The sequence below is a fragment of the Sapajus apella genome, unplaced genomic scaffold (genome assembly GCF_009761245.1).
Source record: "Sapajus apella isolate SASKATOON/1434 unplaced genomic scaffold, GSC_monkey_1.0 scaffold48, whole genome shotgun sequence".
Lineage (NCBI taxonomy): Eukaryota > Metazoa > Chordata > Mammalia > Primates > Cebidae > Sapajus > Sapajus apella.
Window position 1 is genome coordinate 8,590,379 of NW_022436988.1, and position 69,384 is coordinate 8,659,762.

Consider the following 69,384-nt stretch of genomic DNA (forward strand, 5'->3'; position numbering starts at 1 on the left):
CTCACATGTTGGCAGACTGATCCCGGCCTCCCAAAGTGCTGGGGTTATAGACATGAGCCACTGCACCTGGCCCAAAAGTGGAGTGAATTTGTAAAGAATGACGAGAAGATGTCTAAGATAAAGCATTAGGAAGAAAAACCAATTGCAGAACAATGTGTATAGTGTTACTACATTCCTACACGCACATTATCCAAAACCTGGAGAATGTGAACCAAACGGGTCCTGGCGTTTTGCGCTGCGTTGATGGATTACGGGGGATTTTCACTTTCTCACACATTTTTGTAAAGTTTGAAATGTTTGCACCACACACATTCTTTTGTAATCAGAAAAACGATGACGGGGCGGGTGTGGTGGCTCATGCCTGTAATCGGAGCACTGTGGGAGGCTGAGGCAGAAGATTACTTGAGTCCAGGAATTCAAGACCGGCCTGGGCAATAAGGTGAAACCCCATCTTTATTAAAAATACAAAAATTAGCCAGGTGTAGTGGCGCATGCCTGTAATCCCAGCTACTTGGGAAGCTGAGGCAGGAGAATTGCTTGAACCCGGGAGACAGAGGTTGCAGTGAGCTGAGATCACACCACTGTACTCCAGCCTGGATGACAAAGCACGACTTTGTCTCAGAAACAAAACAAAACAAAAAAACAAAATAAGTTGCAAATGTCTGATTTTTTAAAAAAACTATTTAAAAATATAAAAACTATTTTATACCCACAAGCCTTCCAAGGCGGCTGGCCAGGCTGGGTTCACTGGCTCTAGTTTATTGACTCCTATGTTAAGCAATCAATCCATTATGTATGTATGTATTTATTTTTTGAGACAGGGTCTGTTACCCAGACTGGAGTATGGTGGTGTCATCTCAGCTCACCACAACCTCCACCTCCCAGGCTCAAGCGATTCTGCTGCCTCAGCCTCCCAAGTAGCTGAGACTACAGGCTCCCGCCACCACACCCAGCTACGTTTTGTATTTTTAGTAGAAATGGGGGTTTCACCCGTGTTGACCAGGCTGGTCTCAACCTCCTGACCTCCACCTGTCTCAGCCTCCCATCTAAAGTGTTGGGATTACAGGCACGAGCCATTGCACCAGCCGTATTTATTTTTAAAGATGGGGTTACATTGCCCCGGCTGGTCTTGAACTCCTGGGTTCAGGAGATCTTCTTGCCTTTGACCCCCGCCTTGGATCCCAAAAGTGCTGAGATTACAGGCACGAGCCAGCACTCCTGGTGACAATCTATTTTTAAATGAATGAAAGGGGGAAGAAAGGAAAGGAAATTTTCCGGATGGGTGTATCTGTCAAGGACACAGCAGGCTTCTTGAGTGGTCCGCAATGTGGGGAGTTAAGAGACTGTGATAACACCCCTGCTGCTCCTAAATTTAAGACTGTACAGCTTTGGAGGAGGGAGAAATCTCGCTGGAGATGAATTAGCTTTGGAGAAGAAACCGCTCTGTTGGCCGTTCCCTGTGGTAAGTGGTGGACTCTAAATGACAGCTGGGACACTCGCCCGTTCCTGGCGGAAGCTCCGCCTGCAGAGGGGCCTGGTGGAGTTTGCTGCTCTCTGTCTCTCTCCGCGAGCAGACCAAGCTCCAGTCCCTCTTCCTACAGCTGGCTGTTCCGAGTCAGCAGTCAGGCTGCTGTTCAGAGGATGTTTGGGATGTTTCCCCACCTGCAGGCTGGCAGGGAAAACAGGGGGCCAGGACCCACCCAACTCCTTTCCCTTGCTGGAGTCACTAATGCTGCTGAGACAGGAAAGGGAGATGACACTGCAGCGGTGATCAGACCACACGCGGGCTGGCACACTCCCAAGGCTTTCTTCCTAGTTCACTCAGAGCCAGCCTGCAACTCAGCTCCCACGCCAGCTACGAGACAATGGAATCCCCCAAAGCCAATCTCATTTGGGGATTGAAATGCAGTTACCTGCTAGGCAAGGTGGTTCATACCTGTAATCCCAGCACTTTGGGAGGTGGTGGCGGGCGGATCACCTGAGGTTGAGTTTAAGACCAGCCTGGCCAACGTGGTGAAACTCCATCTCTACTAAAAACACAACACTTAGCTGGGCGTGGTGATGGGTACCTGCAATCCCAGCTCCTTGGGAGGCTGAGGCAGGAGAATCGCTTGAACCCCGAAGGTGGAGGTTGTAGTGAGCTGAGATCCTGACTTGCACTACAGCCTGGGTGACAGAGACACTCTTTCTTTTAAAAAAAAAAAAAAAAAAAAAAAGCAGTGACCTTTAGGGGGAGTTCTGGAGAAAGAGCAGAGCAGAAGTCAGTCCTGTCCCTGGTGCTCTAAGAGCAGCTAGAGGCCATGCGAGAGCCCCGTGACATTCATTCAAGCCCCTCTTTCAATCCTGGCATGGAAATCGTGACTGGAATCTGCTTCTAAGCCTCCCACCACATGACCTGCCGGAGGGGCCGCTCCATCTTTCAATACCCTCGTTCTTCCCTGCAGCTGAGGAGTCAGAGACAGAGTGCACATTTTAGTACACGTGGTTTATTTCTCTTCCAGGTGAGGCCGCACGTATATAAGCAAAGGTTTGCCCACCTGGTTCCCTCAGGAACTCCCCGAGGAATCTGTTTAGTTTCCATGCATTAAAAACAACCCTCTAGTTGCCAATAAACTTTAAGAAGCAACACTTTGACATCGCAGAGTTCCTCTCTGCGTGTGACGCGGACATACCAGGGTGAGTCTATGGTACACGGTGCGCATGGGTTAATGCAGGGGAGACAGGGAGTCCCGGCTGCCCTGTGGCCTCATTCCGTCATGGAGGCTTCGCTGGGAGCTGAGGACCACACTGCTGTCCATGTTTCAACGACAGGAGGGTCTTCCAAAACAGAAACAGAACCTTGTCCCAAGCCAAGTCACGCCACGCCCTTGCTTCAGTGTGCAAGGCTGGGGTGCTGCTCCAGGTTGGCAGGAGGTTAGAAGCACCAAAGACCCCAACTTTGGCCCCCCAACAGGGAGGACTGGGGGACATTATTCCCTCCTGGCCAACAAGCTCCTGTGGCTGAGCAGGCCAGGGCCGAGGACACCGGGAGGGGCAGGTGCTGGGGGAGGCAGGGCAGAGGCCTAACCTCCCATGAAGACACAGTGGTACCACTTTGCTAAAACCTTTTCTGGCAAACTTGCTTGGAGACAACAGGAGGGGACCGCTGATGTGGGCATTCGGCTAGTCCGCTAGAGCAGGGAACTCCACTCTCCCTCTTGGCTTTTCTCTCCTCTTAAAGATCCTCCCTCCGTGGGTGAGATAAACCCAGATCCCCATCAAACGGCAGCTTGGGACAGGATGTCTCACTGATCCTTATTTTATTTAAGAATCGGCTCCTTTCCCTCTCCTCCAGATCTGGAGAACTGGCCGGGGCTAGCAAAATCTGCAAAAGTAGTGACCTAAAAACCAGGGTGAGGAATGAGATGCAAATCTGTTGTAAAAACTGGAGGTGCTAGGAGTTTCAATTCTTTGGATAATCAACATGTTTAAAACACTGGAGTAAAGAAAGAATTAAAGTTGTTTCAAAGTGTCTTCATACCTGAGACTGAGCCTATCTGCAGCTAATGTGTCTGCAGCACTGATTCTGGAATAGAGGCGAGGTGATGGAGGGTTAGGGAGACAGGCAGAATGCAGCAGGCTCTCACCTCTGTTCCTGCCAGGGTCCACCAGGCTGTGACCCCCAGCCCCGGAGCCACTGTCCCCCATTGCAGACCTCTCCTGACACCTCCCCTCTATGGCTCAGGAGGAGCCTATCTGGCCCTGGGAACTCTGATTTGGGCTGTTCTGGTCTCATCAGGGGTGCGTCTTTCTTAAAGAGCATCTCCTGATCAGCCCTTCTCAGTGTTACCTGCAGGGAACGGAGGACTTAGGTGACTCTGAGAGGGGTCATCTGGGCCCTCGGCCGTGCTGACAAGAGGCAGAGTCATGGTTGTGGGACAGGAGAGAACATACAGCTCTCTGATGGTGGCATCTGACCTGGCCCATTCCTCACAGCCACTCCCCTCCTGGCGAGGGTGAGACGGAGGCGTGAGCAGGGCCAGGCAGCCAGCTCAGGGATGGCGCCTCTGAGGAGGCCAAGCACCTGGGGGCATTTCTGGTGTGGAGAGCAGGGCAGAAGAGAGGCTGGCCTGCGTGGCGGGTCTTCTGCCCCCATGGGGCTTTGGTTGGGAATCCCAGCTGCTCCTCTGCCACAAAAGGAGGCCTCTTGGGCTCCAGATGCCTTTGGTTTCTATGAAGGAAATGCAGCTTGGGTTTGCATTAATTAAAAACCAAAACGGAAAAAGGAGGCAGGAACCCCTGAAAGTTTGTTAGGCTGGAAACTGATTCCCGTAGTTCCTCAGGTGCTCATCCGCCACAGACAGGTAGGTGGCCCTCATGCTGGGAGAGTACTGCCAAGAGAGAAGAGAGGGGTGGTCAGGGCAGGGTCAACTGGACATTGCACCAGCAAAGATTCTGGGGACTTCTCAGAGTGGAACTGGGCTGGGTGTTTTAGGGAATGGGGGAAGCCTGGTCATGCCCCCACCTGCATCCATCAGGACATCTGACTCCCGGCCTGAAATAAAAAATGCACACACAGACCAGCTGTCCTCCAATGTCCACTCCGCCCCAGCACACACCCCCAGCACCCAGCCTGTGCCCTCACACTGGGGGCAGCGTCAGGGTGCGGCAGTACATGGAGAAGCAGTCAGCAGCCAGCAGGCTGGGGGTAGAGGCCCAGAGATTCAGAGACACAGGTTCAAATCCCAGCTACGCATCTTACCCTGTGACCTTAGCGTAGGTTCTCCAATCTTTCCTAGCCTGTTTCCCTACCTGCAATGTGGACCTAAGCTCACTCAGCTCTTACACTGAAAGGGTGACATGATATGGAGCAGGCAGGAGCCCTAACACAGCTGCCCTCAAACTGGGCTGTGCATCAGAAACACCTGGGGAGCTTAAAAACATCCTGAGGTCCAGGCCACACCCACCAGTATATAAATATGTATATTTTTATTGATGCAAAATGCACATAACGATGGTGACCCGTACCTGTAATCCCAGCACTTTAGGAGACAGTGGCAGGAGGATCCCTTGAGCCCAGGAGTTTGAGACCAGCCTGGGCAACGTGGCAAAAATCCGTCTCTATCAAAAATACAAAAAATTAGCTGGGCGTGGTGGTGTGCACCTGTAGTCCCAGCCTCTCGGAGGCTGAGGCATGAGGAGGAGGTACTTGAGCCCAGGAGGTGGAGGTTACAGCAAGCTAAGGTCAACCGCTGCACTCCAGCCTGGGCAACACAGCAAGACCGTGTCTCCAAAAAAAAAGACAATGGACATCACATAAAACTAGGCATTTTAAAGAACCACCAGTGTTTTTTCGCGATCTTTAGGCAATTCCAGTGTGCATTTGAGCTGGAGGGGCAGAGACCCAGTACAGAGAAAGTGCTCGATAGCCCTTAGTCACTCGTCCTTGGCCGTGGAGAGGGCCTCTCGCTACTTTTTTTTTTTTTTTGAGACAGAGCCTTGCTGTCGCCAGGCTGGAGTTCAGTGGTGTAATCTCAGCTCACTACAACCTCTGTCTCCTGGGTTCAAGCGATGCTCCTGTCTCAGTCTTCCGAGTAGCTGGTACAGGTGCGTGCCATCATGTCCAGCTGCTATTTTTGTAATTTTAGTAGAGACAGGGTGTCACCACGCTGGGCAGGATGGTCTCGATCTCCTGACCTCGTGATCTGCCCGCCTCGGCCTCCCAAAGCACTGGGATTGCAGGCGTGAGACACCGCCCCGGCCAGCCTCTCACTTCCTACCCTGCACACAGGCCACCCGGGGATCACATCCACAGGACCTGAGATTCTACACTTCTAACAAACTTCCAGAACCTGCCACTCTCCTGAACAAGGAAGTTTCAGGGGTCCAGGCCATTCCCATCAGGGGGAACTGAATGCTTCCACCTGGGGTGGGGTAGGGGAGGAGGGAGCATGAGGCTCTCTGACCCAGTGGGTCTCAAGCAGGGGTGTTTTTGCCTCCCAGGGGCATTAGGCAATGTCTGGAGACATTCTGGTTGTCACAGGTGGGGGCTGGGGTGTTACTGGCATGTACTGAGTAGAGGCCAGGGGCGCTGCTGGACATGCTGCAATGCACAGGAATCCCCCCACCGAAAATGACGCTGCCCGTCAACAGCACTGAGACTGAAGAAGCTGGCCTCGGAGCAGTGGTTCTCCAAGCACAGTCTCCAGAGCAGCAGCAGCAGGAGCTTTACCTAGGAATGTCAGACGCACATCTCTGGCCAGGCGTGGGGGCTCAAGCCTGTAATCCCAGCACTTTGGGAGGCTGAGGAAGGTGGATCACCTGAGGTCAGGAGTTTGAGACCAGCCTGGCCAACACGGTGAAACCCCGTTTCTATTAAAAATACAAAAAATTAGCCAGGCATGGTGGTGGGTGCCTGTAATCCCAGCTACTAGGGAGGCTGATTCAGGAGAATTGTTTGAACCTGGGAGGTGGAGGTTGCAGTGAGCCGAGATCGTGCTACTGCACTCCAGCCTGGGCAATGAGAGCAAAACTGTGTCTCAAAGAAAAAAAAAAGCACATCTCCAGGCTCCAACCCAGATTTTCTGAATCAGAAATGGGGTGGGTCCCTCAGGCAATTCTGATGCATATGCAAATATGAGACCCTCCTTCTTTATTTTTTTGAGACAGAGTCTCACTCTTGTCACTCAGGCCGGAGTGCAGTGGCGCCATCTCTGCTCACTGCAACCTCTGCCTCCTGGGTCCAAGTGATTCTCCTGCTTCAGCCTCCTGAGTAGCTGGGATTACAGGCACCTGCCACCACGCCTGGCTAAATTTTGTATTTTTAGTAAAGATGGGGTTTTACCATGTTGGCCAGCCTGGCCTCAAGTGACCCGCCTGCCACGACGTCCCAAAGTGTCGGGATTACAGGCTTGAGCTACTGCACTGGCCAAGACCCTCCTTCTCAAAGCAGTTTTCCGGAACTTGAATGATAATAAGTTTGTTAAAATCCCCCAGGCTCCTACCCCAAGAGATTCTGTTTCTGTAAGTCTGAAGAGAAGTCCCAACGTCAGTATTTTTAACAATTGCCCCGGGTCATTTTTGTTCCTCAAGTCCGAGAAACAATGCCCAGAAGGATAGAAGAGATGATTCCTTGAAGGCGGAGCTGGGGAAAGACACACTTCCAGCAAGGGACAGGCAGTATATCCAGATCACCAGGTGTGACGTCACCCACCCAGTGAGATCCCCTGACTGTCCCAGAGAGGGCGCTTGTCAGAGGGAGGAATTTATCCACCTCTTGAACTTGCTGGGTGCTAAAGAGTATATAGAGCAGGCACCCTGGGAAGGGTGGGGCGCAGCCAACTGTGCTGTCTTTACTGGGGCAGACACCCACACCCTCCACGCCGTGGGCTTCCTTCGTCAGCGGCATCATTACATGCCATTCTAGGTCCCTTGCTGGAGGTGGAAAGGTCTCCCCGGGGCAGGCTGAGCTGGGTGGGACTGGGCTAGGTCAACTTGGCCAAAGCACTAAGCATTTCTGGGCAGGTCTTAAATCTAGGGAGGAAGGTTTTTCCTGTCCTTGAGCCTTGCAAATAAGGTCAGTTCTTGATCATCTCTGCTAATGGCAGGACGAGTGGCCTGGATCTTTCAAACAGAAGGTAATCCGAAAATCATTTTTATTTGGCATCACAACGCATAGAGTAATCCTTTTTTCTCAGCAGATTTCCCCTAATTATGTTGTACTTAGATTAATATTAAGGTCATTCTGCATTGCTGGGGCCACAGCAGCTGGTGGTTGGAAAAAAGAACCCAGGAAGCTTCTGATTAGTGAGAGAAACTAGGCTGGGATTTAAAAGGCACTGACTTTTAGGCTGGGCACAGTAGCTTATGCCTGTAACTCAGCACTTTGGGGGGCCGAGGCAGGCAGATCACTTGAGGCCAGGAGTTCAAGACCAGCCTGGCCTGCATGGTGAAACCCCGTCTCTACTAAAAATACAAAAATTAGCAGGGTGTGGTGGCACATGCCTGTAATCTCAGCTACTCAGGAGGCTGAGGCAGGAGAACTGCTTTGACCCAGGAGATGGAGGATGCAGTGAGCTGAGATTGCACTGTTGTACTCTAGCCTGGTCGACAGAGCGAGACTCTGTCTCAAAAAAATAAAATAAATGGTGCTGCCTTTGAATACAGGTTCAACCAGCTCACTCCTGAGGACCCCAGGAAGAAGGAACAACATGAGGCTGGGGCTTGTGTTTGTAAAGCTTTGGGAAGGGACAGCAGGTGGTGCTCCCTGCAAAGGTGCCAAGGTGGTGGCACAGGAGTGAATGACGGGGGACTGGTTCCAGCAGGCTTTGCAGTGGGCAGAGGCCAGGGATGCTGCTAAACATCCCACACACAGAGGACAGGCCCCATAACCTGTGGACATTTGGGGTGCACCATGCTTTGTGGTGGGAGCTCCACCCACTTGAGGCCGATAGCATCCAGCCTCCATCCCCAGCCCCCAGGTGAGGTGAGGAAAAAGTCTCCAGACATTGCCAAATATCCCCTGGGGGGAAAATTGCTCCTGAGTGATCACCTGCTCTACACTGCGGCTCAAATGCCACCTATTAAATAGAACTTTCTGGAATCCCCTAGAGCAGCAGCAAGGACAGTTCCTTCTTTCTGGTCCCAAAGTACCTTGTGGCACTTTCTACAGGCAGCCTTCTCCAGTGCCCCTTCTATAGATTGGAACTTCCTGAAGACAGGGACCGGGTTCCACTTGCTCTTTTCCTGCGTCTGACACTATGATTTTCACCAAGTGCCAGACTGGGAAGCTGACTCCCTGGGTGCCTGTGCGTGCCGCTCCTGGGTCCTCAGGGCCCAGGCCTATCATGCTGGTCCCAGGTACTCGGGCTCCAGTGCTTCTGTTTTCCTGTTGGACGTACCCTTCCAAACTACCTGGAGAGGGGCAGTGAAATGCCTTGCCTGGCCCGATGAAGGCAGGCGCCTGGCTCCAGAACCCTTCTGCCCACCCCGCGGCAGACTTCTGGGCTGTCTTTGATTTCCCTTGTCCTTTCTTATAAATACCACAGCTCTGGTGGGGTGCAGTGGCTCACACCTTTAATCCAGCACTTTGAGAGGCCGAGGCGGGTGGATCACCTGAGGTCAGGAGTTCGAGATCAGCCTGGTGATACCCTGTTTCTACTAAAAATACAAAAATTAGCCAGGCATGGTGGCACATACCTGTAATCCCAGATAGTCAGAAGGCTGAGGCAGGAGAATCGCTTAAACCCGGAGGTGGGGGTTGCAGTGAGCTGAGATTGCGCCACTGCACTCCAGCCTGGGCAAAAGAGCGAGACTCTGTCTCAAAAAAAAAAAAAAATTAATAAATGCCACAGCTCTGCAGAGAAGGTGGGGTGGAAGAAAAAATAGCAACAGCTCACTCACTGTCTTGTGGCACTTACTGTGTACTTCACATGTGCACTTTGATAACAATGACTCCGTCTCATGAAGTATGTGCTGGTATGCCCATATCCATTCTATAGCTGGGGAAACTGAGGCAGAGAGAGGCAGAGCGCTTGTCCAAAGCCACAGAGACCATAAACGATTAGCTGGGATTTGACCCAGGCATTTGGCATGGGAGTCTGTGTCCCTGACCCTTGACGGTCAATTCACTGTCTGCAGCTGTCTCAGTCCGCATTTCCGTGTCCTTTGGAAACTTCTCTGTGATGAGACAGCAGGGTCTTTTCTTCCTAGCCTGCCCACCCCTCGTACCCTGAGCTCCTCCCCTGAGGCTGCATCTCAGGTACCCAGGCTGGAGGTGGTGGGTGGACAAGAGGCACAGACCCCACTTGGGCACAGTCCTAGGGAAATGGGGAACTGAGATGGACTGAGGAAGGCTGTGTATCTGGGTTCAGCCCTCCCAGACCCGCCACCACGGCCAACCCACCCTCCAGCCCAGGGGAGACTAAGGGTTAAGGTAAACAGACATCTAAAAAGAAAAACATGTCCTTAATTTTCTCTGATGCAAAAAGGAAAAGAGACCCCCTCACTTCTTGGAATATTTCCTTTAGAAAACTTATCATTGTAAATAATTTCTGTCTTTTGAGATGTACGCAAACCCTCTTAAAGGCCGACTATGGCCCTTGCCAGCGTTACAATCCAGGTATGTTTCTTAGGTCTGGGAGCCAGCTCTTGGAAGCGGAACATCAGGAGGACAGCAGCTCATCTCCTTCTCAGGGACAGTTCACCTGTGGGCCGGGCTCCAAGCTGGAGCTATCTGATTATCATGGAAATAGGAGTTTTACTTTTCCTCTGGATAAAGGCAATTAGCTGGCCGGGTGCGGTGGCTCACACCTGAAATCCCAGCACTTTGGGAGGCTGAGGTAGGCGGATCACTTGAAGTCAGGAGTTCAAGACCAGCCTGGCCAACATGGTGAAACCCCATTTCTACTAAAAACACAAAAATTAGCTGGGCATGGTGGCACACACCTGTAATCCCACCTACTTGGGAGGCTGAGGCAGGAGAATTGCTTGAAACCTGGGTTGCAGTAAGCCGATACTGTACCACTGCACTTCAGCCTGGGCAACAGAGCGAGATTCCATCTCAAAAAATAAATAAAGGCAATTACCTGGCCAGAATGGCCACCCCAATTAGTGGGTTTTCGTGTACTACTGTGACAAACAGTGCCATCAAGTCCTCTTGCAGGATGACAGGTATGCAGTGAGTTGTGTCTTGTTCCCACCCGGCCAGGGGAAGGAGTGAGATTCCTTGTGTCTTTGCAATCTCCTTAGCAGACTGCCTGGGGTACCCATGATGGCCTGGTTTAGTGCTTATTCAAGAACAGAACTGTTTCACTCTTTTCTACCTTTGTGGAGAGGATTCACTGGGTTGGCAGGTTTTCTCTTTACGTGTTACCCCGACAAGGAAGGGCCAGAGCCCTAATTACCGTAGGCGGAGGGGAGGCTCTCCCGATGAGCGGCACATTCTCGTAGCGTGGGTTCCTACCAAAGAGCATGGCTTGGTTCCTGCAGGGATGAGAGGAGAGCTCAGGAGGGGACAGCGTGGGAGTGGGGCTGTGTGTAGATCTCTACAGGAGGGCCCCATGGGTGAGCACATGGGAGTGGGGGGATGGAACCAGACCACAGATAGAGTGGAGGGGTTGTGGTGAGCAGACATGGATAAGCGCCTTGGGAAGCCTGGGGACAAGTGGCTGATGGGTAACAGCGGCTAGGAGCAGCATGGCCTGGAGACAAGCAGCATCTCAGGCCTGGGGCCTGTCCCACCAGCTTGTGGCAGAGGCTGCTGCCCGACATCCGTGGATCTGCCTCCAGCACATGTGGATGTGCAGGGGTGACCAGATGCTCCCCAGGGGCCTTCCCTCCAGATACCCCCTGGCTGTAATGGGGACCACGGGCGGTCTTGGGGGCCTTCCTCCCCCTCCCCGCCAGTGTTGTAGACCCCCACATGCTGTCTGGGTAGTGTGTGCAGCCCATACATGTACTCGGAGACGGGGGCGTTGGAGATGGTCTGGGCCGGGGGCTGCAGGCTGGTTTGGCTGCCCAGGCCGCTGCTGTAGCTGCAGAAGCTGTGAAGCTGCCCCCTTGGGGGATTGTGGGCCGCCATGCGCCAGGCTTGGGGGTTAAAGGGGTCATCATCATCAATGTCGTTGTAGTCTCTGTTTCTAGAACAACAGGTAGAAGATGGCCAGCTGCGAAGGGTGAAGAAGGCTCCGAGGCAGCCGGGTGCTGTCCTGCTTCCCTGCCTTCCCTCCCAGGACTCTCTCTGGCCACGCGTGCCTCCTTGAGACTCCTCTAAAGCATGGTCGCCAGCCCTGCCGCCTGCAGACCATTCTGGCCCACTCCCAACTTCACGATCAGCTCTTCTGGGCTCCCCACCACGCTGACCGTGCGCACGGGGGTCCTCCCTACTCTGCGTCCTCTTGCCTAGTCTGCCCATGAGGTGTCTACACACAGTCTTGTCCCTGTCCATCTCGTCAAGGGGACTGCAGGTTCCCCGATAACAGTGACACCATGTATCCTTGGTATCCCCGGGGCGCCCCTCCCAGCACCAGGGACTCTCCTCACTCCAGATCGCAAGTCTGCGTAAGAAGAGAGGAAAAGGGAGGCCAGGCTGTGGCCTGAGGGTTGTCACCACCCTGGGCCCAGCTCCTGCTCTGGGCCTCACCAGACTCCTTTGCAGGGTCTGTCTGGACTCTTGGGGAAGCTTCTGTAGAAGTCAGACAGACAGCCTGCTGGGCCGAATGCCTGGGCCCTCTGATAACCCTCGGTCCTGGGTTATCAGCTCAAGCGCAAGCAGAGCCCCCTGCCTGCTGCCCTCCCAGGAGCCCCACAGCTGGTGGTCTCCTTACTGGGCAACCCACCTGGTGGTGAAGTGCTTCCAGGCCCTTGGGCCCGCGCCGATCATGATGGAGAAGGCTAGGGCGGCCAGGAGGGAGAAGAGGCCGAGGTAGAGCAGGCCCTGAAGGCCATCGTAGCAGACGCCAGTAAGGGCGTCCAGGTAGTCCTGGAGGAAGAGGAGGGACACACAGCTGGTGAGGAGTCGGGGCAAAGCCTGGACTTGGGGTCTCCTGAATGCCTCCCATCCTCAGCGCCTTATAGTGCCATTAAGGGGCCACACTCTGGAGCCTAACAACGGGCTTCTTGGGTTCACTCTGCAAACATTTGCTGAGCACCTACTGTGTGCTAGGCACTGAGAAGCTGGCTCTGAACAGAGCAGATGAGGTTGCAGGGTGGGGAACTGAGACAGAGGGCACTGAAGCTGAGGCCAGCAGGGCAAGAAGTAGCACCCCTTGAGAAGAGGGGGCAGAGGGGGCAGACTTGGCCTGCTCAGGAAAGAGAGAGAACACAGGTCAGCAGGAGATGAGGCTGGAGGGGCTGGGTCACGCTGGGCCTTGCCATGCAGGAGAGGAGTACAGACTTCCAAAGGGGGTCAGAAAGACATGGGAGCGTTTGGGAATGGAAGGGATGTGATCCAGTCTATTTTGCAAAAGGACTACTCTGGCTGCATGTGTGAAAGCTCATGGGTGATGAGGGGACAAGAGAAAGTGGGAGGAGGCCACCGACTGCTGCAGGAGCAGGACCCGACCATGGTGGAAGCCGTGGAGAGAGAGGAATGGATTCAGCGTACAGCTGAGAGGACAGCTGCCAAGACTTGCTGGGGATTAGATGCAGAAGGGGAAGGAGAGAAGAGACAGGGGTGACTGCCACGTTCTCAGCTCTGAGGTCAGACTACCAGGATCCAAACGCGAGCACCTGATGTGCCAGCTCAGGACTCTTCAGTAAGCCACTTTACACACACACACACACACACACACACACACACACACACGCATTTTCCCTATGCACAGACACGACCACACACATGCACATACCACATATATGTACATACACGTGTACGACACACCAGCACACACACCACACACACATGTACCCACTTACAGACATACACCGTGCACACACACAAACACAAATGCACACCCACACGGCACACACACAGAATAGCTGTATCTATGCATCTGTCCATCCACACACACGTATGTACATTTCCTAGGAAACAGCATGTGTTTCACAGTGTTAACAGCAAGGACTCAATGACATCCTGGATATAAAATGCACAGAACAGGGCCAAGTGTGGAGCTGACAGCCATGATGCCAACAATATCCATATGGGATGTGAAGGCTGTCGCCATACCCTGGCTCACTGCTTGGGGGTAAGGGGCTGTCACGTGCTCCCAGTGTGTCTCCTGCATCATTGTGTCTGTCTGATATTCCAAGTTCCTGGAGGGATGACTCTGGCAATGGGACTGCGACATCTACTTGCAACCCAGGGAGACAGATGTGCTGACCAAACGGCCAGGAGTCTGGACAACGGGGAACAGCCTCCCTCTTATGGGTCAGGGTCTCCCCAGTGACCCAGGGCCAACCAGATCCAACCCTCCCATCCCTGAACCCTTATACTGAGTTTTCCTGACTCAGGCCCTGGAGAGAGGCCAGGTACCCCTCCCTTCCAATGTCTGGCTTCAGCTCCCTTCCTGGGCCTGAAGGGGGTCCAGGCCATTGCTCTCCTCGGCCTCCACTGGCTTCTCTCTGGAAGAGGCCTGCTGGGTGCCCTCACCCTCTCCACGTGCCCCCAGGGCCCCCAGCACCTTGTGCAGCCCTCGGCAGTCCAACATGGCAGTCAGCTGGTGGAGGCTGGACTCTGAGGAGTTCAGCAGGAGCTGGATTGCAAGCAGGTCTTTCTGAAGTGGGAAGAGAAAGAGAGGCCGAGGGGCTGTGGGGGAGAGCTGACGCAGAGAACCACCACAGCAGCTGTGCTCAGGGACCTCTAGAGCCCAGGAAGGGAGCTGAGTCAAGGGGTGGGAGCGCAGAGAGCCAGCAGCCAGCTGTGCGCAGCCTGGCCCTGGGGCTGGGGCAGGGAAAGGGCGGTCAGGGCTCATGGTCAGGGCTCATCGGGGGCTCCCCAGTCCCTGCAAGTTTGCCTTACCTCTGCGGTGGGGAAGAGGGGCACGGCGAACTGCAGCAGCCCTGCGATTTGGATCTGCATGGTGGTGAGCGCGCGCTGGAAGGTGGTCAGTGTCTGCGCCAGGAGACACACAACCCCGCCGTGAGGCTCCATCTCCCAGGAGCCCCACGGGCGGCCAGGTGGCCTGTGCTCCTGTCCCTCCCACTTGGCTGCAGCTGCACAGGCCCTTCCACTCGCAGGAAGGCTCCCCCCATCCCTCTGGCTTCTTGAAAGCTGCACAGTCTTCTCCCTGCTTGCAGCTCAGATGTGGTCCTCGGACCAGCAGTCCCTGCCTTACCTGGGAGCTTGTGACAAGTGCAGAATCTCGGCCCCACCCCAGAGCTCAGAAGCAGCTAAGGAGAGGACCACAATGAAGTAGGGAAGGTCCCACCACCTCTGCTATCCTGCTGAGTGGTAGGGCCTAGGGTCAGGAGAGAACGAGCTGATGGAGCAGCTGAGGGCAGGGTGAGGGGCCGTACCTGCTGGAAGGGGCTGCTTCCACTCTGGCTACAATACAGGTAGTAGCGAGTCACCTCTGCAGGGCAACAGCATGGTGTTAGGCAGCTCACAAATGATCAGATGAGATCTCTATCATCCTTGGTGGCCAAGCCAGGCCTCCCTCCCTGTCCCCAAGCTCCCAAGGGAGGCAGTTTCTAGGAAATGGCCTAGAGCATGAGCTGGACTTGAAGTTCAGGGCTGACGAGGGGTTGGATGGCTACAGGGCTGAAAGAGGTGGGTAGGGGCACACGTCCGGCCACCCAGGCATCCACAGCAGTGACCCGAGAGTGTGTTACCTGTGCTGATCTGGCCCTCCGTAATGTTCAGGATGAAGGTATCAGGAGCCACACAGAAGTCACTGGTGCCCTGAGTCAGGGAGAGAGGGACAGGGTGGAACAAAGTCAGACACCATAACATCGGGTCCCTGAGAGGAGCCAGGAACCGAGCACCCCAGCCCCTCGAGTTACCTCCCAGGTGGCAAAGAGCAGAGTCTAGAGCCAGCCTCCTGGGTTCCAACCTGGCTCTGCCCCTTCCTAGCTGTTACCGTGGACAAGTTATTTATTCTTCCTGTGCCCCAGGTACCTCATCTGTGACAAGGGGATGATGCTGTTCACCCAATGTCCGTAGTGTTCAGAAAAGCAACTGGGGCAGAGAACATGCTAATGGTTACTCTTACTTCCGAGCGCCTCTTCTGGGACAGACCCTGTGGGCCAGCATCCTGGGCCCCAGGGCACCTGCAGGCTGTGTGCAAGGGAGTTCATTACACCATGGCCCCATTTGCTCATGTCTGCTTTAATGTTTTGTCTTGCTATGATCAAATCCTATAGGCACTGGCGATCTAGGAAGGCTCCCCTGAACTCTTTTTAAAGACTGCGGTTGGTGCTGAAGCATCTGTGAGCCTTGGGTGCAGGTCCTCACCTGCCGAGACACGGGGTGGGAAGGGCACGGGGCTGAGACGCGGCTGCCACTTACGAGCTGGAGGAGCTGGCCCACAGCACCACCTGGCTAGGTGATTGCTAAGGCCCATGCAGCAGGGTGGGAACAGACACGGGCCCCAGGAGAGGCGGCAGTAAGAACACAGCCTCCAAGCCAAGCCCACCCCCAATCTGGCCCGGGTTGCTCTGAGGACTGGATAAAGGGGGGCCTCTGCCTCCCAGAGCAGCCAGGTAGAGCACCGGTCCCCTGGCCTGTTCCTAGGGGCCTCCTCTTTCTCTGGAGCATGCTCCCTGGGCAAGGGACCCCTCTGAGTGCCCTGTTCTGTCAATGGCCCCATCCTCCTTCAGGAGCCACTGCCTCCGGGGTCCATGATTGTGCATCACTCACCCACTTGCTAAGTTGATAGACATTTATGGAGCACTTACTCGGTGCTGTGCAGGGTTCTAGCACCTAGAGGTAAGCGCATCACAGCGCTTACGGTCTAGAAAATGTGTGTATAGCGAGGGTGGGGAATAACGTGCCCCTCTAGAGGCAGAGCTTCCCCAGAGCCCCATGTGCATGCATGCGGGGAAACACACACGCATGCACTTAAATGCACTTAAGACCCTGGGAGAAATGCTTTATATATTATAAACCACTAGCATTCATAATACATCAACTGGCCTATTATTACCTATCAGAGCTACAGTGCCAGCAGGCCTGGTGGTGTGCCTCCACCCCTCAGCTGGAGTGGCAGAGAGAGGGCAGCCAGGCCCAAGTGGAGGATGGGGAAGCTTTGGGAAAATAAACAGTGAGGGCACCATCTCAGTTTGGGTCACCCCAAGAAGTCTGAGAACCAAGAAAGGAGAGGGAAAGGAGGCCCTGGTCCAAGGCTCCACAGTGACGTGGTCTTCCTGCCTCCCTCCTTCCCCTCCCAGGCCAGGCCTGTTCTTCACACCCCTCAGCTCCGCTGAAGCCTCCATCCCTGGGACAGGTGCATAGGATGGCTTGGAGTGTGGAACTCAGCAAGGTGTCAACTCTCCTGTGAAGACAAGCACCTGTGTGTGTGCATCACATGTGTGATATGCACTTGTGTATGTGTGTGCATGTTGGTATGGGTTGGCTGTGTCCTCACCCAAATCTCATTTTGAATTCCCACATGTTGCGGGAGGGATCTGGTGGGAGGTAGCTGAATCATGGGGAAAGTCTTTCCCACACTGTTCTTGTGACAGTAAGTCTCACAAGCTCTGATGGGTTTTTTTTTTGAGACAGAGTCTCACTCTGTTGCCCAGGCTGGAGTGCAGTGGTGCGATCTCGGCTCACGGCAACCTCCACCTCCTGAGTAGCTGAGATTGCAGGCATGCCCCACAATGCCTGGCTAATTTTGTATTTTTAGTAGAGATGAGGTTCCCTCATACTGGTCAGGCTGGTGTTGACCTCCTGACCTCAGATGATCCACCCCGCTGGGCCCTCCCAAAGTGCTCAGATGACAGGTGCGAGCCACTGTGCCTGGCAGATCTGGCAGTTTTTAAAATGGGAGTTTCTCTGCACAAGTTCTCTCTTTGCCTGCTGCCATCCATGTAAGACGTGACTTGCTCCTCCTTGTCTTCTGCCAGGATGGTGAGGCTGCCCCAGCCATGTGGAACTGGAAGTCCTATTAAAGCTCTTTCTTTTGTAAATTGTGCAGTCTTAGGTATGTCTTTATCAGCAGCGTGAAAACAACGCACGTGTGCATCACTCAAGCCACGGTGATGAAGATGACAGGAGGGGACAGGAAGGAAGCACTGAGCACAGTGGGGCAGGTGGGAGAGGCTGCCCGGTACCCAGCCCAGGTGATGGCTGAGCCTGCAGGCAGCTCCTGAGAACAGAGGTGAGGACCTGAAGCAGCCCCTGTGACCCTACCATGATGATGCTGAATATACAGGAAGCCAGTGGTGGCCACTGTTTACTGGACATTTTCTGTGTGCTGCCCAGGATTAACCCACTCCCCTTTTCCTACCAACCGCCCTTTGAGGTAAGTCTTGTTATCTTCCCTACTCACCTAGGAGGAAACTGAGGCACAGAGAGCCCCAGTAACCTTCCCGGGGTTCCACTGCTGAGAAGGGGTGAAGGGAGGATGTGGGCCTGGGCAGGGTGGCTCCAGAGGCCACACTCCTACCCTCTGACTCAGGAAGGCCTGGCTGCCCCTTGGCTGGAGCGGTCCCCCGGAACTCTCTGTCCCGTGCTCGGTGGCCAAAGCACTCATGACAGCCCTTGCCTCCCCCTCACAGCTGAACCCATTTTCTCCCCCTTCCTTCTTCTAGGGCTTCCCACCATCTCTGGCTGCTCTAGCCCCTCACCCCAGGCACCTCCTGGCTGGCAGTGCTGACACAGGGGTGGCCGCAGAGCCTGGAAGCTCGGAGCTCAGCTGTCAAGTCCTGTCCACCCTCCTCTCCCTGCCTTACCCAGAGCAGATCTCCGGGCAGTGCTCTGTCCTCATGGAGTCCTTTCTAGGGACAGGGAGGGGTGGGAGGGGGGTGAGGGTAGGGCTTGTCAGTCCTCTGGCCCTAGGGCTGTCAAAACAGGCCTCAGAGAGCAGGGTGGCATTGGGAGGCCACACAAAAGCTCCCCACAATAACCCCGGGACAGCCGGCTGCCCTCCCCGCCCCCTGGCTCCTCCTCACCCGGCTTCCTATTAAAATGCAGCAGCATCTCCAGCCCCATCAAAGGCCCATTCAGCTCCACCGCCCGCTCCCCCTCTTGTACACAAGGCCCTGACTAGAGGAATTAGGGAAATGGCCTTTCTCCCCAGCTCCCCGCATTCCAGGGCGCCTGGCTGGGAAATTATATGGCCTCTGGTTTTCGTGAACACCGAAGCCCGGTGAGAGGGAGGAGCCCCCACTGGGAGGGGCGGTTATCACAGGGTGGCTCACGGTGGAAGCTGGAAGCCACCACTACCTCCAGGAGGCAGAGGCTGCCCAGAAAGCGGGACTGTGCCCCGGAGGAGCTTGTCCTGCACTCCCCACGGCTTCCTTGTGTGCGTCCCTAGTCCCAGAGGAGGCTGCAGGCTGGGCAGTGGGTCAGCGGCGCACGTCCCCCTGGCCAGCAGTGGCACTGCTTACAGCTGTCCCAGCTTCTCAAGCTTTCAAACATGACCTGGGCCTTTTCTCTACCAGTCCTTGGCCTGTGGTCACTGCACTGGGGTGGCGGGGAGCAAAGACAGGAGACACCCCCTCTTCTCCCTTCTGCACACGCCTCTGCCTAAGGTGCTAAGTCAGGAAGTGCCAGAGTCCCTGAGGGGACTGTGTCCACGACCAGAGCTGGTGGCCAGCCCCCAAGTCGCTGGGCAAGGCGTGAGTTTGGTTAGGGAGCTTCTGGTACAAGCCACTCCCATCTTATCCTATCAAGCCCCAGGTCGCTAAAGGCAGGGCAGATTGCATGTCCTGGGCGTTAGTCTATGGCCCTTGAATCAGAGAGGAGTTCCTTGAATTCCCCTGGTAAATTGTGTTTTTTTCTATTACATGTGTGCATGAACACAGATGCACACAGACACACAGACAGAAAGACACACACACACACACAGCACACCTCCCCTGTATTGAAGCCTGAAGTTGCAGTGATCTGCCCACAAGTCTTGCTTCCAAAGGCTGGAGCTCTGTCAACAGCAAACATCACGTCCTCTTGGCTTCCACACCCCAGGCATCTTGTACCATCGAGTGCCACCCAGCAAACAATGTCAGCTGAGCGAATGAACAGCCTCATGCACACGGCTTACTGCCAGCCTTAGGTCCATTAACGACCATGTGTACCCACATAGGAAGCCCCCACCTTTTCCTTTTTTAAACCATTTTGAGGCACCACTTCCAGAAACATACAGCACGTGTGCTTCAACCCTGGGAGTCCCGGGGCATTATGACGAAAGGCAAGTCAAACGCCACCTTCTACAGTGCCAGGGCCTGGGGAGCTGGCAAAGCAGCAGCTTCTGATGGGGGAGGACTTCCCTGGTCTGAGACTCAGACCTCTACCCATCCTCATGAGACCCGGTCAGTTCTTCACACCCAGAGAGAAGCCCCTGGTCACCCAGGTGCGCCTAAGCGTAAGCATGCCTGGGTGGCTGGAGCATCTCTTTGAATGGGAAGCATGGACGTCTCATCCTGGCTCTGCCCCTGGGCAGGCCTCTTCCTTTCTCTGGGCCTGTTTCCCCATCTGTAACAAGAGGGGCCGGTTCAGATGACACAAGCCCCTTTGGTTCTGAGATTCTGGGATTCTAGGTTAGGAGCTGGGACCGGAAGCTGGCCCTGCTTGGAGGCTCTAGGCAGGACACATCCTAGAGTATCCTGGCAGACCACCCACTACCCACCCCCAACCCTCCCCCAACTCACCACTGCTGCAGCGGCATCAGCAGCCAGCGACGCCCAGCTGAGGAGCAGGCTCAGCGCCCCGCAGCACAGCATCCTAGGAGACAGGCAGGTGACAAGATTGGCAGGTGGGGGTCCCCTTCCTCCCAGTCTTCTTCCCGCCCACTTTGGCCCCCAAGCCCTTGCAGTGGATCCAAAGGCAGCCTCAGTCCCTGCCCTGACGTGGGCTCTGCTAACCACTAGGGAAGAACCATGGAGCCCAGGTCCTTAGGGATAAAGAGACCCAGGCATAAGAGCACAGGCCAAGGGGGCCACGTTGGCTAAGACGGCCAGAGGCTCTCATGCGTGGGCCCACGTTTCTCAGCTGCTCAGTAGAGTCAGGCCCAGAGAAGAAGGAAAGCCTAATGCTTGCTCATTTGGTGACCAGATGGTGAGCTGGTGGCTGCTGTCTCCCGCCTCTGCTGAGTGCTGAGGATAGGGCAGAAGGTGGCCTCAGGCAGCCTGGCTGTTGTCCCTGCATTCGAGCTGGCCAGGCCCTTGTCTCTCTCTGATGATGGCATCTCGCCCAGCTCTTTGTCGCAGGTCCATGGGTAGGAATACTCACGAGGCCAGGAGACACTTGGAGCGCTTGGCCAGTCCCAGGCAAGCCATGAGGCAGATGACCAGGTCCAGGATAAACAGCAGGAGGTAGGAGAGCCACCTGGGTAGAGGGCCAGGGCCAGTCAGGGGCAGCAGGGCAGAACTCCTCACCTGCTGCCCACCTGGGAGGCCTGCATGGCAGCCCCGGGGCCACTGGACGCTTCACTGCGACACATTGCCCAGAGCCAGCCTGCACCCTGCATGCACAGGCTGAAGGCTCCGGGGCTGCACCCTCACTGCTGCCTGGACAAAGTTGTCACTTCCCACTCCTGCCTCCACCTCCGGGCTGAGTGTCAAAACCAGCATGGTGCACTAGAACTTTCCTCAGTGAAGGACTAAATCCTTGCTGTCCACCCTCTTCGCCACTACCCACAGGTGGTTACTGAGAATTGAAATATGGCTTGTGCAACTGAAGAAATATATTCTAAACTTCACTTAATAATTTTAATTAGATAGCCACATGTGGCGGGGCTGCCACCCCGGACAGCACAGCTTTGAAGTGTCTTTCTGCAGCCTCCCGGCAGGCATCTCCTAGAACCCTACCTCCCTTTGCCTCTAGAACTCTCAGACAGCATCAGACCAGCCAAGTTCTCATGTTTGTAGCCGCAGATGTAAGACAGCCCCTAAGGTGCCTGCTTCTCTGAGAAACACAGCCTGGCTCCTCAAGGCCTCCCATCTTGCCCCCTCGCTGCATGGGATCCATAACTTAAGACTTTTGGGTTCAGGCTGGACACAGTGACTCTCGCCTATAATCCCAGCACTTTGGGAGGCTAAGGCAGGAGGATCACCTGAGATCAGGAGTTCGAGACCAGCCTGGCCAATATGGTGAAACCCCAACTCTACAAAAAATAAAAAAAAGTTAGCCAGGTGTGGTGGCGCACGCCTGTAATCCCAGCTACTCAGGAGGCTGAGGCAGGGGAATTGCTTGAATCTGGGATGAGGAGGTTGCAGTGAGCTGAGATCACACCACTGCACTCCAGCCTGGGTGAAAAGAGTGAGACTCCATCCCAAAAACAACAACAACAGAAGACTTGTAGGTTCATTTTAAACATTTGCTAGGCACTGAGTTTGGCAGCAGGGATACCCAGGTGAGTAGGCTTATTTCTGACCATCAGAGAGCTCAGTGTGGAACCTGGGAGGCTGAGTCAGGGTACTTACAGCCCCGCAGCCCTCCAAACCCCTCTAAGCCCCTCCTTCCTCTGGCCTCTTTGCCCCCGAGGCTGGGCTGATGGGGAAAGGCAGTCACACCCCAGCGGGGAGGCTTGGTAAGCCACTTCACCCCTTGGGACCTTGGTTTCCATGTCTGTAAAGGGAGCTGGAATCCCTCATCTCACAGGGCCAGAGTAAGGAGTAAGCCCATGCTAAATACAGAGGTTGATGGGGCAAGGCAGCCAGGGACTTCAAAGGCCCTGCCCTCCTGTGTCAGGCTGACAGAAAGGATGGAGAGGCAGCCCCAGGGTCAGGTTCAGCAAGTTTATTTTAACCTGCCAGGCGGGCTCACCACAGGCAGTGAAGGCAGCGGCCTGGCTTACAGACTATGGGGGTTATATAGGGGGTTTGCAGGTAGTCGGGTGCTGTTTTAAGAAAAACCACATTTTGGTTTTTAGGGGCTGACATTCTGCTTAATTGGATTAACATCTTGGGTTTGAGAACCGGGTGTGACCACATCGTGGAACCTAGGTGCCCTGCTTACAAGGCCGAAAGCTGTTTTGTTATAAGCTTGGCTTAGCAGGGGAGGGGGTCTATGGGCTTGCTTTCCTATAACCCTAACATGCTGCTTCTCCAGGGGACAGGCTGGAGAATCCAAGTACCCGAAGCCCAAGGGCACCGAGAAGGCCCCAAACACAGTGCCGCCATTCCTTTCCCTTCCACGCTGGTCCCCAAGGTGGTCCTCACAAGGCAGCGGTGGTCTCCCCTGGCGGCCATGCCCTCTGCCCCATGCTGGGCACCAGCGGGAGAGTGGACAGGGGAAGAAGGGCATGGAGACAGGTGCTTCTCAGCCTCCAGAGAGGGACATATTTGGATCTAACTTCTCTTGATGCAAGAGCCAAGTAAAGTTTGCTGACCCCTCCTCTCCAGCAATGGCCTCTGCTTCACTGACACCACAAAGGGGAAGAAGGAGTTTGCAGCGTGGGCAGGGAGTGCCCTGGAGTTGGTGGAAAGTGGCAAAGAGGCTCCGAGGGGGCGAGGGGAGAGAGCAAGCTGAAGGCCCCCGGCAGCCAAGGGTGGTGCTTTCTGATTCCCCAAATGGAGGCTCACTGCCAACAGAAGCGGATAACCAAAGTCCTTGTCCCTGCACAGAGCAGTGGGCAGCTCACACTAGGCCTCTGGGTTCCCAGGAATGGAGCCAGGGGCTTTGGGGAGTGGGCAGAGCCTGCTGCCACCAAGAAGTCAGTTTCCTTAGACGCAGCTCAGAGCTGGAAGGAACCTTGCAAACCATCTAGTGTTTGGGTCATATTCTAATTTTTACACACACACACACACACACACACACACACACACACACACACTGTCTATAAAGACTGGGTCTATGTTACTCAGGCTGGTCTCAAACTCCTGGACTCAAGAGAACACACACACACTCTCTCTCTCTCTCTCTTTCTCTCTAAAGACTGGGTCTCTCTATGTTACCCAGGCTGGTCTCAAAGTCCTGGACTCAAGAGATCCTCCTGCCTCAGCCTCCCAATGTGCTGGGATCATAGGCGTGAGCCACGAGGCCCAGCCAGGATCCCATTCTATAGATTGGAAAACCACGGCCATGGTGGGGAGAGCCTGACCCAGGATTTCCACATTGCCTACATCAAGCTTGCTGCAAGGGACACAGCCAGCCACAGGGCACCTCTCAAAACACTCACTTCATGTTTCACACTTAAAGATTTCTTCTCACCACTTGCCTCTGCTCTGCAGAGCAGCAGCAAATCCAGTTAGGGGTGCCTCTAACCCACCCTCTGCAGCTGTGATTCACTGAATGCATCTTCCCTGCCTCCGCGCCTCATGTTGTCAGGGGTTCCTGGAAACAGCTCTTCTAGGCGGATGTGTTTTCCCAGAGGAGCCGGGCAAGGACTAGGGGATGTATTCCTAACCCAGAACTCGGCTCTGCCTGCCAGGGCCACTCCCGCCCCGGCTCCCTCCTCCCCCAGCTGTAGCCTCCCAAAGAGAGGAGCCCCTTGGCGGTTTAACTCCTCCAATACTTCGCCTGGCCTTGCATAAAAGTGCTGGGAAATATTTGCTTTGCTGCACGGCTATGCTTAAGGACTATCCCAAAGGCAAAGACGGGGGCTCTTCTGGGGAGGGCTTTTGTTCCAGAGCAGCTGAGTAGCCGCAGATGGAAGCAGAGACGAGGGAAGGGGCAGAACATCACTGACACTCAGGAGCCATAGGTGCCAACCTTGGACTAGACCTCTGCTGGGTTTTTTTTTTTGAGACAGAGTCTCACTCTGTTGTCCTAGCTGGAGTGCAGTGGTGCAATCTCAGCTCCTTGCAGCCTCTGCCTCCGGGGTTCAAGCGATTCTCCTGCCTCAGCCTCCAGAATGGCTGGGACTATAAGGCATGAAACATCACACCAGCTAATTTTTGCATTTTTTCTTTTTTTTTTTTTTGAGACGGAGTTTCGCTCTTGGTACCCAGGCTGGAGTGCAATGGTGCGATCTTGGCTCACCGCAGCCTCTGCCTCCTGGGTTCAAGCAATTCTCCTGCCTCAACCTCCTGAGTAGCTGGGACTACAGGCGCACGCCACCATGCCCAGCTAATTTTTGTATTTTTAATAAAGACAGAGTTTCTCAATGTTGCCCAGGCTGGTATTACACGCGTGAGCCACCGCACACAGCCAAACATCTTCTGCCTCAACCTCAATCAGGAGTGGGGAGCGGGGGATGGGCTCACAGGGGATCCTGTCAATCACCCGTGCTGAAACAGCTGACGTGCAGTTGGCACCATCCTTCCACTATTTTAATAAAATCGCCTTAACAATAAGCCGCCTTTGACATGTAAATTCCAACTTATTCCCTGAGTGCCGTTATCAAAATGCCCACACGAGGCCCTTAAATGTACACAGTGCTCTGCTAGGTGTGCTCAGAGAGAAGAGCAAGGTCAGAATGGACACCTTTGTACCCACTGCCCCTGCCTGACATAAGATTCCAAAGGCTCAGGCAATGAATGGCCCACGTGTCAGAAGACTTATCGGATACCACTGTTTTGGGGCCACAGGAGGTCACAGGCCATCCTGAGAACTGGCAGTTTCCTTCTGTCCCTTGGGAGGAAGGCACTTTTGCCCATGAGCATCCACCTTCTAGGGAGTGGGACTAAGCTCCCCTCAATCCAGAGCATCCAGGACATGGCGGAGAAGCAGGCGATGGATGGGCTGGGGAGGCAAGGTGTGGGGAGGACCGTCAGAACTGGGGACTTCATGAGCTCCCTCTGCTCAGGGACTGCCATCTCCTATTTTTGGGAAGGGGAGAGGCCCCTGGACTCAGCCCAGCAGTGACCTCCTGGGGTGGGGCTTTATGACACAAGAGGACACAAATCCAGAAAACAGGAGTAACTTGTGCAACCTTAAGCTAAGGGCTCTGACTTTCATCAATGGCTTGAAGAGAAGCCATCAAATGGAGGGAGCGGGGAGGATCCAAAGAGCTGATCTCGCTCCTCATGACTCATTCATCCCCTGCCCGAGTGCCTCCTCCACGCTAGGCCCGGGCCCTGGGGGCATGAGCCCACGATGCTATTCAGCCGGGAGCTCCCTCCAAAGGCCGGGGCTGCTGCCTCCTTCCCGGGCTCTCCCTAGAGCAACCTTCACTGGACCTAGCACCTGGAGAGGGGCAGCAGGTCCCTGCTCCGCCGACTGCGTCCAGTGCCTGTGCCTGTGCCTGGGCTGGGGTTTGGTGAATGCGGAGGCAGGGGAGAGGCAAACAAAGCCCCAGAGGTCAGATGACGCAGGTATGAGTTTATACACCCAAGTGAGGCTGGTGTCCCTCTGAGGCTGGTCTGGGCACGGTGGCTCACGCCTGTAATCCCGGCACTTTGGGAGGCCGAGGTGGGAGGACTGTTTAAGGCCAGGAGTCTGAGACCAGCCTGGCCAACAAAGCCAGCCCCCTGTTTCTAAAACAATTTTTTAAAAGTAGCCAGGCGTAGTTGTGTGTCTGCAGTCCCAGCTACTCAGGGGGCTGAGGTGGGAAAGTAGTGAGCCATGATCACACCACTGCACTCCAGCCTGGGCGACAGAGTGAGATACTGTCTTAAAAAAAAAAAAAGTGAGCCTGGGGGCATGACCTCATTCCTCCCTGTGCCTCCTCCATGCTAGGCCCAGACCCCAGGAGCACAGTGACTTGTAGGTCAGACCCTCCCCTGATGGAAACTTCTTAGCACCCTTGGCTGAGCACTCTATGTAGGCAAAGAGGCCAGCATCTCCCCAACCCCCTGTACCCATGGCTGAGTCTGTGGTACAAGAAATCTTGCCCCATAAATCTGGTAGGCGAGGAACCTATAAAGCTTGTGGCATTTCACCCAGCACCAGCCACGAAGAATGCTGGTCCCAGAGAAGCACCCTACTGTGTGCTGGAGGCCGAGGCCAGGTCCAGCCTTTGGCGTGGGGAGCTTGGGCACATCCCTGCCCTCTGTAGCCTCTGCTGCCTGTCTGTTAAGGAGGCTATCCTGCATACTCACCACGTGGCCCCCGCAAGCTCCCGTGTTCTTCCGATTTCAGCCAATGGCTTATCAAGACATTCTGGTGAGTTGGGCGTGGTGGCTCACACCTGTAATCCCAGCACTTTGGGAGGATGAGGCGGGTGGATCACTTGAGGCCAGGAGCTCAAGACCAGCCTGGCCAACGTGGTGAAACTCCGTCTTTACTAAAAATACAAAAATTAGCTGGGCGTGGTGGCACACGCCTGTAGTCCCAGCTACTTGGGAGGCTGAGGAGGAAGAATCACTTGAACCCGGGAGGCAGAGGTTGCAGTGAGCTGAGATCGCACCTCTTCACTCCAGCCTGGGTGACAGAGCGAGACTCCATCTCCACCTGGAGCTCAACATGCAGTTTTGGATGAATGACGCTGATGTCGCACTGCTGCCCCCCGCCCCCGCCTCCCACCGGCCCCTCACCTGTAGTACTCCACGTAGCCAGTCTGCTCGGACAGCTGGGCCAGCTCCATGGTGACCTCCCTCCACATGGGCAGTCCTGAAAGCTGAGCAACCACGCTGCCTGCCATCTGCTGTATGAACTTCAGGGTCTGCATGTAATCGCCCCGGGCGGCAAGGATCTCACTGAGCCGGCCCAGATGCTGCTCTAGGTCCACCTTCATCTTCTCGGTAGTTCTGGAAACCTAGGGAGGAGCGGGGGGCAAACGCCCGGGAGGTAAAGCTTCTAATTCTCATCCTGGAAGAGGTCTCTGCAGGCAGCAGAAGATGGCCTGGCCAGGCGTGGTGGCTCACGCCTGTAATCTCAGCACTTTGGGAGGCCGAGGCAGGCAGATTGCTTGAGCCCAGGAGTTTGAGACCAGTCTGGGCAACATAGTAAGACCCTGTCTCTAAAATAAATAAATCAATAAATAAAACATTAGGCAGCTGTGGTGGCATGACCTATAATCCTGGCTACCTGGGAGGCTGAGGCAAGACAATCGCTTGCAGCTGGGACAAGTGTCTGCAGTGAGCCAAGATCGCACCATTACACTCCAGCCTGGATGACAAGAGTGACACTGTCTCAGAAAAGATAAAAAAAGGTGGCTTGGCCTGCTTGAGCTTGAATGAACACCCCATGCTGCCCCAGCTCTGAAGATCTCATGAGCTATGGCCCTAGAGGAAGAAGACAGAGGCCCCGCTACCCACCCAGCCCTCATGTCCCTCAAACCAGGGGACAGGCCCTGACGTGGCCTTAACCAGGCGCCAAGAGAGGGAATGCTGGTGCCAGAGGAGCACACCACTGTGTGTTGGAGGCTGAGGCCAGGTCCAGCCTCTGGCGCTGGGAGCGTGGGCACATCCCTGCCCTCTGCAGCCTCTGTTGCTGTCTATTAAGGAGGCTATCCTGTGTGCCCACCACACGACCCCTGCTGTAAAGGGCTGGAATGAACAAATCATTCATCGCCACATCTTACTATAGACAGAGAAGGACACCCAGATGAAGAAACCAACCAAATAATCCACTATTCTTTGAAGATTCTCTTAAAACTTTCAACACTTGGGCTTACACATTCTCTTTTAGAGAAATGGACGCTATGTTGCTACCTTGACCTTGTACCCCCACAAGAGGATGGCTGTTCTGTAACAGAAAGGCTTTGTTGTGGCACTAGCGGCCGGGCACCACGTCCTGAACGCTGAGTGAAGGTAGGACAATGGGACTTTGCAAAAACAAAAACAGTCACGATCCTGTCTCTGACGAGCCTGGACATGAGGCAGGAGGAGGAAACTGGCGCCTTCTCCGTGTATTCATGTCCTCCCCTGGACATGTGTCCTGCTGGGTGGGCAGACAGGCTCCTGTCCCTTGGCTGAGCCCTTAGAACCTGGGGTTGAGTGGACCTTGAAGGAAACATCTGCCAATGCAAAGACAGAAATAGAAAGTCGAGGCCTGTCCATCCAGTTAAAAAAATTCTTTCTTTCTTTTTTAGGTACTGCCCCTTACAGGCAGTGTGCCAGAGTAGCCTGGCCATCCATTTCTTTCTTTTTTTTGTCGGGGTGGGGTAGGGACAGAGTCCCACTCTGTCGCTTGGGCTGGAGTGCAGTGGTGCCATCTCAGCTCACTAAAACCTCGGCCTCCTGGGTTCAAGCAATTCTCCTGCCTCAGCCCCCTGAGTAGCTGGGACTACAGATGCCCACTACCACATCTGGCTAATTTTTGTATTTTTAGTAGAGACAGGTTTCACCATGTTGGCCAGGCTGGTCTTGAACTTCTGACCTCAAATGATCTGCCCACCTCGGCCTCCCAAAGTGCTGGGATTACAGGCATGAACCACCACACCCGGCCATGTCCATCCATTTCTAATGGTCCAAATGGTCGACCCTTGCTGGCTTTTGAAGAGCACAGGCAGGGCGTGTACTGGTCAGTGGAGCTTTACAACAGCCCAGATCCAGCGTGCCTGTGGGGCCCCGGGGTGCAGCTTGGCAGCCCCAAGCACGCTGTTGCTGGCAGCGAGGGAAGAAAGGGCTTTGTTGTTCTGAAACCGTCACGTTAAACCAAGAAGCACAACGGGCCGGGAGCGGGGCAGTGCGCCCTAATCCACATTCAGCAGCCTTCAGCTCCCACGGGTCTGGGAGATAAAAACGACACAGAAGAGGCAGAAACTTCCCATGGTGAGAACTCAGCGAGGCTGACTGGATTCCACTCCCGGAGGCCAACGGCGTTCTCTCTGTTATGGGGACTTCACGTCAGCTGTGTGGCCTTTTACATCTGCGCTACGCTGGGAGTTCCTGGTTCCAGAAAAGAGAATGGCTCTCTTTGTTTCACTTTGTTTTATTTTTTCAGTGTCAGCGGCTTGTTCCGTTTTCTGGCTTATGCTCGGTTCTTATGAGCTGGTTGAGGACTAAGAGATGTCGGAGTACAGAGACACTCTTTCATATACAGATCTGACAGCTTGTAGCACAGGGGAAAAGACCCCGAACCACCTACAAGTACATTCAGTAACTAAATGCCATCCTCGTATGCTCTTCTGTTCAATTGAATAAGATAAATGTACAACCACTTTGGAACCATTGATACAAGTAGCACTATTACCAAATAACGGTGCCATTATGAACAAACCCCAGTAACAGGTGACATTTCCATATTTCTATATTATAGCAAACAAACTTCAGAGCAAAGGGCTGTTAAAAATTATCTGTAAACCTTTTTCTGTAAGGTCACTTGTTTTCTCCTTCATAGTTCTACATTTTTAACTTCTCTATTTCTTAAACTCCTCCTTAGGAAAAAAAAAAAAAAAAAGAAGGCAGTCATTTGTCATGACTTCTCTTTTTTCCTGATATCTTCCCACAGGAAACAAACTAAAAAATTGTTTTTTTGTTTTTTTTGAGACGGAGTTTCGCTCTTGTTACCCAGGCTGGAGTGCAATGGCGCGATCTCGGCTCACCGCAACCTCCGCCTCCTGGGTTCAGGCAATTCTCCTGCCTCAGCCTCCTGAGTAGCTGGGATTACAGGCATGCACCACCATGCCCAGCTAATTTTTTGTATTGTTAGTAGAGACGGGGTTTCACCATGTTGACCAGGATGGTCTCGATCTCTTGACCTCGTGATCCACCCGCCTTGGCCTCCCAAAGTGCTGGGATTACAGGCTTGAGCCACCGTGCCCGGCCCTAAAAAATTGTTTTTTGAGATACGGTCTCGCTATGCTGCCCAGGCTGTTCTTGAACTCCTAGGCTCAAAAGGTCCCAAAATTAAAAAAAAAAAAAAAAAAAAAAAGAGAGGCCGGGCAATTGTGGCTCATGCCTGTAATCCCAGCACTTTTGGAGGCCAAGGCAGGCAGATCACGAGGTCAGGAGTTCAAGAGCAGCCCGGCCAACATAGTGAAACCTCATCTCTACTACAAATACAAAAATTAGCCGGGTGTGGTAGCATGTGCCTGTAATCCCAGCTACTTGGGAGGCTGAGGTGGGAGAATTGCTTGAACCCAGGAGGCAGGGGTTGCAGTGAGCTGAGACCACCATTGCACTCTAGCCTGGGTGACAAAATCTGCCTCAAAAAACAAAAAAAAAAAATGTTTTTGCTTTTTAAAATAAGAATGACAGCAGCGACCTACTTACAGTTCCCCACTTCTCCACATCATCCCCAATTCCTTAAAGGTTCAGTACCTAGCACGCCCTCCAAGGACAGGTGGGACGACCCAGAGATGGAATCAGGCTCTCTCATGGGAGGGACAGGTCAGCTTCCCAGGCTGGGCAGAGTTAGGGACAAGCTCCCCCCACCAGGTGGTGGAGATCATGGTCTAGAGCACAGAGCAGTGCGGTCGGGGACCAGCAGCATAAGATGCACCCCCTGGGAACTCACTCACCAAAGCAAGTTCTCAGCCCTGCCCCAGACCCGCTGAATCAGAACCTCCAAGGGTGGGGCCCTGCAGTCTATGTTTACTGAGCCTTCCAGGTGATTCTGATGCAAACCCAAATATGAAAACCTCTGGGAGGGAGGGTGCTGCGGCGCTCAGTGAGGTTATCTGAAAGGGTGTCTGGGCCAGGTCAGGGGAGGTAAGGGGCTAAGACCAGGAGGCCTGGATTCTGGTTTCTGCTCTGAAACACACACATTTTCAACTTTGGGGCAGCAATGCAACCTCCCTGTGCCTCAGTTTCTTCACCTGAGTGCTGCCCACCAGCCTGCTGCAGGCTCATGTGAGAAAGCCTGGAAGGGCCATGCTGGCCACCAGGTGCAGGAAGTTTTGGTGTCCCAAAACAACTCCTCTCTACTCCCCTAGACTGGGGCATGCAGCCCTCCCAGGACTGCCTGATCGCTGAGCCCTGAGCCACCGCCTCTAAGGCACAGGCGTCCCTCTAGGTGGAAACGGACAGGTGTGGGGCTTCCAGTCCAGGACGGAAGGACTTGGGAGCAGGGCCCACCCACTCTGTTGGTGTGACCCCAGAGGGCCTCTTACTAGCCACTCAGCTGCATGATCTAGGCTCTAGCAAGGCCGAGGTCCAGGTCCTGCCTGACCTGCTCACGAGTCCTCCACCTGCCTCTGCCGCTCACAGCGTCCCAGACCCCAGCCTCCCATTGACCCCACCGTGATTACAGTGCTGACGATAAGGGCACTCATAATCACAGTCACACCAGTTGAGGGTACTTTATAGTTTACCAGCACTTTCACTGACATTATCTCACTAATGTCATTTATCTGATGTCTGGACTTCCCCCTTTGGGTCTGGGAAGTCTTCTAAGGTCTGCTGCCTCCCCTGGACCCCTGAGGACTAGTGTGCTGAGTGTCCACCCCGAGGCCCAAACCAGCCCCACAGGTCCCAGCAAGGGCCCAGGTGCTGCCTTTCCACCTGCAGGCAGCAGCCACACCTGGGCCCTCCAGGCTCACGCCAGAGGGGAGGCAGCTGCCCGCAGGCTGGAGGTGGCTATGGGCTGGCTGGACCAGTGTGAAGCCCGGGGGCTCCTGGTCTCACTTCTCAGTAATAATGGAGAGGTCGAGGGGCTGATCTCCAGGAATACAGAACCCTTCCCTTTGGGAACATGGGGGATTTTGAAGAGTGGGATGCAATGTCCAAACCTGGCCCTGGAGCACTGTCAGGCTGTGGGGTGGAAGGACCCAGCCTGGGGGCCTGTTCCCAGCTCACCTCCCCATACAGCTCTCATCCTGGGGGAGAAGGACTTCAAGTTTTCCCATAAGGGAGTTCTGGGAGTTTCTCTACATCAGGGAAGGTCATGGCCTTGGGGCCTTCCTGGGCAGGGCAGGGCAGGGGGTTTTCCTTTCAGGGATGGGTTCCTCCTCCAGCGATCCCGGTGCTGGTGGGTGAAGAGGAGGCAGGCAGCAGGACAGCAGGGAGGGGCAGAGAGAGCCTAGAGGGCCGTGACTATGGGGTCCTTCCCCACCAGGGCCCGGGACAAGGGCGGGTGCCCAGAGGGAGAGCTTTCCCCAGCCAGGCCAGGCCACACCTCTGCTTCCCAGCCCTGAGCTGGCTGTTGCTCAACTCCTGCATCCCAGCCACCTCAACTCACCCCACAAGGCTGTTCCAGCCCAGCATCCACACACCGGGCATCAGCGCTCAGGCTATGGGGATGGGTCCTGGAGGACATTGGCGGCAGAATGAACTCTGCAGAGACCAGGGCCCCTGGTCTGGTACCCATCCTCAGCCCCTTTCTGGAGGTCAGGGCCTCCTCCCACGATGGACTTGGGCACGGAGGAGCAGCACAGCTGTCTCTTTAAGGTGACCCCCCTTGTTGACAGAGGGATTAAAGCCTTAGAGGAGCTTAAGGGAGCAGGAGGGTGGCAAATGGGGTCCAATCCTCTTTCAGAGGATGCCAGGGCAATGGCCAAATTCTCCTGCTGGGGCTTGATTTTGTGGCAGAGGCTGCTTGGATAAGCATCTGAAAAAGCCTGGTGCTTAGAGTGAGAATGACACGTGTGGGCTGGGAAAACTCCAGATCCAGGCAGCTGGGGTGGAAAAGGCAGAGGCAGTTTTCAGGGAACCGAGTCCTCAGCTGTCCACCCTCATCATGCTCCTCCCTGGGCCAGGTCCCCAGCAGAGGGGTGGCAGCCCCAGCAAAAGGCCCATGTGTGTCAAGCAGTCTCTGCCACAAAATCCAGCCCTGGCTTGGCAGAGGAGCCTTTCCCTTCCCCTATGAGTCCTCCTCTGGGCAGGCCAGCACACCCTTCACTGTGAGCCCCCACCTGGAGTCGAAGTCCGGAAGCCAGAGCCCCGAGGACCTGCGGCAGGTTTCCATCACCCCACCCCATGGGACTCTTCAATTGTTTTGTTTTTTTTTTTAATTTTTTTTAATTTTTGAGATGGAGTCACGCTCTGTCTCCCAGGCTGGGAGTGTGGTGGCATGATCTTGGCTCACTGCAACCTTTGCCTCCCAGGCTCAAGTGATCCTCCTGCCTCAGCCTCCCGAGTAGCTGGGACCACGCCATGACCAGCTAATTTTAGTATTTTTGGTACAGACAGGGTTTTGCCATGTTGCCCAGGCTGGTCTCGAACTCCTGAGCTCCACATGTGTCAGCCTCCCTCCCAAAGTGCTGGGCTTACAAGAGTGAGCCACCACACCCAGCCCTCAGTTGTTTCTGAAGAGGTTTTTTCTTCTTGACATCTCCTGGACCCCGAAACACTCTGTATGTAGCACTTAAAATGAACACCAAAAAATGCAGTGGGGCTGACTTTCCACGTTCGCAGTCTCCTTTGACCAATTGGAAGGAGTTCAGCTTTCCGGAAAATGAATGGGGTTTGAACCCACAGCTGCCTCCTTTGGTCCTCCCCCCATCCCTTCCACCCCTCCAGGCTTGGGAAGCACAATTGCCCATTTGCCCCAACAGAGGCAGCTGCAGCGCAGACGGGGGTCCAGCCCTCAGGCAGCACACAGGCCCTTCACATGCAGCTAAGTCACTGGGATCTGATGGGGCCCTTGCTCTGACCACACTGGCCTTGTGGGCTGTGCCTGTGCCCAGCCAGCTGCCCGGGAGCCTTACCAGAGCATCGATCCCAGAGAAGGTGTGGTTGGCATCCTCTAAGGAGTACATCAGCTGGTACACCCCATCGTTGGTCTCGCTGTTTCCATAGAAACCAATGCCCACGGCAGCGCTGCAAGCAAGACCCCAAACAGAGGTTAGAGGTGACACGCAGAGAATGTTTGTGTTTATTTTAAAATATAAGCTTGGGGCTGGGCATGGTGGCTCATGCCTGTAATCCCAGCTACTCAGGAGGCTGAGGCATAGAACTGCTTGAACCCAGAATGTAGAGGTTGCAGTGAGCCAAGATCATGCCACTGCACTCCCTTGTGGGTGACAGAGCTAGACTCTGTTTCCAAAAAAAAAAAAAACAACTTGTTTTTTTTCTTTTTTTTTTTTTTTTTTTTAGAGCAGTTTAAGTTCACAGCAAAATTAAGAGGAAAGTAGAGAGTTTTCATATATCCGCTGGCCCACGCACACACAGCCTCCTACTCCACTCTAAAATCCTGCACCAGAGTGGCATGTCCATTACAATTGATGAACCTAGACAGGCACATCATCACCACCCAAAGTCCACAGCTTCCACTAGAGCTCACGCTCTGCGCTGCACATTCTATAGGTCTGACATATGGATAATGACATGCGTTGGCTGGGTGCAGTGGCTCATGCCTGTGATCCCAACACTTTGGGAGGCTGTGGCGGGTAGATCGCTTGAGCCCAGGAGCTGAAGACCAGCCTGCACAACATAGTGAGACCCTATCTCTGCAAAAAATTTAAAAAAAAAAAAAAAGAAAAAAGAAAAAATGACATGTCAACCATTACCGTATCATACAGGGTAGTTTCACTGCCCTAAAAATCCTCTGTGCTCTGTCTATTAAGTATCCCCTCCCCTCTAACCCCTTTATTTTTATTTTTTTGAGATGGAATTTCGCTCTGTTGCCCAGGCTGGAGTGCAATGGCAAGATCTTGGCTCACTGCAACCTCCACCTCCTGGGTGTGATTCTCATGCCTCAGCCTCCCTAGTAGCTGGGATTACAGGCACGTGCCACCATGCCTAACTAATTTTTGTATTATTAGTAGGGATGGGATTTCACATCGTTGGCCAGGCTGGTCTTGAACTTCTGACCTCAGGTGATCTGCCCGCCTTGGCCTTCCAAAGTGCTTGGATTACAGGCATGAGCCACTGTGCCTGGTCTTAACCTTTGACCTTTGACCTTTTCACTTTCTCCAGTTTTGCCTTTTCCAGAATGTCGCAGAGTTGAAATGATACAGTGTGGAGCATTTTCAGATTGGCTTCTTTCGCTTAGTAATATGGATTTAAGATTCCTCCATGACTTCTCCTGGCTTGATAAAGCATTTTTTTTTCAGTGCTGAAGAATATTTCATTGTCTGGATGGACCACAGTTTATCCATTCACCTATTATAAGACATCTTCGTTGCTTCCAAGTTCTGATAATTCTGAATGTGGTTGCTATAAACATTTATGGAGAGCAGGTTTTTTACTTTAGCTGAGGAACTCTTTCCTGGGGGCTGTCGTGGGTGGGGGATGACATCTCACAGTCTGGCAGGTGGGGCTGGGGGTGTGGAGGTGAAGGTTAAGGGCCCTGGCAGGCTGGCTCTACAGGACATTTTGTTCAGGTAATAGGAAAATACTGTCCTCCAGTCCTATGACTCCAAAAGGCAGGAGACTGCAGCCAGCCCTAGGGATGTTGACACAGTAGGTCTAGGGAGGGCCCAGGTACCTACACTTTCACCAGCCCCCAGGGGAATTCTGACATGGGTGGGCCTGGGAATCGCTGAGGTGTGCTGAGATCACACCCAGTGCTGACCCTGGGTCTCTCTTGACACCTCCAGGAATTGTGGACTCCTTCGACATCCTCCGCCCTTTCTCCCAACATCCCCAGGCCGCCCATGGGACGGTCTGTTCTTCCACTGTGAAGTCCCAGCTGATAGAACGTTCCTTCTTCTACTGAGCTGACGCCTGCCTCCTTAAGCCACTCACCCACCGGATCTTTGTTTATGGCCTGGAATAAGCTTCCAATTCTGCACGGTGCCCCAGTCAGACATCTGAACGTGACTTCCCCCAACACTCTCACCTTGTGCTCTCCAAGTGGGACCGGTGTCCTTCTTTGGCCTAAGGTCTCCAGACCTTGCCCAGGCCATCACCGTCCTCTAGATGAAAGTCTAATTGGTTAATGTCACTCTTAAATGTGGCCTGAGTCACTTCAAGTCCCCAGTTTGTTCATCAGCTCTGAGTGCAGTGGGGTTCATGCCTTAGGACCTTCACTCCCTGAGACACTGACCTGAACTTGCGCCCACCCTGGTTCCCCTCTCCCCCAACACCAATCTTGTGGTCTACAAACAGCCCCTGAATTTCTTCCCAAGAATTGCCATTAAGCCCAGTCTCTCCTCCTTCCTATAGTGCTGTATTGATTTTTGTTTCATTTTAACCAAAAGCAGAACTTTAAATCTAGCCCTGTGAAATCTCATCTAGTCGGTTTTAGTCCAACATTCCAGCATGAACAAATCATTTAAATCTTGACTCGTGTCATCCATCATATTCCATCTCACCCGCGCCACTTGGGACCGTCTGAAGACTGATTAAGCAGCCTCCTGAGTTTTCATCCAAAATGCCCATTTGGGTGGGGGTCGGGGGAGATGAATGTACACGTCCACGTCCACACTTACATTTGTTCTTTTGTTCTTTAAACAAGACAGGATCTAGGATGAACCCCCTGGAGGACTGTGATAGAAACCTCCTTCCAGGGCGCCCTTGACCCCTAGAATTCAGTGTTTTTCAGGATGTGGTCCTTGGGCTCCAGGAGCAGAATCACCTGGGGAGCCTGTTAAGTGCAGATGAGCAGCCTGGCCCATTCCATCAGCGTGCCCTGGGAATGTGCCTTTTACAATGAGGTTCCTGCATCATCATCCAAGATGGGGAGCGGCAGACATTTAGAAAAACGAGGTTCCTGCATACTTCACGTGTCTCTGTCTCTCTCTCTCTCTGTCTCTCTCACACACACTCTCTACAGTTTAAAAATCCACTGCACAAGTCAATATTCTTTGGATTCAATCAGAGTTGTATAACCAGCTTTGAACCCAGTTAAATGCACCAACGTGGAAAATGCCACCCGTTTTTTCCCCACAGTATCCACACAGAGATGAGGAGCTTCACCAAGTGCTCAGCTGAGATATTCATACGTTAAATGAATTGTTTTTCCATGATCCTCCAACTCATATCTTTATTGAAAAGAAAACCAACCCATCGTCCTGTGCTCTGAGAAGCCATTTGTCGGCTCCACGTGATCATCCTTTCCTAGGGCTCTGAGTCACGATGTAGGGTTTTCCGTGGATTCAGTATGAAGCCTGCACCTTCCTATCATTCTCATTCTCTCAGGTCTTTTTTCTGAAATGGACACATTCCAGTTTCATGCCCTTCTCCTAGTCTGTGGGTTTATCAGCGATGGCCCAGGAGGGGCTGTGATATTACACCTCGTCTTTGGGGATCAGAAATCGCCTTGGGGCTCACGCCTATAATCCCAGCACTTTGGGAGGCTGAGACAGGTGGATCACCTGAAGTCAGGAGTTCGAGACCAGCCTGGCCAACATGACGAAACCCCATTTCTACTAAAAATACAAAAATTAGCTGGGCATGGTGCCATGTGCCTGTAATCCCAGCTACTTGGGAGGCTGAGGCAAGAGAATCACTTGAACCTAGGAGGCGGAGGATGCAGTGAGCTGAGATTGCGCCATTATACTCCAGCCTGGGCGGCAGAGCAAGACTGTCTCAAAAAAAAAAAAAAATTGCCCTGGCTGTTTAATGAGGGTCTCCTGGTCCCTCCTGGGGTCACTGGTCCCGCCCAGGCCATGAGAAAGCCTGTTCTGCTTGGGGAGTTGGGGTGTTGGTGGTGCCTTCTTCCTGGCATGCTCACACCCCTATCTTTCCCAAATATAAAATCACTACCCTTCTCCAAAATGAGGAGCACCTCGTATCCCTTTTGCTTTTTCAGGAGCCCCTTGTTGGTCTTTTCTTCTGTGTATTCGATCCCGTTTTCCAGCGGAGCCATGTCAGCAGAGCTCATGTGTCCTCCCACCTCAGTCCCCCAGCCTTGAGCTCCATCCCTTCTCCTGCTGCTGTCACGACTCTCCTTCCTGCCCCTCCCACAGCTCACACCAGCCAGGCTGTTCCTGTGTCCCAGTGGACGAAGCTCCAGTGAAGGTGACCCATGACCTCCCTGCCACTAAACCCAAGGGCCTTTCCCAACGCCCCTCCCACATGTAGTGGTCAGCTTGGTTCTTCTTCCTGGAACACGCTGCCCCGTGACTCCTGTGCCCTTGCGGGATTCCCAGCTCTTCCTGGTGGGACACTCTTTCCTGGTCTCTTTCACAGGCACCTTTTGTGTCCCAGCCATTAAACGCTGGCCCCAGCTCCCTTCTCTTCTCACTGTGCGCGTCCTACGTAGGTCCCCCATGTGTGTGGCTGCCACACCGGCCGCCCTCATGACCCCAGCTTTATAACTCCAACTCCACATGGATGTTTCAAAGGCCCCTTAAACTCAATCTGTGCACAACCATACTGTGACCGTCTGCCTCTCTTCAGGTTCCCTGCCAACGTCCCACGCCTCGGAGGATGGCACCGCCACCCCATCCAGGTGCTTAAGCCAGAAACCTGCAGATCAACTTCACCAGCTCCTCCCTGAACCTCCCCAGCCAATTCTTCCTCTGTGTACCCCTCTTCTGGCCCTGCCCATGCCCGGGTGTTGGCCCGCCGCCTCCAACTGGGCCTCCCTAATAGCCCGAGTTTTACTCTTGTCACTGTCTATGCGACCCTCTGCCTGAACCTGTCCCTCCTCTGTCCCCTGCCCTGTTCTCCACCACAGGGGACTGATCCCTCACACCGAATGTCTCTGGCTCCCCTGCCAGCTGACTTCTGCCGATGGAGGCGCCGGCAGGGGACTGGAGGTGGTGGGAAGGCAGCGGGGCCCTGTGCCCCTTGCTCTGCAGCCCCTGTTGGCAGGCTGTGTGGCTCCAGCTTCCCTAGTGACATGGCCTCTCTCTCTGGCCCTCTGGCCTGCCGGTGGTGGTGGTGGCTCCTGCTGCTGCTAACCCTGGGGTCACTGTCTGCCCTCATTAGGCCTCTGATCTTCTGCTGCCCGGTGACCACTTCTTCGCCTTCAGGTCCCGCTGTCACGAATACTCACTTCCGTCAAACTGGGTTACCCGGTCACCCTACCACTTTGCAGGGCCCCCGCTGTGGCTCCCCTGGCTCTTAGTATAAAGACCCTGACCCAAGTCACAACCTATGAGTTGCTCTGTGGTTCGGATCCCAACTGCCCGCTGTGTCTTCTGACCCCGCGACACTCTCCCCATCCCATTGCCACTCACTGCTCACCCCGCAGGGCCCCCAGCCTCCTCATCTGTTCTGGCCACTTTGGCTTCCTTTAGCCTCGTGCTCCCTCCCACCTCAGGGCCTGTTAATGCTCCTCTTCCCTCTGCCTGGAGGTATCTCTGCCTCCCTTGCCCCCACCTTTGCCAAGTTAACGCCTTCTCATCCTACGGGTTTGGGTGCCCTTGTCACCCAGGGACGCCTGGACTCAGGTGGGCCATCCACTTCTATGCCGGCTCCTTTCCTTCAGAGCTCTCTCCTTAGTTTTTTTTGTTTGTGTTTTTGAGACGAAGTCTCCCTCTGTCGCCCAGGCTGGAGTACGGTGGCACAGTCTCAGCTCACTGCAACCTCTGCCTCCCAGGTTCAAGCAATTCTCCTGCCTCAGCCTCCCAAGTAGCTGGGATTACAGGCGCCCACCACCATGCCCAGCTAATTTTTGTATTTTTAGTAGAGATGGGATTTCGCCATGTTGGCCAGACTGGTCTAGAACTCTTGACCTCAAGTGATCCACCTGTCTTGGCCTCCCAAAGTGTTGGGATTACAGGCGTGAGCCACTATGCCTGGTCTTCTCTCCTCAGTTATAATGATTCAAAGCAAATTGGGGCTCAGCTCGCAGCCCCTGCTGACAGACCCAGAAAGCAGACTTGGTGCCTGTATTCTTCCTGCTGGCGCCCTCTTGCCTGGTATGAGTAAAGCCCAGAATGTTGTGGGATGGATTCGGCCAGGCACATTCCTTCCGCCTTGAGTTTTCCCTACACTGCAGGGAATTCTTTCTTATTGGAAGAACTGACTCCTCACGCCATTCTTACCATTCCAAAGTATTCTTCAAAAAACAGGTTTGTCATCTCTCTCTCTCTCTCTCTCTCTCTCTCTCTCTCTGTGTGTGTGTGTGTGTGCGTGTGTGTAAGAGACAGGCTCTCACATCACCCAGGCTGGAGTGCAGTGGTGTGATCATGGCTCACTGTAGCCTCCACCTCCTGGGCTCATCCTCCTCCTGCCTCGGTCGGGAATACAAGCATGAGGCACCATGCCTGGCTCGTTTTTGGAGAGGTGAGATCTCACTACCTTGCCCAGGGTGATCTCCAACTCCTGGCCTCAAGTGATCCTCCTGCCTCGGCCTCCCAAAGTGCTGGGATTATAGGTGTGAGCCATCATGCCCAGCCTCTGTTTTTTTGTTTCTAAATAAAAACCTTGCAAGCTTGACTAAAAATAAATAATAATAAACTAAAAATTAAAAAACCTGAGTTCATGCAACAGGGGTCCCTGTGCAGCAGGGGCTGCTGGTTTCTCCGGGTGTCTCCCCAGTCTCACCCCTCCCCATGCACCCTGCACTGCCGCACAGCCTCAGCGGGAGGGTTTTGTTTTTAAGATGGAGTCTTACTCTTGTCGCCCAGACTGGAATGCAGCCGCACTGTCTCAGGTCACTTCAACCTCCGCCTCCCGGGTTCAAGCGATTCTGGCTCAGCCTCCCAAGTAGCTAGGATTCCAGGCACGATCCACCTTGCGGCCATTAGGCAAATTAGCCTCCCTAATTTTTGTATTTTTAGTAGAGATGGGGTTTCACTATGTTGGTCAGGCAGCTCTTGAGCTCCTGAGGTCAGGTGATCCTCCTGCCTCGGCCTCCCAAAGTGCTGGGATTACAGGCGTGAGCCACTGTGCCCGGCCGTGCAGGAGGATTTTTAACACCACAGTCGCTTCTCAAAGCTCTTCCATTCTACTGGGAACCACACTCGCCTGTGACCTCCGACCTGTCCAGAACTGTGTCCTCTGAGTCTCTTATTTCAGCCCTGGCCGCATGTCGCAGCAGCCTTGGTCCCCTTCCCTGTGCTCAGAGCTTCGGCAGCCCCACAGAGCTGCTTTAGCATCTCGCCTGTGTTTTGGGTGTGTGAGTGAGCCTCACACTACGTGCAGGACGAGATCAAGAGCATCTTCCAGCAGAGGAGAAAACTGCAGGGGCAAGGTGAGCTGCCTGGGGATAAGAACCCAGGAATCCTCAGCCCCAGGCTCACCAGGACCTGCCTGGCTGCCAGCCTGCTGCCAGGTAGAGAAAGACTCCCAAGGGGTGTCTTGGTCACTCCCCTGGGGTGACCACACCCCAGAAGTGTCTCTGCATGGACACCAGAGGCTTTTGGAAAAGCCTCTATAGATTTAAAAACAAGAAAAATGCAGCATCTCCTGAAAACAGCCAGCATGCATGTGGACACTGGCTGTGGTGGGGTGGCCAGGCAGTGTGGGGGGCTGGGTACAGACCCCTGCACGGGAGTTAGGAATCCTCACTTCAAGGCCCAGCATGAGGCCGGGCGCGGTGGCTCAAGCCTGTAATCCCAGCACTTTGGGAGGCCCAGGCGGGTGGATCACGAGGTCAAGAGATCGAGACCATCCTGGTCAACATGGTGAAACCCCGTCTCTACTAAAAATACAAAAAATTAGCTGGGCATGGTGGTGCGTGCCTGTAATCCCAGCTACTCAGGAGGCTGAGGCAGGAGAATTGCCTGAACCCAGGAGGCGGAGGTTGTGGTGAGCCAAGATTGCGCCATTGCACTCCAGCCTGGGTAACAAGAGCGAAACTCCGTCCCAAAAAAAAAAAGGAAAAAAAAAAAAAAAAAAGGCCCAACACAGTGGCTCATGCCTGTAATCCCAATATTCTGAGAGGCTGAGGTGGGAGAATCACCTGAGGCCAGAAGTTCAAGACCAGCCTGAGCAACATAGTCTCAGCCCATGTGGTGGCTCATGCCTATAATCCCAGCACTTTGGGAAAAGGCTGAGGCGGCTGAATCGCTTGAGTTCAGGAGTTTGAGATCAGCCTGGGTAACATGATGAAACCCTGTCTCTACAAAAAGAAAAAAAAAAAAAAGCCAGGCATGGTGGTGTGCACCTATAGTCCCAGCTACTTGGGAGGTTGAAATAGGATTGCTTGTGCCTGGGAGTTTGAGGCTGCAGTGAGCTGTGATCGAACCACTGCACTCTAGCCCTGGGTGACAGGGTGAGACCCCATCTTGAAAGAAAAAAAGAAAGAGATAATGAGAGAGAAAGATAGAAAGAGAAAGAGAGAGAGAGAGAAAAGGGAATGAATTTCTCAATTCCTCATCCAAAGCAAAGAAGGTCTGGCTAATGGCACTAAAAGCTACTGATCTCACAAGAAGGTGGAATTGATTTGTGCTGGAGTCAAACTTTCTTCTGACCTCACAGACCCAGGGCAGCAGCTGGGAGGGGACAGGGACACAGACTGGAGGTGAGGCGCCCAGTGTCGGTTTGGGAATGCTGCCTGGTATACTCAGGGAGCAGCCTGCACGGCTGCTGGGCACAAGACAAACCCATATTGGGGGAGGGGTTGGGGGGCCACTTGGGAGACCTTTCTGGACACCCCATCATCACTCCAGGCATCTGATTGCTCATGCTTGGTAAGAAAAGAGACAACACTCATTTGGGGACGAGCTTCTCCATCAAGGTAGCCACAGCTCGGTCAGGAGAACATGGCCAGATAGTCCCTGGCCCCTTGCAGAGTAAGCCACACCCCCCAGGCCCAGCGCCCAGGGCCACTCACCAGCAGACGAGCCCGGCCGACACGGCCGTCCAGGTGATGCAGCAGGACTGGCGCTGCTTAGTCTGCGCTGCATCTTCCTGCCTGCAGCAGCACACGCAGGCCAAGTAAGCCGCGAGGAAGATGAGGTTCAGGCCCAGGCAGACGGCGGCCACTAGCACCAGGAACAGCAGTGACTGGAAGAGAGCGGAGGCCTGTGGTCACTCTTCATCCCGAAGTGGGGGCTTGGGAAGTACCCTGCCCTCGGGCTCTGAGTGCCCCGCTGCCTGGGCTGTGGATAGGACCAGGGCTGAGCTGTGTCTCTCATCCATCCTTCCGGGCTCCTTCTATAGTTCAAGCTCCTACTCTGCAAACAGAGGGCCCAGCACTGAGGCACTTGGGTGGGAAAGATGGAGCTTAGCGGGCACGAGGCCAAGTGGTGAGCTTGGTGCTCAGTGAGGGAGGCGTGCCAGCGCTGGTCCCGGTTTCTGGTTCAGACCCTGGATGAAGATATGCACCAGGCCCTGCTGCTGAAGAGTGTGAGCCATACAGGAGACAAGGCAGGAATCCCTGGCTGGCAGGGAGGGCTGTGGGTGGCGACCTCCATGGCTGAGGGTGATAGGCAAGGAGAGGGACCCCATCCAGGACCGGAGCACCTGGAGGCCTCAGGCGCTGAGTGCCACTGAGACAGCGTCCGGGAAGACAGCCCTGTGCACCTGCTGCCTCTTCCACGCAAGGACCCCACTGTCCTGATCACGTTCTCTACCTAGAATGTGAAGAGGTTGTTCTAGGTGTTGGGGTCCATCCTGAGACTCAAGCCAGCTCCATACTGGGGGAATGCATGAGGGGGCCAGAGAGTCAGGATATGCAACTGTGGAGTCTCTTCCTCTGCACCCCGGCAGGGACAGCTGAACCTTTAGTGCCCTCGGCAGCAGCAAAGCCAGAATCCTGAGAGGGCTGGAGGGGCCCGAGGCCTGCCTAGCACCTCAGGGTCTTGCAAAGGGAGCCACAGTCTGTCAGGAGGCACGGTGCCACTCTCTCCCCACTCATCTCTTGATTTTACCAGATGGGCACCAGATGGCATCAGGGTTGGTGGCTGCCAGCCAGGGCTGAACCTGGCTCTAAGTCAGGTTCCTGAGCTGACAGCCACCCCGCTTTCCATGCTCCCCCGATAGGGGTTCCCGGTCCCGAATCCCTAGTGTCCCGGGGGGCTGCTGGGGAAAGCCTGCTTCAGGGAGCCTACTCAGGGGGTGGTAATTGGCAGGAAGGGGTGACTCTGGGACCCTGTGGCCTAAGGGGGAGACGAGACTTGTGCAGGGACAGAGGCACGCACCGAGACAGCCCAGACAAACCAAGCTGGGCTCTGCAGCCCAGGGCCTTGTGGCCGTTTTCTAGGGGGACAGACCCCTGGTGGAGGCCACACTGCTAGCCTGGTGAGAGGAGGGTGGGCCTTCGTGCCCCAGATGTGTGCTGCTCTGCTGGTCACTCTTGGCCGACAGACTTCTCAGCTGAAGTGGGGGCAGCCCAGAAAAAGGCAGAAGAGATGGCTCACTTGGGAGGGGAACAGATGGATTTGACTTAAAATGTGGCTTTCTGCCAGGTGTGGTGGTTCACGCCTATAATCCCAGCACTTTGGGAGGCCGAGGTGGGAGGATAGCTTAAGCCCAGGAGCTCAAGACCAGTCTGGGCAATGTAGAGAGATACTCTCTACAAAAAAATAAAAAATAAAAAATGAGCTGGGCATGGTGGCATGTATCTATAGTCTCAGCTACTCGGGAGGCTGAGGTGGGAAGATCGCTTGAGCCTGGGAGGTTGAGGCTGCAGTGAACCATGATCATGTCCCTGCACTCCAGCCTGGGTGACAGAAGGAGACCCTGTCTCAAAAAAAAAAAAGTGGCAGCTGGGAAGCTAGGGCCCAGAAGATCTGGGCACCTCCCTCTCCCAAAGACCTCACAGTGTGGCACGGGGTGGGGGCTGGGGGGCTGGGGTTCTCCCTGCCTGGACCACTCATTGGCATGACCTGTCCCTGGGACTGACCCCAGCAAGCCCGGGGGTAGAAGAGCCAGTGGAAAGTTACTGCCCCCTTCTGGTCCTCAGTCCATGCCCCTTCACCAGAGGGCCCTGCAGCCCAAGCCGAGGCAGAAGAGGCTGGACAGATGGGAGTTGAGAGCCTCTTTCCTCAAAGTGAAGTTCACCACTCTGTGACCTGTGTGGCCCTGACATCTGGGAACTTGTTAGAGGTGCAGAATCTCAAGCCCCACCCTGGAGCCAGTGAATCAGACCGGCCTCTAGAGATGACCCCAGGCAGCGTATATTCCATTAGTCTGGGACGTGCTGGATTAGTGTCAACAGAAGTTCTCAAACTTTTTCCAGTAGCTTAACTTTTTCTTCAAACTGACTTTTTAGCAGAGCCCTGAAACACAGAGCCCCATCTGAGTGAGGAGTGGCTGGAAATGCCATGCTTTGTCTTGGCCACCCCTTGGCAGCCCCTGAGGCCCCTCTGTTAAAGCCCAGGGATCTTCCTAACCATTTGCAAACCAGCCAGGCATGGTGGCATACACTTGTAACCCCAGATACTTGGGAGGCTGAGATAGGAGGATCACTTGAGCCCAGGAGTTTAGTCTAGCCTGGGCTGGGCAACATAATGAGATCCTATCTCTTAAACAAAAAACAAAAACAAAACAAAACAAAAACCCCAAAAACCAATTTGCAAACCATTGTGCAACATGCATACTATGACCCAGCAACTCTGCTTTACAGAAAGGAGGCTTGTGTCCCTCAGAAGATACACAAATGTTGGTCAGGCTGGTCTTGAACTCCTGACTTCAGGTGGTCCACCCGCCTCGGCCCCCCAAAGTGCTGGGATTACAGGTGTGAGCCACCTCGCCTGGCCGTTATTCCTAATGGCTCATGCCTGTAATCCCAGCACTTTGGGAGGCCGAGTTGGGTTGACCAGTTGAGGTTAGGAGTTCAAGGCCAGCCCGACTAACATGGAGAAACCCTATCTCTACTAAAAATACAAAAAATTAGCTGGGTGTGGTGGCGAATGCCTGTAATTTCAGCTACTTGGGAGGCTGAGGCAGGAGAATCACTTGAACTTGGGAGACAGAGGTTGCAGTGAGCTGAGATCTCACCATAGCACTCCAGCCTGGGCAACAGGAACAAAACTCCATCTCAAAAAAAAAAAAAAAAAATTCACAAATGTTCACAGCAGCTTCACACAACAGTGAGTCAAATACTCAAAAAGACACAATGTCCACCAACAACAGAATGGATATAGAACATGTGTTACAGTTTTAGAATATTACACAGCCACGAAAAGGGAACTGCACCACACGTGACAACATTTCTGGGACGAATTTCCCAGAAGTCAGGGAGAGGATGAAAGCCAGACACGGAACAACAGAGACTGTATGCGTTAACTTATATGAAGTTCAAAGTCAGAGACACTCATCAATAGCCAAAGAAACATTAATCATTGAATCATGGCTACCTTTGGGAGGGTGCTGACTTCACGGGAGCATGAAGGAGGCTTCTTGGGGGTCAGGAGTATAATTTGATTGGGTTGGTGCTGCACATACACACACACACACACACACACACACACACACACACCACGCACATGCTTGTGGGCATAAATTCATTGAGCTGCACACTTAAGATGATACTCTTTTCTGTAAGTTATTCCTTTTTTTTTTTTTTTTTTTTTTTTTGTGAAAGTTTTGCTCCATTGCCCAGGCTGGAGTGCAATGGCGCGATCCTGGCTCACTGCAACCTCTGCATTCCAAGTTCCAGTGATTCTCGTGCCTCACCCTCCCGAGTATCTGGGATTACAGGTGCATGCCACCATGCCCAGCTAATGCTTTTGTACTTTTAGTAAGCACTGGGTTTCACCATGTTGACCAGGCTGGTCTCAAACTCCTGAACTCAAATGATCCACCTGCCTCGGCCTCCCAAAGTGCTGGGATTACAGGTGTGAGCCACCGCACCTGGCCAAGTTATTCCTAATGACAAAAAAAAAGTAACGGAGCCCCATTCCTAAATACAAACCTCCTGTGTAGCCTGGAGCCCAGCTACCCTTCGAGTTTGCCTCCTGACAGTTCCACTGCTATTTTATCCCCAGTGGAAAAAGCCCCTGAATCTACCAATTTCCCTGCTCAGCAAGGAAGGATCATCCGAGAAGAATCAGGCTGTGGGTGATGCAGCTGCTCCCTGGTTAGCCTCCTCCAGCCTCCCGATCTCCCCCTTCGGCAGGCGCTGGGCCTCTGTGGCCTGGGGCCTCGCCAAGCTGGGCAGCTGGCCTCAATTAGGATACTGATAAACGCTCTCCAGCCCCAGCGAAAGCGAGGCCTACGAAACCAAAACTTGGAAACCTTCTTTTTTCTTTTTTAATACAGACAGGCTCTCACTATATTGACCAGTCTGGTCTCCAACTCCTGGGCTCAAGTGAGCCTCCTTCCTTGGCCTCCCAAAGTGCTGGGATTACAGGAGTGAGCCACCCTGCCCAGCCTTTGGAAGCCTTTTGTTAGGGAGTTACTTCCCGAACCCTCCCGAGCCCTCCTGGGTACTGGGAGCAAACTGCTCGTGGTGGGTGGGACAGGGACAGAGGGTGTAAGTGGAAAAGGAGGTGGGAAGAGGAAAGAAAACGGAAGGAGGGCCAGGGAGGAGGGAAAAGAGCAGGAAGGAGCTCCGGCCAGCAGCACCGTCTCCCAGGGCCAGCTTGGTGTCACCTGCTGCTCTCTAATGGGCAATTATTTTCTTGTTCCTAATTAACACTGCATGCTCCCGAGTGCATGGAGGGGGAGGGAAAGGAAGAGGGAGCCAAGAGTTCTGCCCCCAGGCCCGCCTGCTCAGACGGACAGAGGCTGGCCAAGACAATTTCCCACGCCACCCACGCTTCCCACTGTGCACTGCAGCCACCCCCACATCTCACAGCAACACCAGGCCCCTAGCGCCCACATTGGTGCCCAGGCTCTGCCTCTTTCCTCATCAAGGGGACTTCAATTATTTCTGGTTTCTCACTGTGTCCAGAAAAACCCAGAGCAGGGAGCATGAAGCTGGGACCCAAGCGGGGGGCAGCAGTGACCACGGCAGCTGGACCCAAGGGGCTTTTGCACTGGGTGGGGGAGGGGGCAACAGCCTTGCTCCCCCAGGGGGGATGGAGAGAGGTGAGCTGGTCTCAGGGTGAGGCTGGGAGAGGAAAACCAGGGGCACCTACAGGGAGAGATTCCCCCCAGGCCCACTGGGAAAGGCTAAGCCCTCGCCCAGGCTCGACGTGACTGTCTGATGACCATGACTCAATTTCACACTGGATGAATAGGGCTTCCCCATCCCAACCTTGGCTCTTCTCAGATCTTGGCTGGGATGGGCTTGCTGCCTGGTCCTTCCTCCTCAGAGCTGCAGGTCAGCGGCAGACAGCCCTCCACGTCTCCATCCAATCCCACTCTCTACCCTCCGCTTTGTACTCTGGGGAGTGTGTGAACCGAACCACCCAAAGAGAACACATGGAAATACATGCCTAAATACAAAAAGTAAAAAAAAATCTTCTCTGCCTCCTAACAGGTGTCCCGAAAGAGCGGCTGGCCAGCGGATCCCAGGAAGGGAAGCCGGAACCGGAAGCACACAGGTGGCCCTGCCTGTTGACAGCGGCAACAACTAACATTTGCACAGCCTTTGGGAGCTTACTAAGACGTTCCAAGCACTTAGCTCATCAGTGTCTGGCCTCCCTGAGGGGCTGGCTGGATGGTGATGGTGGCGCTCACACCCAGGCAAGGACACCGAAGTGCCTCGTTTATTTGCTCAGAGAGACACTGCTGGATTCAGTGCCAGGTGCCCGTTCCCTTGTCCCCAACACTGCCCAGTAGACACCTGGCTGGCTGCGGTCTTCTTCCCAACCCGTGACTGACAGTTTCCAGTGTGCCAGGCGCTGGCCGCAGGCTTCATAATCCACAAACTCATTAGTCTTTTGACTGTATCTTTGGAGTAAGAATCGTCTTCAAATCCAATCCTCCTCACCAAAGGTGAGAAGACTCGGACTGCAGGTCTAGGCTGATTTCCTTCCAGACACACAGACACACCTGGCAGCCTGGAGCTGGGTGCCCGCCAGGGTCAGGGTGCCCTCCTCCACAGCCCTGGCTTGGTACTAACCTCACATGCCTCTGCTGACTGGAGGGCAGCCTCCCCACAAGGCTGGTGACGCAGGCCAAGTGGCCTTTGTGAGGACTCAGGCTCAAGTTCACCAGGGCGAGGGGGCCAAGGATCAAGTATCAGGAGGACTGGGGGCTTCCACTGCTCCCAAAGACCCCAGAGAGTGAGACCCCCTACTTCCTAAGGAAGGTTCTGGAAAACTTAATTTGCTCAGGAAATCCCAGCTCACCAGGTGATCTGCTCTTCACCATCTCTGCACTTCAAGAACCCCCTTGCCTTTGAGATTCCATGTACCACCCACATCCCCGGAGGCCAGTACCCACTTGTTTCCATCCTTGCTTAGCCTTTGATGCACCCTCCCCGCCACCACACACACACACATTGTGCCACCAGCCAGCACTGTGCATTTGAACATTTGGGGTGTGAGCTGACGCGATCTCTCCAGGTGTTTTGTTCAGTCTCCCCTGATCAGAGTCTGCAGAAGAGAGCTCCTTCCTCTCGGTCCCACTACGGGGTACTGTCCTGAGACACACTGCTGAACCTCAGGGCCACTCCGCTGAAAGATCTGTGTCACTGGGTCCTGTTACGTACTAGGCATATGTGGAATATCTCATCAATTTCTTGCAGATGAAGGGAGCAAGGCTCAGTGAGGTTAAGACACCTACCCATGGTCACACATGGAAAGAACTGGAAATCCACCCCAGCCAACTGGAAGGCTGAGCCCCCACCTCAAACTGTGTGGTGGCTGCCACAGCACTGAGTCCAGAGTCCAGCCCCAGAGAATCCTCAGCAACTTCTCCTGAAGACTCACTGCCTTGGTTATCACAGTCACCTCACGGCTGGCATGGCACTCTCCCCAATCCAGCTTGCTGAGGACTGGGATGACCGATGGTCCGCCTGACTGTTAGTGACTGGTGCTCAGGAGGAAAGAAGATGTCCAGGAGAGACCTGTGGTCACAACAGGGGAACTTACCAAAATAGGAGCCGCCTTAAATAACACCAGGAGCCAGGCTTCCCATCCTGGCCCGCCATGCTCATCTCCTACTCAGCGATCTGGGTGGTGGGGAGGGGCAAGTGGGACCATGAGCTGGTGGGCAGGGCCGGTGTCAGCTGCCCAGAAGCAGTGGCCGATGGGAAGGGGACACCCTCTGGAACCATTTGACGCCCTGCACAAAGTGAGCCAGGGCCAGAATCCTGGGACGAGGGGGCAGGGGCTACAAGTGGGTTCCTCTGGCTCAGCGGACACCTGTCTGTGGAACTGAGGGGGCTGTGGGCAGATCCAGGCTCCACCAGCCACAGCTGCTGGGCAGATAGGAACTGTCTCTGGGGCCAGCAGGGTGAGGGAGTCCCCTTACCATCCCTACCCCTACTTGGGGGTCTTGTTGACACAATGAGAAGTTTAAATTTCCTCCAGTGGAGAGGTGAAAGCTATGGCTGGAGACCCCGGGTGTGGGATCAGGGACACAGGATTTGGGATGGAGACACACACACACACACATACACACACACACACACTCTCACATGCACACACACAGCTGTCTCTGAAATCATATCCGCCTCTTTTCATGCATTCTCTGTGAGAGGAAGATTCCCTGGAGCTATCCGCCGGCAGCCACATTCTCAGGGAACACAGACTCCCACAGGCTGGGCTCTGGGGGAGGGAGGAGCAGAGACAGATTTGGAGAGAGGGGCAGGTGTGCCCACTGACTGCCACCTTGCTCCCAAGTGTCCACTGAACCCTAGGAAGGGGTCCTGATGCTCCCCTGCCTCTGGTAGGGCAGGCACCCTCTGCCTGGGCCTGATGGCAGCTGGGTCACCAGGGGTTATTATTAGACTCCCTGTCACTGGCGCTTGGGCGCCTCACACTCAGCTGGATCAGGAGTCCCTCCAAGAGGCCCAGCTTTGCCCTGACCTGCCCCGTATCTGGGGAACTTGACACAGGGAGAGGCTGCTGGGGGTCAAAGTCCTGAGATGGGTGCCTGGCTCTGAGGAAATGGACCCCATCCTGGGCCCCGGCCCCAGAATCTTTGACCCAACATTGGAAACTGATACAGGTGGACTCCCAGGACCAGACCTGAGTCGGGCTGGGAGATTCTGCAGCTTTGTCTGGGCAGGGGGGTCTGGGGAGCCCTGGCCCTGTCCGTGGGGTGCAGAATCCCACAAAGGGGAGGGTCAGCAGACTAGGAAAAGGGGTGGGGGGAAGCCGGGAGTGACTCCCCTAGGCCAGAAATTCAGGGCTTAGAAGGTGTGGGGTGGGGAGAGGTGTGTGGGGGAACAGGAATGGGCCAGCCCAGGACCAGAGGACAGAGGAGAGGCAGGCAGTCAACACAAGGGGGACCTCTGGGCAACAGTGAGATGAGCTGACCGAGGCCGCCTTCCTTCCCTGAACAAGCACAAGCAGCTGTGGGTTCTCTGCGCTTGAGGGAAAATCACCCACGCCGCCTCCCCCAACCCTGCAGCCTTCCAGCAGGGGCTCAGGCTGAGGTCTTGGCAGGGAATCCCACCCTGCAGGCCGGGGCTGGGGAAGAGGGGTGCTAAGAGACCGACTCAGGAGACGCTACTCAATTTCTGCCAAACTTTCCCAGGTCACTCAGCCTCGGAAAGAGAGCGCCCCATCTTGAAATCTCAGAAAGTCGAAAACGTCAGGGCAGCCCTCAGCATCCCCGCATCTTGCGCGCCAGAATTACCCCGACACGAAGGCCCCTACCCCGACCCTGCTCTTACCCCACTCCCAGCTCGACGCTCAGCCCCTTCCCCCGCAGGCGGTCCCGCGCCCTTCCTCCCCTCCCCACTCCCGCTTCACTCCCATCTCTTCAGTTTTCCCGGCCCCCAGGTTCCCAGACCGGAGGGGCCGCGGGCCACGGGCCTGGGAGGGTGGAGGAGAAGGGGAGAGGGGAGACAGGAAAGGGCTGCGCGGGGAGACAAGGGGTCTGAGAGGCACGTGGGAAAGTGCAGGTTCTCGAGGGGAGAGGGAGTAGTGTGGGGACTTTGGGCGCGCGTGGCCGGGATCTGGGACGGCGCGAACTCACCTCCTGGTAACTCTTGTCGCCGGGGCTGAAGGTGCTGTCCACGGGCTGCAGGCGCAGGCCCAGGTGCGGGACGCTGTGCAGCCACACGACCCACCAGGGAGCGATGTACTCCACGCGCGCCGCCTGCATGGCTCGGCCCAAGTGCGACCCACACGCTGAGCTGCAGCTGCGCTCGCCTCCCGGCCCCGGCCCCGAGCCCCGAGCCCGCCCCGCCCCCGGCCCCGCCTCTCCCTGGGCGCGCGCCCGCCCCGCCCCGTCCCGCACCGCCGCGATCCCGGCCCAGCCCCAGCTCTGGGCGCGCAGCTCCTACAGCCAACAGCCCCTTTCTGGGCGGGGATCTGTCCTGGCTGGAGGGGAGGAAGAGGTGGGAGGGAAGTGAAAAAAGCTCCCAGAAGTCTCTAAATCCGTTTCAGTCGCGAGGTCCCCGGACTGCTTGTTATTTATGATCAGATCAAGGGTATAGGAGGCAGTGGGGGCAGCCAGCAGTCATAGTCAGAGAGGGGAGGCTGCGCGTCCCACGGGCTTGTCACAGGATAAGTAACCGACAGACCCGGAACGGAAGGAGGCAGTCTTCAGCCTCTCGGTCACTCATTCCAAATTCACTCTCAATCATTTTTTGGCCATCTATTGTGCGAGCCCTGTGGACCCAAAGAGAAATAAGAAGCAGTCCCTGCTCTCAGGAGCTCCCGGCGCATCTGCCCCAACAACTCACTGAAGCCGCCTGCAGGACGCCTGAGTGACGACGAGGTGTCCTAGGGACTGAGAAAAATTGCTTGATTCTTCCTGGCAAGCAGGACACAGTGGGCTTCCTGGAGGAGGGGGCCTTCGAGCTGTGTAGAGTGGAAGGTAGGAGAGCGATGGGAGCGCTCGGAAGGGACGAGCCTTTGGGGAGACTGAAGCGCATGTATTTATTGAGCACCTACCAAGTGCCAGGCACCGTTACATCGGTGATGTGGCAAAAGCCGACAAAAACCCTCACCTCGAGTGCAGGCACTGCAGAAGGCGGTGACGCAGTACCCGAGAAGACGCCGAACACAGGCCAGGAGGGACTCTGGAGAAAAGCAATGGCGGGGGTGGGGGTGGGAGGCGGGGTGACCCATCGGGGAAGCCTCGTGCCCCTGGGACCTCAGTACTTGCACGCAGAGGCCCCCACCGGTCCTGCAACCGCAAACTGCTTGGCATGACCGTCAGCGGAGGGAGGAGCCGCACTGGGCAGACAGCCTGAGGGGTGCAGTGACCGCAGCAGAGGCTGCGGAGAGAAGGGAGGCAGGGAGGACGGGGCGGGGCTCCTAGGGTTCTGGCTTAAGGGACCCGGCAGATGCGGGGATGGGAGTGGGGAGGGGGCTCACAAACACACATGGCTGCTGGGGGTGGGGCCCATCACCCCGCGCTCAGATCAGGGAGTCCTGCCCTTGGGGCCTCTCCTCGTGATCCCACAGTCCCGGGGCCCTGCTGCCACGTCATCTGCAGGAGCCCAAAGCTGAGGGGCCCGGGAGGCCAGGAACGCCCTTTCTTCTCTCATTGGGCCATCTTTCCCCAGCTCAACAAATTTTCTTGAACACATTCTCTGCTCTAGGGGATGGAAAACACCACGCTCCCACCTGCGTGGTGTCTACAGCCTAGTAGGCGAGGTGAGGTGGGCTTGTATCTTGCAGCGATTGCAGGCCCTGTGAAATGCCAGTGAACTAGGGGGTGCTGGGGGAAGCTCTGTGCAGAGCGAACAGGACCCTGTGAGATCAGGGACTAGGGCAGCTGGAGGGAGAAGCAAGTTCCAGAACAGGAGAGGGGAGAGGGGAGCCAGAGAACTGCAGGAGCCAGGTGATTGGCGTGGAGGCTGTGGTAGGAAAGGAACTTCTTTGGGTGAAAACCTCATTTTATTGCGCCAGCCCTCAGAGACCCCCCAAGTGTAAGAGCCTGCTTCCTGGGCAGTGGGTAGTCACTGAGGACTCTGAACCTGGTGCAGGGGAGCCCGAGAAGGCTGGAGGCCTGCATGTGGCACTGGAAGCAGGAAACTGCAGAGGCCATCCCTCAGGGCCATTCCGACAGCCAGAGAAACGCAGCCTGGATCGTCCAAACCTGCTGAGCCCACCTGCATGCATCCAGACAGGGACCATTCATTCCAGCTGCTTCCCCGGCCTGCTGACCTACAGGTGTCAAAAAGTGGAAGCAGTACATGAACAGACCTCCCAGGACTCAGCAGGGAGTTAGAGAACACTCCCCCACCTTCACCTGGTGTGCAACCCTTAACGGCTCACTGAAGCCCCCCAAGGCTGTGGCCCACCTGAGAGCTTGGAAACACACCTATGCCACAGACCACCGCAACTGCCATCTCTACCCAGCCCCGGCCACCATAGTGAACTGCCTCAGTGTCCCTGGTGACTGAGTCACAAGCCAGGGCTGGGAGGCACCACATGAAAGGCGGCCTTCTCTAGACAAGGCCGGACACACCCCTGCAGGGCCCATCTCCTAGGAGCTGGGATCAATCTCTGGACGATGTGCTGGGAACAAACAAAACCCATGTGGTAAACACTTGCTCTTCCTTGGGAATCCGAGATGTTTACAGAACGGGGAAGCTGAGGCCGCCCACAGCCCTGCACCTGGGCCTGAGGGCCAGCATACCCTGTCTCCCGGAGAAAACAAAACCACCTCACGTTCCTTGCAGAATATGCAAAGACTGGCACTCACACCTCACAACCTGAGCATGTGTAAATGCCTCACACAACACCAAGCACACTGTGCAGCACACTTTTAAAACAGAGATTTAAAAAAACCTCGGGCCCAAGGCACAGATTTGGTATTTCTAGCCGGGCCATTCACTGCAGCACAGCACCACCTGGTGGCCACCCCAACCCGCGCCCGTCTCCCCTTCTATCCCAGAACCCTTACAGCAAGTCCAAGAAGTGTTAATATGGCTATTTTCCAACTGAGGAAATGGGCAGAACTGAAGTCATTTCTCCGTCAGGCAAGTGAGCTAGTGGCAGAGCCTGGCCCTCACTACACCCATTTTGGGACCTGTTTGAATGGCATGCCCCATCGCCCCCACAGCTGCCAGTGTGTTTAATCCCAGGGGCTATTTCCATCACGGCTTCCCTACGTCTCCTTATTTTCAAACTCGGGCTAAAAACAGATGGCCTCATTTACCCACTGAGATCATGTCAGGGATGCTCCAGGCATGGTGGCTCACACCCGTAACCCCAGCACTTTGGGAGGCCGAGGCAGGCAGTGAAACCGCAGGAGTTCAAGACCAGCCTGGCCAACATGGCAAAACCCCATCTCTACTAAAAATACAAGAATCAGCCTCTCGTAGCGACCTGTGCCTGTAATCCCAGCTACTCGGGAGGCTGACGCAGGAGAACTGCTTGGACCCAGGAGGGAGAGGCTGTAGTGGACAGAGACTGTACCAGTGCACTCCAGCCTGGGTGACAAAGTAAAGCTGTCTCAAAAACAAACAAAAAAACCCCACAAAACAGATGAGGGATGCAGGGAGGCGTTAATAGCACCCATGTCCTGTTCCCACCAGAAGCCATTACCAGGTAGCATTTTTTCCTTCCCCATCCTCAAAGACAAAAGACACTTAGGATTTTTAGTATTTATTAACATACAAGTCAAATCAGTGTGTTTTGGTTCATTTCAGTTCCTTCACTGCCAAACCTGGAGGGAAAGAGACAAAGGTAAGCCATCTAGAAGACACCTATCCAGAAGACACCCATCCGGAAGACACCTGAGTTGTTGCTGCCTGTCTAGACTCTGTACTTAAGCTAAAGAGAGCACACAAGGTTCAGAAATCAGATCCACCAGGGAGGTGTCGGTTAAAATATTAAAGACTTGGTCTCTCATATTCAATCAGTTCATATTCAATCAGTTCTGTACAAAACAGGAATTATCAGTACCAGCATCAACCTTAATGGGTTGTGAACAGGACTAAATGACCTCTAACCTCTCCTCTGGCTAAGGCAAGCGTTTCTGGTACTGTATATAATCTGAGAATCACAACTATTCCTCACACTCCCAACAGCAAGAGCACAATCTTAGACCATAAAGTGGCTCTGAAATCTGGGACGAATTCAAAACAAGATACAAGATGGCCACACACAGCAGCCTTCCAACCCCCTCACACCCCAAAAGAGACTTCAGGCTCACTCACCAGGCGGCAGGGACTGCTTCAGTTTCTCTGCCTTCTCCTTGTCAGTGATGACCAAGGTGTAAAGGTATCTGCTGCATCGAACTTTAAACTTCACATTGTCCTTATTTTTCTTGATCTTGACAGCTACCAGAGACAGAATCAGTAATTAAACTGTATCACAGAAAACAGACGTTACACAGTCCATGTGCTTTTACACTCAAGCAGTCAGCAATGCTAAGTGACAATCAGCACCTACCTCCAGTACCAACCCCTCTGCTGAAACAGAAAACCCTATTACCTGTTCATCCAGCTTCGAACTTTTATTTGGTACACTGAATACAACACTGCAGAACGTCCTCTATCAACCTTGCTATCTTTCCTCGAAGGGATGGAAGCAGTCATAGAGTAAGGAGACACTGTGTGCTGGGCTGAGCGCTTTTCAGCCCTCCACTCCTGGAAAGCCACCATGTGAGATGACATTGGGCCAGTCGCTCTTCAGGACGCCTCGGCCACTGGACACAGCACGCACCAAGGCTCTTCCCCAAATTTACGTGAAATCTGTTTTCTGGGTTATTTCATGTTGCCAAATTCTATCTCAGGATCACAGCGCAGACAAGAAGAGGCTCTAAAGTGCACCTCAAATTCAACTGTGTGGGGTTTGAAGCTGTGCACCAGTCTGCTTATGTACACGTGTGAATGCATTTCCATCTGGCTGCTGTTAAAACACTTCGGGACTAGTCTACCCACTTCATGTACTCGTGGAATACCTTCTTCCAACCACTTTAAAAACTGCCCAGACACTCCCAGGAATTGTTATAAAAGCAATGATGTGCCAATCACGAAGCAGGTGGCTGAGGGCTGAACACGGGCCCTAACGCGTCAGTGCAAGCACCCGCCAGGCGATCATGTACTCACAGACCCCCAATTACACTGTGCCAGTAACAGCTACAGGAATGGGACACATCACAGGAAGCAGGGGCACTGTGATGTGGAGCCTGCCCAAGGTACTGGCTGCCTGGGCTCCTTCTTAGATAGTCATCCAGACCAATTTCAGTATTGTAACATTGCCCCCAACAGCTGAACTAAGCTGACTATTTGCAAAGACATACGGAGCTTTAAAAAAAATGTTTAATAAGCCAGGCGAGGTGGCTCACGCCATCCCAACACTTTGGGAGGCTGAGGCAGGCAGATCACCTGAGGTCAGGGGTTCGAGACCAGCCTGGACAAATGTTGAAACCCCGTCTCTGCTAAAAATACAAAAATTAGTTGGCTGTGGTGGCAGGTATCTGTAAGCCCAGCTACTTGGGACACAGAGGCAGGAGAATTGCTTGAACCCAGGAGGCGGAGGTTGCAGTGAGCCAAGATCCTGCCATTGCACTCCAGCCTGGGTGACAAGAGCAAAACTCCATCTCAAAAAAAAAATTATTCAACAATGCCTCACGTGCAGCCATTCCATTTCTAGGTATACACACCAAAGAACCAAAAGCAACCACATAAGAAATATTTGCACACCCATGTTCAAAGCATTATTCACAATAGCTAAAATGCAGAGACAACCCAATGTCCGTCAATAGATGAATGAAACAGTACGTGGCGGTTCATGGGTGTAATCTCAGCATTCTGGGAGACCAAGGTGGGAGGACTGCTTGAGGCCAGGAGCTAGAGACCAGCCTGGCCAATACAGTGAGATCCCATCTCTAAAAAAACAACACACCAAATTAGCCAGGTGTAGGCCCAGACTCTGGAGGCTAAGGCGGGAGGATCACTTGCACCCAGGAGATCGAGGACGTAGTGAACCATGAGCACACCACTGCACTCCAGCCTGGGCAGGAGTGAGACCCTGTTTAAAAGGAGGAAGTTCTGACACATCTTGAGGACATCTGAAGAGAAAGAAGCCAGTCACAAAACATCAAATACTCAACAGCAGATGCTACTTGTGCGGGGTATCCAAAACAGTCACGTTCAGAGACAAATTGGAAGGTGGTTGCCAGGGAGGAAGAATGGGGAGCTGGTGTTTAATGGAGGAGTTTCTGTTTGGGAAGATAAAGTTCTGGAGTTTGGTGGTGGCGGTGGCAGCTGCCCAACCAAGTGAATTTACTAAACGCCACTCAACTGTACACTTACAATGGTGAAGACAGTACTTTTTTTTTTTTTTTTGAGACAGGGTCTTGCTTTGTTGCCCAGCCTGGAGTGCAGTAGTAGCATAACCACGGCTCACTCAAGCCTAGCGTAAATGGTGATTTCTGTGGTATGCCTATTACATAAACACCTCACTTTATCCCCAAGAGTTTGTGACCTCTACCCTAAAAGCCACATCATCTAAAACCCAGGTCTCCAAACAATTTTTGACAGTCTTGCTCTGTCGCCCAGGCTGGACTGCGGCAGTGCGATCTCGGCTCACTGCAACCTCTGCCTTTCAGGTTCAACTGATTCTCCCACCTCAGCCTCCCGAGTAGCTGGGACCACAGGAGCACGCCACCATGCCCGGCTTTTTTATATTTAGTAGAAACGGGGTTTTCCATGTCACCCAGGTTGGTCTCGAACTCCTCGGTTCAAATGATCTTCCCAGTTTTGGCCTCCCAAAGTGCTGGAATTATAGGCATGATTCCACCACCCTTATAGACCCGGACCGCCACCTTTTTAAATACTAGCAAAACATGGCGTCACGCTGAACTTGCTGAGAAGGGTAAGTTACCTACTGGTAAGAGCTGGGCTTGGAACTAGGCAGTGACCCCACATGGTCTGAAGTGAAACTGACCTGATAACCTCCTCTCTTTACACAAAACATCAGCAAACTGACATCATTCCTACCAGATGCTATTTATTGCCACATGCGGTCACCACCTCAAAGGTGAGAGCCTGTTCTGGGTAATGCGGACACACATGTGACCCCCATCTCTGTCTCCCCTCACTCACTCAAAGCCTTCTCTCCATACACCACCATTTAGCACCACCACTGTCACAGAGCATTAGAGATGGCTGGGGTCTCAGCGCACCTTAACATGCTCGTCTCATGTAATCCCACTTCCATGCATGACCTAAGTCTCTCATGCAGCTGAAAAACGACGACTCTGGGTGAAACAACATAAATCAAGACCCATCTTGTATCAAACACAAGCCCCCAAATCTCCTTCAAGTACCACAAAGGAGTAACACAAATACCTCTCATGCTAGTCGTAAAAAATTAGGTAAGTGGACAGCAGAGGTTGGCACCTATTCGTCAAAAAACCTGTTTAAGGTTTTTCATTCGCCTTCTTTCCTCTCTATGTACAAGCTGGGAGACAGACCTATGACGGTCCAACTTAAACTTTACAATGGTGGGAACACAATATGCATCCAGTAGAAACCCTGCTTCAAATTTTGATCTTGGCCAGGAGCAGCGGCTCACGCCTGTAATCCCAGCACTTTGGGAGGCTAAGGCAGGTGGATCACCTGAGTCAGGAGTTTGAGACCAGCCTGGCCAACATGGCGAAATCCCACCTCTACTAAAAACACAAAAATGAGCCAGGTGTGGGGGCACACATCCGTAATACCAGCTACTCTGAGGCAGGAGAATCGCTTGAACCTTGGAGGCGGCGGCTGCAGTGAGCCAAGATCCTGCCACTGCATCCAGTCTGGGCAACAGAGCTAGACTCTGTCTCAAGAAGAAAAAAAAAAAAAAAAGTCTTTGCTCTATTTCTGAGCGAGGGCTATATGGTATGATACCTTCCGCCACCAAGCAGCAACCACAGGATCACGAGGTAAACGACTACACCGCACCGCGTGCTGTGTTCGGTGCACTACATGCAAATATCCAGCTCTTTACTACCAAACGGGTTTTGTGTTAAGATTCTGCACAACTGCAGAGAACCTACAGTCAGTGTTTATAAGACGTGTGCTTTGAGACTTCTGCGCAGTGAAGATTCCGTTCCGAGAATTTACTGTATTATACAGAAGAAAACCGAACTCAGGGCAGCCTCTGCGATGCTCGCGATTAGCTAAACACGGCCCTAAGAAGCTCCAGGGCCTCGCGTACCCCAAACAAGTCTTTCTCATGGGAAATACGATGAAACCACTGCTCCGAGAGGGCCAGGCGCACGCCCGGACGGCCTAACCCGCCTCCGCCTCCCGCCTGGCATTCCAGGGAAGACGCTCCCGGAGCGGGGCCGGGGCAGGCAGAGCTCACCTTGAACCTTCAGAACATTCACTTACATTTGGCGTCTTTTCGTCGGGCCGTGAGCAGAAAATCCTTGATTTCCTCAATTTTCCGAGGCTGCAACACAAAAGAAGCGGCTAAACAGACTGCAAAGACTCACGTTTTCCGGTGACGGTCCAGTTCGCCAGCTCCTCCCGGCCTCCGGAGATCCCTGGGAGGCTCCCTCGCCCCCGCCCCCGCCCCGGGGCCCCACGAGCCCACCCCGGGAAGGCGCCAGGCAGGGGCCGTACTCACCATGGTGACGAGACGCGCTGGGAGCGGGCGCGCACCGGGACCTGCGGGAAACAGTCCTCGGAGTTAACAAGGCACGGGGGCGGGCAGCGAGCCCCGCTTTCCCGCCCTCCCCCCAAAATATCGGCCCCATCGCACTCCCTTTCTCCTCCCCGACACCCTCCACGCGGACCTGGGGTCCCCAGATTTCACCTGGCCGTGGATTGCCCCAGATTACCTTCTCACCCGCGTACCACCCTACAAACGCTCGCAGCGAGCTACAGCCGGGGAAAAGGACGAAAAAGAACGAGACTTCCGTTTCCGGGCACTAAAACCCTCCTTCACAACGGAGGAAACTGGATACGGTGCCTGCCGAGGGTCAAGAAACATTTAGGCGTTCGTCCTTCCAATGTCAGCAGCCCTGCCCCCTTGTGGTTGAGGTCAACAATGCAGCTCCAAGAATGGAATGGAGCGTCCTGGCTGCCGCCCTCCCTCCGCCTCTCTCCTCCCCCTCCTCTCCTCCCCATCCCTTCCTCCCACGACCCCCCGCTCTTCCCCATTCACCCATTCCTGTCTTCCCCCGCAGCCTCCCAAACCCCAGCCTGGCTTCGCTAGATTTTAGCTCAGATTCAGTTTGAAGAGCTAACGCTTATTCTCCACGGCTTTCATTGGACCTGTGCGCGTGGCATCTACGCAGAGAATCCGTCGTTGAATGGCAGGGACCCTCGTGTGCACCTTGTAGAACCTCTTGCTCTGGCGCCTCTCGTTTTCTTCCTGTCTCCTTTTAGGGAACCGAACCTGTCATGACCAGGGCCCTGGGCTCTTCTTTCCATAAAAGGGAGAGTTTCTGCCTGCTGCTTCCAATTTCTTTAGGAATTGATGTACAATAAAAGTAAGTTAAGGCCGGACTCAGTGGCTCACGCCTGTAATCCCAGCACTGGGGGAGGCCGAGGTCGGCGGATTCTTTGAGGCCAGGAGTTCGAGACCAGCCTGGGCAACATAGTAACAGCTCCCCCCACCCCGCCCCCGCCGCCACCACCACCACCACCACCACCACCGCCCCCCATCCTCTAGCAAAAAAAAAAAAAAGCTTCCAACAGCTGTCGCGGAGCAGCCCCTGGCTAAATGTCTCACTCCTAGGGCTGATGGTGCAGCAGCAGGAGTGGCTTCTGCCCTTGCCGGGTCTCACCACCGCCCCAGAGGGGAGAGGTGGACTCAGGACTCGAACCCCTGCTGGGCAGATTCCCCAGCCCAGGCTCCTGCCACTTCCTGGGGAGGCCTGGGCAGCTTGGGGAGGGCAGCGCTCCTTTCTCCCCCATAACATCCTTTAGGTTAGGCTCTGAGCAACCTGTGGTTATGGATTTTATTTTTATCCTCCACTTTTATTTTATTTCCAACCTCTCTACAAATGTCTACATTTTATTATATTTGTTTTCCCCAAATTTAATAACCACACGGCAGAATGTAATTGCTTCGTGCTTATTATTAGAGAGCAGCCCTCCTGAAGAGAAAGAGCACTTTGCCACGAGCTTTACTTACAACTTATTTAACTTCCTTTCTTCCTCCCTCCTGGCTTTCCATTAACAAGCTCAGGCTGAGCGCCTTCCTGGGGGTGCTGGCGATACAGGAACCAATAGACCTTGCTGCAGAGAGATCACAAAATACCGTCATAGCACTGAAGAGTCTTTTAAAGAAACAGAACTCTGTCTCTGCAACTGTAAATGTGTCAGCATTCTAGCAGTGGGAAAGTAATTGGCAGAAGCCTAATTTTAGATGCCTGAAGGTCAGATCTGATCTGAGAATCACAGGTGCTTCAGCTCTGACCTGAAAAGGACTTTCCCATACCCCGGAGCCCGGCTTTGCCAACTCTTCCCATCTCAGGAGGTGCCTTTCTGGTCTTTCCTACCCCACTGCTCCCCCACAAGCAACCACCCTTTCAGCCAAGCGGAGGAGCCTCTTCACGTACCAGGCACTTTCTGCCCTCCAGGCATTTGCTCTGCTGTCCACTCTGCTGCCAAGTGCCCCTGGTCCTTCAGAGCTCAGCTCCCACCTCCCCTTTTTCAGGCAGGACCCTTCACCTTTGACTTATGTCGCCTGTCACTCATTCAGTGGTTCCTCGCAATCACCTCTGTGTAGGCTTTGTGGAGGTGTTTAACTTTTCATACATGTGTACCACTATTTTTATTTTAAATTATTTAAATTCTTTTAGGCCAGGTGCGGTGACTCACGCCTGTAATCCCAGCACTTTGGGAGGCCGAGACAGGTGGATCACCTGGGGTCGGGAGTTCGAGACCAGCCTGACCAACATGGAGAAATCCCATCTCTACTAAAAATACAAAATTAGCCAGGCATGGTGGCGCATGCCTGTAATCCCAGCTACGCGGGAGGCTGAGACAGGAGAATCACTTGAACCTGGGAGGTGGAGGTTGCAGTGAGCTGAGATCGTGCCATTGTACTCCAGCCTGGGCAAAAAGAGTGAGACTCTGTCTCAAAAAAAAAAAAAAAATTTTTTTTTTTTTAGAGACAGGGTTTCCCTATGTTGCCCAGGCTGGTCTCGAACTCCTGGGGTCAAGGGATCCTCCTGCCTTGGCCTCCTTAAGTGCTAGGATTACAGGTGTGAGCCACTATGCCCCAGCTTACTACTTTTCCTCGAAGGCAAGGACGGGGCTCAGCATTCTGTGGATAACTCTGGAAGTGCCGTCCCCATCTGTACGGTAAGTGCTCATGCTAACATTGCAGTATGATTTGGCTGGATGTGGCATCGAGATCACTCACTAGATGAAGGGGTGGAGGGAGCGAGGAATTCAGGGAGGGATAGAAGCAGGCATTAATGTGCCCGAAGCAGTGTCTGGCATGTAGTAGGTTCAAAAACTATTTGTTGAGTGAATGACTGGTGCTTCTCCGCCCCACTGCAGGCCTGACAGGACGAGGACAGGGACAGAAGGAGGAGCTGCACCTCCCTTTTGGCAGCAATCCCAAGGAGACAGATGTTCGCCCTCTTGAGTTGTATAATTTAAGGGACCGTAGATGTGTAGTAGCGAAACACAGTGGCGAATCTGTTCAAGTACCAAAGACCTCCAGCTCCCCAAGGGGGGCAAATAGCAAAGTAAGCCGCAGCCCCTGAAAGGCGAGGCGAGGTGCACAGAGGGCGTGCTTCCCTGCTCCACGGGAAGATGAGCCCCAGATGTCCTGGAGTGGCCGGGGAATGTCAGAGACCAAGGGGGCCACTGGCCCTGGGTGCCACAGCCTGCAACCCTGAGCGGACGCTGTTCCAGACGTGAGCCTCCCTGGTGACTCCCATACACACACGAGATGAAACTCTTCAGGGCCCAGTGGGTGCTGCAGGAGGGGAAAGCCCTGGATTCGAGGGCAGGATGCCCAGGCTGCCAGTTATGGTCACTCTGGCTATTGGTGGGCTGGAATGCCCAACGCTGGCGCCCGAGGGATGGTGAGGGCTATTGCCATTGTCAAGAGGTGGCGGGGAGGGTCTCAAGCAGGGTGTTACCGCGTGGCTGGAGGGGCACAGAGGGCATGCCTGGAGCTGCAGGGCACAGGCCAAGCCTTTCTCCTCCTTCCCTTCCCATACTCTGCCGGCTCTGGGCAAAGAAGGTCCCAGAAGGCGCAGGACCTCCCCTCCTCCCTCCAGCAGCCCCACTCTGGCCACCCTTGAAGGCCAAACGGTTTAGAGTTCTCTCTTCAGTTTTCAGGGACACACTGGAAAGAGGACCAGGGTGGGTCAAAACCCCAATGCCGCAGCTCGAAGGTGGGGAGAGGGCTGGCAAAGCTATAGCTGGGAAGACCTCCCAACCTCCAGGATTTTCTCCCATTCAATCCATTCCATTTACATGGTGGACGTGACTGAGCTCCTCCTCTAAGGCAGGCACTGGGCTGGGCCTGGGGATAAACAGAAGGTGGCTCCTGCTCCAAACGTTCCTGACTGCTGGGATCCCATAATAGCTGTGGAGGATGCCCAGAGGTTGGGGGTGTAATTCCTCCTGAGGGAGGCCTGGAAGGCTTCATGGAGGAGGTGACATAGCGAGCAGCCTCCGGGAGGGGTTCGAAGCAGCTTGTCAGGAGAAGGACTTCCAGCCGAAGGAGGGAGGGAGGGAGCTAACAGCAGCCCAGGGTCAGGAGAAGGCAGGGTGTTTCTGAGAATTATTGGGAAGTTCGGGGAGAAGAGGCTGGAGGGGGAGTTGGACTTGAGTCCAAGGCCTTTGGGAGTTCCCGTTGCAGCCTCACTGATGCCCACTGTGGTCCCTGTCACGGAAGCGCCCATCCCTGGGGTCCATAGCACCTCCTTCACTGCCCAGCGGTGATCTTCCTAGCCTTGGTTTCCTGGTTTCTAAAGCTGTGTGTGTGTGTGTATGTGTGTGTGTGTGTGTGTGTGTGTGTGTGTGTGTGTGTGTGTGTGTGTGTGTGTGTGTGTGTGTGTGTGTTGGGGGTGGGGTGCGTGTGCTGTCGCCTCTCTCCCGCCTCGAAGGGCTGCAGCGAAGCTTCCGTGGGGTAATTAGCAAAGCTCGGGCCCGCACCTCGCTGGCAGGGCTCGCCCGGGGCGCTGTGTCCACCGGCGGCCGCACGGGGGCGCTGAGGCCACGGCTGGAAACGGAACAGCCTCTTCGCGCGACTCCTGGGAGCCCGGGCCGAGAGGAATGTACATAAATTATGGGGAAATTTGCATGCGATTTCATCCCTGGTGGAGTGCTTTCATATCCACCACCTCACTGAATCTCCGAGAGGCCCCCAAGAGGCTTCTGCCTTTGGCTGCCAGCAGGGCTGGCCTTTAAACCATCTCGGAAGGGAGTTGTTTATTAAACCTTAAAGGTTGTCAGGAGGCGGGGACGCTGGTCCCTGGCACTGAACTCGTGTACCTGGGAAAGGATGGGGCGGGACGGGACGGGGGAGGGGAGAGTTGGTGCTTGCTTTCTTTTCTTTTCTTTCTTTCTTTTTTTTTTGAGACAAGGAGACAGCGTTTGCTCTCTTGCCCAGGCTGGAGTGCAGAGGTGCAATCATGGCTCACTGCAGCCTCGCAGCCTCGACCTCTCTGGCTCAAGTGATCCTCCCGCCTCAGCCTCCCAAGTAGCTGGGACCACAGGCCACAGGCACGTGCTACCACGCCAGGCTAATTCTTCTTTTTTCTTTTCTCTTTCTTTTTCTTTCTTTCTCTCTGTCTTCCTCCCTCCTTTCTTCCCTCCCTCTGTTCCTCCCTCTCTTTCTTTCTCTCTCTCTCTCTTTCTTTCCTTCTTTGTTCTCTCTCTCTCTCTCTTCGTTTCCTTTCCTTTCTTCTCTTTTTGTCTCTCTCCCTCCCTCCTTTCTTCCTTCCTTTCTTTTCTTTTCTTTTGGAAATGGGATCTTCCTGTGTTGCCCAGGCTGGTCTCAAACTCCTGGGCTCAAATGATCCTCCAGCCTTAGCCTCCCAAAGTACTGGGATTACAGGTGTGCACCACTGTACCCGGCCGACTGGTGCTGTTTTGGAAACCAAAGATGGTGAGATTAAACGGATGCCTGTTACTCACCGTTCCGCCTGGCTCCCAAACAGCCCGTGAGCCCCTGAGAGGTAGAAAGGTTTAACATTCTCCCTGCTGCTGAGCTAGAAGCCACGAAGCAAGGCCAGGCCGACTGCAACAGGGGTTGTCACGTCCCGCACGGTTGTCCTTTGTGGATGGGGTCACTTTCACTTTCTGTTTGGGGCTAGGGCTGTTATGAGCCTTGTAAGCCTCCCAGGCCCCTACCCGGTTAAGGCTAGACCCTCACGATTGTGAGAAACGAAAATGTCTCTAGACATTGCCAAATGTCCCCGGGGAAGCAGGGCAGTGCCACTTCTGGTTGAGAGCCACTTGATGAGAAGGCCAAAACCACGAGAACATTCTTTGTCGTGATGGGTATCTCTATTCTGTGCCTATGGCCGAGTAACTCGTGGGCTCAGGTGACTGTCTTATTTGCACCTAGCCTGGGGTTTCAAAGCTCTCCCGTGGATGCTCTAAGGAGGACCGCCCTGGGTGCTGTCTCTGCCTGGGCTCTGCGGTGGCAAGGTGGGGTGCAGTCAGCTCTGGTCATCAGGAGCACTGTGGCAGCCCCATCGGCCAGAAGCCTTGTCCCCATTCTGGGAATCAAAGCAGCTGATGTCAGCCGGAAGTGGTGGCAGCACCTTTTCCAGTGGGAGGCCTCAGGTTGGGGTGGGGAGCTGGACTGGGAGAAGGGAAGAGAGCCATGGGGCCCGTTTTAAAGGTGCCTCTACGTACCTAAGTGGTGACAATGCAGAAATAAGATCCTGTCCCTGTTCACATCTCGAGGGACTCATGGATTAGTAAGGGGGCAGTGATGAGATTGAGCCCTAGATGTAGGAAGTGTTTGGAATTGTGGGACCAGATGGAGCCGTGGGGGTCTGATACAGGCTGGAGAAGGGCTGGGCCAGGAACGTCCTCCAGGAGTAGCATCAATGGTGATTCACAAAGGGAGTAGAATATTGCTTTATCCTGAAAACCCATCCAATACATCCAGAGGAGCCTACCAGAACATACAAACCCTCATAGTAAATAAGTTCCAGGTTGACAAGAACGAAAGAGCCATCCAGTTGAGTGGCATCCATCCAGGTGGTCTTCCTGGAGGAGGCAGTGTGATATGGTGGGAGGAAAACTGTTCCTGGAGACAGGCAGTCTTAGATTCAAATTCAGTGTCTGGCTGGGAGAATCGGAATTAGTCTCCTGAGACTTCCGAGCCCTGGTTTCTGTTGAGTATTAATTCCTGCTAGGATCCAACTGTGTGCAGCCTGAACAACTGTCTGTGGCTGCCCTGCTTATGAGAAACCAGAAGGCACAAAGAACAGAAAAATGCTTAGCCCTGCAGCTGGCTCTGTGGCTGTTAATTGAATGTGAGTCCCAGGCAAGAGCTGTCAGTGGATCTGGTGGAAAAAACCTGCAGCCGGGAGGCGGCGCGGGCGGGAGCGGAGAGCAGCCCCCCTTGCCCAGACCTTGTTGAGGCAGGGGAGGGCTTCTCCGAAAGCCCCTCGCCATCTCCTCCATGGGGGGCAGAGTCGGTTTTGACAGACGACACATCCCCAGCTCCCCACTTGCCCCTACTGGCCCCTTTCACTCCAAGAGCTGCTTCCTGGGTGTCCAATCTGCTAGCGCAGAAAGGACAGCTGAGGCCGCGTCCACCACCAGCGAGGAAAATCACTGAAGCAGAGGAGAATGCGTCTTCAGCGTGAGGGACAAACACCTTCCTATAGATCAACATGTGCCAGGGCAACAGGACATCAGAGTGAGAAAAAAGGGCACAGTCCCTTCAAAGAGGGCCGGCCTATCGGCTTGTATGTATCTAGCATTATGCGGTGGGAGAGAGGAAATCAATAGAACTGTCAGCAGCTTCATGCATTCAGCCTCGCAGACGTCCCGTCCTCGGGATGCTCCAGACGGGTGCTTCAAATTAAAAAGCGGGGAGGGGGGTCCTGGGGAGGCTGGGAGACAAACACCCTGACAGGCCAGAGGGAAAGGAGGGACGCCACTGAGGATCTGGGGAAATTAAAGTCTATAAATCATGAGCGTCTCGGGTGTGAATGACAGTGGCGTCTTAGCTGTAGGGCTGGACGGGTTGTAGGTCCTCCTGCCAGGCGGAGTCCCCCGGGGGGAGGCTGGTGACCCACTGCGTGGGCTTTTCTCACCCAGGCTCAGACCAGGCAGGAGGGGAGGGGAGGGCGGGGCAGGCCTCTGGCCTTGGTGGGTCAGTGCAGGGATGGAGGATGTGGGTGTGTGCTGGACTGGGGCATGGCATGGGGCGATGGGTGAAATAGAGGTGATCTCATCACCCGGGTTGTGTGGCTGGGTGTCCTCTGGGTGGGCACAGGTTGGTGGGTTGTAGGATCTCCACGGGAGACAGTGCTTTACTCCCTGGTAACTGCTCCTGGGCAGCTGTGGCATTTGAAGGGTGCAGCTGCGTCCCTGACCCTCTCCCTGGGCCCCAAGAGTCCGCCCCGTGGAGAGCCCCACAGCCTGCACTCAGCCCTGCCCGCCGCTGCTGCCTGCCTGTCTGCTCCTCTCGCTCTCCCTGTCTGTGAGACGGTCCTGCCGCTGGGCACCTGCCCTGCCCTCTGCCGCAGACGCCCCTGCCTTCTGCCTCTCTTGCTTTGCAGTGGAGCTCCCGGGCGCTGCTTCGTTCCCTTCTGCCTTTCTTTTTTTTTTGAGCTGGAGCTTCAGTCTTGTCGCCCCGGCTGGAGTGCAATGGCGCGATCTCAGCTCACTGCAACCTCCGCCTCCCTGGTTCAAACAATTCTCCTGCCTCAGCCTCTTAATTAGCTGGGATTACAGGCACATGCCACCGTGCCTGGATAATTTTGTATATTTAATAGAGACGGGGTTTTGCCACGTTGGCCAGGCTGGTCTAGAACTCCTGACCTCATGTGATCCACCTACCTCCGCCACCGAAAATGCTGAGATTACAGGCATGAGCCACCGTGCCTGGCTTGCTTTGCCCCCTCCTTCCAGCTGTGGGCCAGCGGTCCTTATGGGGAGGCCTGAGTGGTCATGGGCCCCGTCTGTGTCTGCTCAGGGCTGGCCAGCCTGGCTTGGGTGTGAGGGAGCTGGTGCAGAGCCTCGGGAGGGAAGTGTTTGAGGGGGTGAAGGGCTGAGTGACTCTTCCTATCTCCCTGAGATAATTTTGTGCCTCCCTCACCCTGGGCATCTGCCCATGGGGGCCCAACAGCGAAGAAAACCAGAGAAGAAACACCCTGGAGGGGAGGGGCTGCTTCCCCCAAATGCTGTTTGTCCCCCACCCGAGGGATCCTTTGAGGTCCTAACAGGAAGCAGAGGCACAGCCAGACTGTGTGCTTTGAGGCTAATTTTCACAAAAGGCCTGTTTGCAGGTG

General features: G+C 54.4%; 2 protein-coding genes across 5 annotated transcripts; both read right to left on the bottom strand.

Moving 5' to 3' along the window:
* Window positions 1-2,466: 2,466 nt before the first annotated feature.
* Window positions 2,467-52,201, bottom strand: TTYH2 (tweety family member 2). 2 transcript variants are annotated; one of them, XM_032241835.1, is made up of 14 exons: window positions 52,000-52,201; window positions 42,848-43,020; window positions 33,939-34,050; window positions 26,941-27,161; window positions 20,813-20,908; window positions 20,233-20,305; window positions 15,253-15,322; window positions 14,938-14,993; window positions 14,441-14,533; window positions 14,103-14,195; window positions 12,318-12,460; window positions 11,433-11,618; window positions 10,884-10,962; window positions 2,467-4,210 (listed from the first exon to the last, which is right to left on the bottom strand). In XM_032241835.1, exons 1-14 carry the CDS (start codon window positions 52,126-52,128, stop codon window positions 3,905-3,907), a joined length of 1,830 nt encoding a protein of 609 aa, XP_032097726.1. In that variant the 5' UTR covers window positions 52,129-52,201; the 3' UTR covers window positions 2,467-3,904. The 2 variants fall into 2 exon arrangements, with proteins under 2 accessions (XP_032097726.1, XP_032097727.1); XM_032241836.1 differs by having other exon boundaries at window positions 3,447-4,370.
* A 3,372-nt stretch (window positions 52,202-55,573) lies between these two features.
* RPL38 (ribosomal protein L38) lies at window positions 55,574-60,896 on the bottom strand. Of its 3 annotated transcripts, none has more exons than XM_032241837.1 (5): window positions 60,766-60,896; window positions 60,552-60,592; window positions 60,314-60,374; window positions 56,144-56,266; window positions 55,574-55,650 (listed from the first exon to the last, which is right to left on the bottom strand). In XM_032241837.1, the coding sequence occupies exons 2-5, from the start codon at window positions 60,552-60,554 to the stop codon at window positions 55,625-55,627; spliced, it is 213 nt and encodes a 70-aa protein (XP_032097728.1). In that variant the 5' UTR covers window positions 60,555-60,592; window positions 60,766-60,896; the 3' UTR covers window positions 55,574-55,624. The 3 variants fall into 3 exon arrangements, with proteins under 3 accessions (XP_032097728.1, XP_032097730.1, XP_032097729.1); XM_032241839.1 differs by having other exon boundaries at window positions 60,721-60,851; XM_032241838.1 differs by having other exon boundaries at window positions 60,741-60,850.
* Between the last annotated feature and the right edge of the window lie 8,488 nt (window positions 60,897-69,384).

What these genes read in the sequence shown, in the direction of transcription:
- TTYH2 (XM_032241835.1), bottom strand. Translation starts at nt 52,128, where the DNA reads ATGCAGGCGGCGCGCGTGGAGTACATCGCTCCCTGGTGGGTCGTGTGG. An exon ending in GGAGGGCCAGATCAGCACAG is followed by an intron (nt 14,994 to 15,252) that starts GTAACACACTCT and finishes GTTGCCCTGCAG; the next exon opens with AGGTGACTCGCTACTACCTG. An exon ending in GAGCCTCCCCTCCGCCTACG is followed by an intron (nt 4,211 to 10,883) that starts GTAATTAGGGCT and finishes TTTCCTTCATAG; the next exon opens with AAACCAAAGGCATCTGGAGC.
- RPL38 (XM_032241837.1), bottom strand. An exon ending in CCGACGAAAAGACGCCAAAT is followed by an intron (nt 56,267 to 60,313) that starts GTAAGTGAATGT and finishes TGTCTCTGGTAG; the next exon opens with CTGTCAAGATCAAGAAAAAT. An exon ending in GAAGCAGTCCCTGCCGCCTG is followed by an intron (nt 55,651 to 56,143) that starts GTGAGTGAGCCT and finishes CTTTCCCTCCAG; the next exon opens with GTTTGGCAGTGAAGGAACTG.